The sequence below is a fragment of the Lipotes vexillifer genome, unplaced genomic scaffold, assembly GCF_000442215.2.
Source record: "Lipotes vexillifer unplaced genomic scaffold, Lipotes_vexillifer_v1.1 scaffold886, whole genome shotgun sequence".
Taxonomy (NCBI): domain Eukaryota; kingdom Metazoa; phylum Chordata; class Mammalia; order Artiodactyla; family Lipotidae; genus Lipotes; species Lipotes vexillifer.
This window is the reverse complement of record NW_006771059.1, coordinates 314,680-386,768: the sequence shown is the minus strand read 5'-3', so window position 1 is coordinate 386,768 and position 72,089 is coordinate 314,680.

Genomic DNA, 72,089 nt, shown 5'->3' with positions numbered 1-72,089 from the left:
CCATATATGTGCCCAGGACTGGGATTTCTGTATCATATGGTAACTCTATTTTTAGTTTTATAAGGAACCTCCATACTGATTTCCATAGTGGCTGCGCAAATTTACATTCCCACCGACAGTGTAGGAGGGTTCCTTTTTCTTCACACCCTCTCCAGCATTTAATATTTATAAACATTTTTTATGATGGCCATTCTGACGGGTGTGAGGTGATACCTCATTGTAGTTTGATTTGCAGTTTTCTGATAATTAGTGATGTTGAACATCTTTTCATGTGCCTATTGACCATCTGTATGTATTCTATGGAGAAATGTCTATTTAGGTTTTCTGTCCATATTTTGATTAGTTTGTCTATTTTTTATTATCTAGTTGTATGAAGGAGTTTGTATATTTTGGAGATTAGTCCCTTGTCAGTTGCATAGTTTGAAAATAATTTTTTCCCATTGTGTAGTTTGTCTTTTCATTTTGTTAATGGTTTCCTTTTCTGTGCAAAAGCTTATGTTTGAGTAGGTTCTTTTAGCTTATTTTTGATTTAGTTTCTATTGCCTTGGGAAACTGACCAAAGAGAAAATTGCTACAATTAATGTCAGAGAAAGTTTTTCCTATGTTCTCTTCTAGGAGTTTTACATTGTCCTGACTGATATTTAAGTCTTTAAGCCATTTTGAGTATATTTTTATGTATGGTGTGAGAGAGCATTCTAAGTTCACTGATTTGCATGCAGCTGTTCCACCTTCCCAACACCACTTGTGAAAGAGACTGTCTTTTCTCCATTGTTTATTCTTGAATCTTTTATCAAAGATTAATTAACCATAGGTTTGTGGGTTTATTTCTGGGCTCTCCATTCTGTTCCATTGATCGACACCACACTGTATTGGTTATTATAGCTTTGTAGAATTGTCTGAATTCTGGGAGAGTTATGCCTCCAGCTTTGTTCTGTTTTCCTCAGGATTGCTTTGGTAATTCTGTCTCTTTTATGGTTCCATATAAATCTTAGGATTATTTGTTCTAGTTCTGTGAAAAATATCATGGGAAATTTGTTAAGGATCACATTAATTCTGTAGATTGCTGTGGGTTCTATGGCAATATTAATTCTTCAATCCAAGAGAATGATATACATATTCATTTCTTTAAACCATCTTCAATTTTCCTTATCAATTTTTTAATAGTTCTCAGTGTATATGTCTCTCAACTCCTTGGTCAGGTTTATTACTAAGTATTTTATATTTTTGATGTGATTTTAAAAGGAATTTTTTCCACTTTCCCTTTCTTTGTTTCATTGTTAGTGTAAATAAATGCTAATGTTAATCTTGTATCTTCCTACCTTGCTGAAATATTTTATTACTTCTAGTAGTTTTTGTGTGGAGTCTTTAGGGTTTTCTATGTAGAGTATCATGTCATCTGCATTTAATGACAAGTTTACCTTTTCCCTTCTAATTTGGACAAATTTATTTCTTTTTCTTGTCTGACTGCTGTGGTTAGGACTTCCAGTACTATGTTGAATAGAAGTGGTGCGATTGAGCATCCTTATCTTGTTTCAGTTTTTAGTGGGAAGCCTTTCAATTTTTCACCATTTAGTATTATGTAGGCTGTAGGTTGGTCATAAATAGCTTTCATTATATTGATATATACTCCCTCTATACCAACTTTCATAAGAGTTTTTATCATGAGTGGATGTTGAATTTTATCAAATGTTTTTTCTGCATCTGAGATGATCATGTGGTTTTTATCATTTCTTTTGTTGATGTGGTATATCACATTGATTGATTTGCTTATGTTGAACCATCCATGTGACCCTGGGATGAATCCAACTTGATTGTGATGCATGATCTGTTTTATGTGTTGTTGGATTCTTTTTGCTAATATTTAGTTTAGAATTTGTGTGTCTATATTCATCAGAGATATTGGCCTGTAATTTCATTTTTTGGTAATGCCTTTATCTGGTTTTGTTATCAGGGTGATGGTGGCTTCATAGAAGGACTTAGGGAGTGTTCCTGCCTCTTCAATGTTTTGGAAAACTTTGAGAAGGATTGGAATAAATTCTTTGTATGTTAGGTAGAATTCACCAGTGAAGCCATCTGGACCTGGACTTTTGTTTTCAGGGAGTTTTATTTTATTACAAATTCAATTTCACTTCTAGTGATCAGTCTGTTCAAGTCATCTATTTCATTTTGATTCAGCTTTGATGGGATGTATGTTTCTGGAAACTTATCCATTTCTTCTGTTTTGTCCAAGTTTTGGTCATATAATTGTTTGTAGTATTCTCTTAATTTTCTTTAAATATATTTCTATGGTATTGGTTGTTACTACTCCTCTTTCATTTCCTATTTTGTTCATTTGGGTCCTCTCTCTTTTCTTCTTGGTGAGCCTGACCAGGTGTTTCTTGATATTCTTTACCCTTTCAAAGGACCAGCTCTTGATTTTATTGTTTTTTATCTAATGATTTTAATCTCTATTCCACTTATTTCTTCTGTGATCTTTATTAATTCCTTCCTCTGTTCACTTTATGTTTTGTTTTTCCTTTTTCTAAATCTTTTAGGTGGTAGGTTAGATTGTTTATTTAGAATTTTTCTTCTTTTTTGAGGAAGGACTGTATTATTGTGATCTTTCTTCTTAGGAGTGTTTTTGCTGCATCCCATACATTTTGTATGGTTTAGTTTTCTTTTTATTTGTATCAAGATATTTTTCAATTTCCTCTTTAATTTCATCATTGACCAATTTGTTTTTTAGTAACATGTTGTTTCATCTCCATGGAATTGTTTTTTTTTTTTTTTTTCTCATTTCTCTTCCAGTGTTTGATTTCTAGTTTCATGCTGCTATGGTCAGAAAAGATGCTTGAAATAATTTCTATCCTTTTAAATTTGTTGAGACTTGTTTTTTTGTCATCTTCAGTGCTCTATCCTAGAAAATGTTCCATGTGCACCTGAAAAAAATGTATATTCTGGTTTTTTTATGTAATATCTTGAAAATATAAGTCTAACTGTTCTTTTTATCATTTAGGATCTCTGTTACCTTATTGATTTTCTGTCTGGAAGATCTGCCCATTGATGTCACTGGGTTGTGAAAACCTCCTACTGTAAATTTATTCCCATCAATTTCTCTCTTTTTGTATGTTAGTATTTCTTTTATGTATTTGGGTGATCCTAAATTGGGTGTATATATGTTAATGAGTGCAATATCCCCTTCTTGTATTGATCCTTTTATCATTATGTAGTTTCCTTCTTTATCTTTCTTTATGACCTTTGTTTTAAAGACTATTTTGTCTGATACCATTATTGCAACCTGTTCTCTTGCCATTTCATTTTGCATAAAATATCTTTTTCTATACCCACATTTTCTATCTATGTGTGTCCTTCTCTGTAAAGTGCGTCTCTTGTAGGCAGCATATTGTAAGCTGTTGTTTTATCACCTAATCTGTCACATTATGTCTTTTGATTGGAATATTCAGTCTATTGAAACTTAAGGTAATTAACAATAGTATGTATTTATGGCTATTTTAAACATTTTTTTCCAGTTGATTTTGTATTTCTTCTTTGTTACTTTATTTTTCCTTTTGTTTTTCCTTTTGTTGTTTATTTTCTTTTTTATTGTGCTTGTGTTCTTTTTAGTGTTTTGTGAATCTATTGTATATTTTTTTATTTGTGGTTACCCTGTTTTTCAAGTATGTTAACCCATTATTATATCTACTTGCTTTATGCTGGCAGGCATATAGGCTCAAATACTTTCTAAAGAAAATCTACATTTTTACTACCCTGCCCCACATTTTATGATTTTGATGTCCTCTTTTACACCTTCTTCCTTATTCTTTTGCCCTCCATTGTAGTTAGCATCACTTTCACAAAATTGTTTTGATTACTTTAAATCTATTTACTGGCTTATTTAAGTGATTTATTTTCCTTTTTCCCCTTCTTTTGTATAGTTTCTTGCTTCTTTTCTATTTAGTGAAGACCTTTCAACATTTCTCTTAGGATAGGTTTAGTATTGTCATATTCCATTAGATTTTGCTTGTCTGAGAAATTCTTTATCTCTCCTTATATTCTAAATGACAATTTTGCTGGGTAGAGTATCTTAGGTTGCAAGTTTTATCTTTTGTGACTCTCCATATAACTTGCCAGTAGTTTCAAGGGAACCCTCAAAAGTCTATCAGCTAATTTCTCTACAGAAGTACTGTAGGCCAGAAGGGAGTGGCAAGATGACATTTTTGATGATGCCCCATCTATCCGTTTTTTTCTTTTGTTACTTTTTGTGTTATAATTAATAAAACATTGTCTAGTACAAAGTCACAGATATTTATGCCAATGTTTTCTTCAGAATTTTACAGTTTTAACCATTACTTTAAGTCTTCATTCAATTCTGAGTTAATTTCTGTGTTTGAGGTGATTAATGTAGAAGTTAATTTATTTTTTTGCATATGGATACTGATTTAATACAGCACCATTTGTTGAAAAAATATTTTCCCTAAGTGAATTGTCTTGGCAACCTTACCAAATATCAATTAATAGTAAGTATGATGCTTTACTTCTGGACACACAATTCTATTCCATTGACCTATATGTCTCTCATATGCCATTACCAAACTGCCCTGATTACTGTAGCTTTTTAGTAAGTTTGGAAATCAGGAAGAATATGTCTTCCAATATTTTCTTGTTTTTCAATATTGTTTTGGTCATTTTAAATGCCTTGTATTTTTTACATGAATTTAAGAATCAGCCTGATAATATCTTCAAAAAAGCCAGATAGGTTTTTGGGAAAGACTGTGCTGAGCCTGTAGATTAAATTGGGATTTATTATTATCACAATGATATTAAATATCCAGTACATAAACGGGGATGTCTTTCTATTTTTGAGAGCTTCTTTAGCTTGTTTTAACCATATTTTATACTTACTCAAGTTGTAATTTTGCACTACTTTTGTTAAATTTATTCCTCAGTATTTTATTATTTTTTATACTATTGAAAATGGGTGTCATTAATTTCATTGTTGGACTGTTTATTTGTGATGTATAAAAACAAACAAAAAAAACTTTTGTATATTGATCTTGTAATTTACAGTCATATTGAACTTATTTCCTAGGTATAATATTTTTTGGAGTATTCCTTAGGGATTTCTACATACCTAATAATGCAATCTGCAAAGAGAGATAGCTTTCCTGCTTTTTTTTCCAGTCTGAATGCATTTTGTTTCATTTCCTTGCTTAAATTCCCTGGCTAGAACTTCCAGGTAAATGGCACCTTGAAGTGATAGGAGTGAATATTATAGTCTTGTTCCAGATCATAGAGGGGGAATCTTTCAGGCTGTCACTCTTGAGTTTATCAGTGGGTTATATATTGTTGCCCTTTATCAGATTGAGGAATTTTCTTCTATTTTTAGATTCTTGATAATTTTTATCATAAAAAGGTGGAGAATTTTCCCACATGATTTTCCATGTCAATTGGGAAGATCATGTGTTTTTTCCTATTGATAAGTTTAATTATATTAATTGATTATCAGATTTGAAACCAAACTTGTATTCCAGTGAATTCCACTTGTTCATGGTTTATGAATGTTTTTATATATTTCTTAAAAACTTATGTCAGTATGTTGTTTTGAGGCTTTGTATCTGTATTCATGATATACTGGTTTGTAATATTTGTATTCTGTAATGCCTTTGTTTGTTTTTGCTATCACTAAATACTGGCCACATATTTTTAACTGAGAAGTACTCACTCCTCCACTGTTTGGAAGAATGTGAGGAGATTTTATTACACATTCTTTAAACGTTTGGTGGAATTTATCAAGGAAAACATTTGTTCTTTAACTTTTGTTAGAGGAGTTTTTTAAATTAAATATCCTATCTTTTACTTCTTTTTTTCCCCTATATATATATTTTATTTTATTCAATTTTTATTATTATATTTTTTAACATCTTTATTGGAGTATAGTTGCTTTACAATGGTGTGATAGTTTCTGCTGTATAACATAGTGAACCAGCTATACATTTACATATATCCCCATATCTCTTCCTTCTTGAGTCTCTCTCCCACCCCCTCCATCCCACCCCTCTAGGTGGTCACAAAGCACTGAGCTGATCTCTCTGTGCTATGCGGCTGCTTCCCATTAGCTATCTATTTTACATTTGGTAGTATATATAAGTCCATGTCACTCTCTCATTTCATCCCAGGTTACACTTCCCGCTCCCCATGTCCTTAAGTCCATTCTCTATGTCTGCGTCTTTACTCCTGTCCTGCCCCTAGGTTCTTCAGAACCGTTATTATTATTATTTTTTGATTCCATATATATGTGTTAGCATACGAAATTTGTTTTTCTCTTTCTGACTTCCTTCACTCTGTATGACAGACTCTATGTCCATCCACCTCACTACAAATAGCTCCAATTCGTTTCGTTTTATGGCTTATATACCATTGTATATATGTGCCACATCTTCCTTATCCATTCAGCTGTCAATGGACACTTAGGTTGCCTCCATGTTGTGACTATTTTAAATACAACTACAATGAACATTGTGGTACATGACTCTTTTTGAATTATGGCTTTCTCAGGGTATATTCTCGGTAGTGGGATTGCTGGGTCATATGGTAGTTCAATTTTTAATTTCTTAATGCACCTCCATACTGTTCTCCATAGTGACTCTATCAATTTACATTCCCACCAACAGTGCAAGATGATTCCTTTTTCTCCACACCCTCTCCAGCATTTATTGTGTGTAGATTTTTTGATGATGGCCATTCTGACTGGTATGAGGTGATACCTCATTGTACTTTTGATTTTCATTTCTCTAATGATTAGTGATGTTGAGGATTCTTTCAGATGTTTGTTGGCAATCTGTATATCTTCTTTGGAGAAATGTCTATTTAGGTCTTCTGCCTATTTTTGGATAGTTTTTTTTTTTTTATATTGAGCTGCATGAACTGCTTGTAAATTTTGAAGATAATCCTTTGTCAGTTGCTTCATTGGCAAATATTTTCTCCCATTCTGAGGGTTGTCTTTTCATTTTGTTTATGGTTTCCTCTTTGCTGTGCAAATGCTTTGAAGTTTCTTTAGGTGCCACTTGTTTATTTATTTATTTTTTAATTTCCATTCCTCCAGATGTATGTCAAAAAGGATCTTGCTGTGATTTATGTCATATAGTGTTCTGCCTATATTTTCCTCTAAGAGTTTTATAGTCTCTGGCCTTACATTTAGGTCTTTAATCTATTTTAAGTTTATTTTTGTGTATGGTGTTAGGGAGTGTTCTAATTTCATTCTTTTACATGTAGCTGTCCAGTTTTCCCAGCACCACTTATTGAAGAGGCTGTCTTTTCTCCATTGTATATTCTTGCCTCCTTTATCAAAGATATGGTGACCACATGTTCATGGGTTTACCTCTGGGCTTTCTATCCTGTTCCATTGATCTATATTTCTGTTTTTGTGCCAGTACCATACTGTCTTGATTACTGTAGCTTTGTAGTATAGTCTGAAGTCAGGGAACCTGATACCTCCAGCTCCGTTTTTGGTTCTCAAGATTGCTTTGGCTATTTGGGGTCTTTTCTGTTTCCATACAAATTGTGAAACTTTTTCTTCTAGTTCTGTGAAAAATGCCAGTGGTAGTTTGATAGGGATTGCATTGAATCTGTAGATTGCTTTAGGTATTATAGTCATTTTCTCAATGTTGATTCTTCCAATCCAATAACATGGTGTGTCTCTCCATCTGTTTGTATCATCTTTAATTTCTTTCATCAGTGTCTTATAGTTTTCTGCAAAGAGGTCTTCTTTCTCTTTAGGTAGGTTTATTCCTAAGTATTTATTTTTTCCTTTTGCAATGGTAAGTGTGAGAGTTTCCTTAAGTTCTCTTTCAGATTTCTCATAATTAGTGTTTAGAAATGTAAGAGATTTCTGTGCATTAATTTTATATCCTGCTACTTTACCAAATTACTTGATTAGATCTAGTAGTTTTCTGGTAGCATCTTTAGGATTCTCTGTATATAATATCATGTCATCTTCAAACAGTGACAGCTTTACTTCTTCTTTTCCTATTTGGATTAATTTTATTTCTTTTTCTTCTCTGATTGCTATAGCTACAACTTCCAAAACTATGTTGAATAATAGTGGTGAGAGTTGGCAACTTGTCTTTTTCCTGATCTTAGTGGAAATGATTTCTCTTTACTTCTTTTAGGTTTGTTTAGATTTTCTAATTCTTCTTGACTCAGTTTAAATAGTTAATATAATTTTAAGAATTTGGCAATTTCCCCTGTTATCTATCTTGTTGGTATATGGCTCTTTTTATTTATTTTTAATTTTTGTTTTGTTTTGGAATTTAGTTGATTAACATCATTGTGTTAGTTTCATGTGTACAGCAAATTTATTCTGTTATATATATACATTTATCAATTCTTTTTCAAATTATTTTCATCTATATTATTAAAGAATATTTAGTAGTGTTCTCTGTAGTATACAGTATGTCCTTGTTGGTTATCTATTTTAAATATAGCAGTGTGTACTTGTCAATCCCAATCTCCCTATCTATCTCCCTCTTCCCCCCAGTAACCATAAGTTTGTTTTCTAAGTCTGTGGGTTGGTTTCTGTTTTGTAAATAATTTTGATAATTTTTATAGAAATGCAAATGAAAACTACCATGAAATATCTCCTCAAGCCAGTCAGAGTGGCCATCAGAAAATCTACAGAAAATAAATTCTAGAGAGGGTCTGGAGTAAAGGGAACCGCCCTACATAGTTGGAGGGAATGTAAATTGGTATAGCCACTATGGAGAACTGTATGGAAATTCCTTAAGAAACTAAAAATAGAACTACCATATGATCTTATATTCCCACTCATGAGCATATATCCAGAGAAGAACATAGTTTGAAAAGATACTTGAACCCCAGTGTTCATTACAGTGCTGTTTACAGTAGCCTAGGCATGGATGTGAATTTAATGTCCATCAACAGATGAACGGATAAAGAAAACGTGGTACATATATAGAATGGCGTATTAGCCATTAAAAAGAATGAAATAATGCCATTTGCAGCAACATGGATGGACCTAGTGATTATCATACTAAGTAAAGTAAGTCAGAGAAATAGACATATATGATATCACTTACATGCAGAATCTTAAAAAAAAGATGCAATTTAACTTATTTACACAACAGAAACAGACTCTCAGACTTAGGTGTACAGTGCTTAATATTACATTCTTATTATCAGTTTTATTTCTGTAAGGTCATTTGCAATGCAATGATTTATTTTCCAATATTGATTTTAGTAATTTGCTTTATTTTGCTTGATCAGTCTATCTAAAGGTTTGTTGATTTTGCTGATTTTTTTTAAAGTTCAGGTTTTATTGATTTTCTTTATCATTTTTCTATTCATTATTTCATTAGCTTCCACTTTAATACTTATTGTTTTATTCCTATTGCTTTATATAGTTTTAGTTTGCTCTTATTTTTCTAGAGTTATAATGTGGTAGGTTAGGTTATAGAGAGGGTATATTTCTTCTTTTATTTTATTTTTTAGGCATTTACTGCAATAAAATTTCCACTAAACACCATGTTACTTACATCTCATATATTTTGGGATGTTGTGCCTTAATTTTTATTCATGACAAAGTACTTTCTAATTTTCTTGTTATTCCTTCTATGACACATTTTTTATTTAGAGGTGTGTTTAATTTCCACATTTCAACATTTCTCTGATTTTTTTAACTTCTAATTCTATTTCATTGTTCCAGGGAAAAAATTGTGTACAATTTCAATCTTTTTAAATGTATAGAGGTTTATTTTATGGTTTAGCATGTAGTCAGACTGAATAGACCATGTGCCCTGAAGAAGAATATATATTCTGTTTTTGTTGGGTGGTCTGTTTTGTAGATTTTTGTTACGTCTAGATTTCTTACAGTGTTATTCAAGTCTACTATTTTTGCTGATTTTCTGACTCATTTTTGTTTCCATTATTGAAAGTGAGAAATTGAAGTCTCTATTATTGTTGAATTGTCAATTTTTCCCTTTGATATTTACATTCATTTTCCTTCATATATTTTATTTCTCCTTTCTTAGGTACATGTATGTTTATAATTATTATATTTTTCTGCCATATTGACCCTTCTTGTCAGGATTAAATGTCATTATTTTTACTCAAATAACAATTTTTGCTTATAGTCTATTTTGTCTGGTATTAGTCTGTACACCCCAGCTTTCTTATAACTGCTATTTTCATAATATATCTTTATCCATTCCTCTAATTTCAATCTTTTTGTATCTTTGAATCTAAAGTATGTCTCCTATAGACAGATATATTTGGATATTGTTTGCAACTTGTCTGATAATCATCGTCTTTAGTTTGATTGTTTAACCAATTTACATTCAATGATCAATTGATATAGGTGGATTTACATGTGATATTTTAATTTCTGTTTTTTATATCTTTCATAAATTTTAATTCTATTCCTCCTTTTCTAATTTTATTCTCACTAAGACAAAATTTTCTAGTGAAAGATTTTAATTTCTTTAATAAATTTTTCTCTATGCTTATTTAATTTTTATTCCTGTTTGTTGTTCTAAGGCTTATCATATATGTCTTATAAGAATTTACTTCATATTTATACACATTACTCCAACAAGATGTAAAAGCATTACCCTTTTGTAGTTTTATTTTCTCTTCCTGTTTTTTTGCTATTATAGTTTTACATATTACATCTATACATGTTACAACCTCAATAAAAATATTGTTCTAATTATAACTTTACCCAATTTTATGTATAGTAAGGGAGCTGAGGAAAGAAAGAATAGCAATTATATATGCATAGGTTTTTGTAAATAACCATTTTACTTTTTTCTGTTCTGTTTATTTCTCCCTGAAAATTCTAGTTATCATCTGGTGTCATTTCATTAGTCCATAGAATTTTGCTCCCATCACCTCTTTTTTGCTCTTATTTCCAAATATATTATGTTCTTATATATTTTGACCCCATCAATACACATATTGTTTTATACAGCTGTTTTCTCACTCAGTTAAGAGAAAAAAATAGAAGTGCGAATTTATATTGTCTTTCAAAATTACATAATTATCTTCATTTTTGCTTTTCTGTGTGTGCATACAGATTCAAATTAACACCTTGGATCATTTGCTTTAAGCGCAAACAACTTCCTTGAAGCCTGAAGCATGTACTGTAGGACAGTCCTGTTAGAAATACATTATTTTTGTTAATCTGAGAATGCCTTTATTTTGCTTTCATATTTGCTTCAGTTTTGGTGAATATGATTCTCTATTCACCATATTTTAAAGCATTTGAACATGTTTCTCCACTTCTTTTTGATTTCCATTGTTCATAATGACTAAACATTTATTAATATAAGAGGAGTCTCCTTGTGAAAGTCAGTTGTCTCTTGATGCTTTTGAAACTTTTCTCTCTCTTTCTCTCTCAACAATTTCACTATGTTGTGCCTGGTTAAGAACATCTTTCTGATTATTCTACTTGGAATTTATTGAGCATTTTGGATGTGTAGATAATATTTTTTTATAAAATATAGAAAAACTTCAGCCATTATTTCTTCCAATAGTTTTCCTGCTGCTTTATCTCTGATTTTGTCTTCTGATACATAATATTTAATTGATGTTGTTAATCCATTGAGTTCTGGCTGGTTATATTATTATTTTTGACAATGCCTTGTAGCATAAATTGCTTCACATTTGGTCTAATTAAATTTAAGGCCATTTATTGGGCTAATTTCTTAGGCCATTCTTTGAGGTTAATTTTCTGACCCCAAAAATGTTCTTTTAGGTATCTCTTTCCATGACTTTTTCTGGTGAACTAATTAGCCTATGGTTTAATTTGTCCTAAATTATGTAAAGCTATTATTTGTGAAAGAATCCTTAGACTTGAAATTCCCCACATTCTGTATCAAATAAAATCAGCTCTTTTTGGTAAGCTTGTAAAGTTTCTATTCTTATGGACAATTTATTCTCCTGGGAAAAATCACCCAGCCACTACTCCAGCTGCTGGGATGTGCAGTAGCATCTGGTCTTCTTTTTGTACCTTTTGTGTATAACATCAGCCCTCGTATCAACATAGTGTTATGGCACATGAGGCCTCAATATTTTCATCCTACCACCACTGGGTTAGATCTGGTGTAGGCTTGGTGGTGGAATGGAGAACCTAACTTAAAGTGTATTCACCAGGAATATAGCTTCTTCAAATTGAAACTGAAAGGAATGAAAAATGCTGGTTGCCTGTCCCACCTAGTAAGACACTGTATCCATTGATTTGTATCTAATGGAAGAGAAATCCCTGTCTTGTTTGCCATGCTCAACAGCAGTGGGGCTTTTGTCAGTTTGAGCTAGGGAAGTGGAGAGGAAAGGATCAGGTTATGTCTCAAGTGCCACAGACTCTTACTATTCTTAATGATGTTTGGTACAGTGTTGTGAATATATATTTCTTCATTTGCTGAATTTCTTAAGGGAAATATTCAGAGAACATGAGAAAAAGTAATTTCCAACAGTTATGATTATACAACTTGGAAGTAAGTACACAGAGCTCCTTATGCAGTCATTCCAAATGTGAAACTCAGAAGAGATTATTGTTAATGTAGTCCAATTTATACATTTCTGCACTATAATCAATGATTTATTTGTTCAGTCAATAAACATCTTTTCTGCAATGTCCCAAATATACTGTATTATGTTTTAATATAAAATATTTATAGTTTTACCTTTCACATTTATATATTAAATCCAGCTGGAGGTTATTTCTGTTTGTAGTGGGAAGTAAAGTTTCCTTTGAATATGTTGAACTGTGATTGGACACTCAGGAATAACCAATCGGGGCACATTAATTGTTTATGTTGTATCATTCTTTTAAAGTGTCGTTTTATTTGGTTTGCTAGTATTTCCTTGAGGATTTTTTCATTCATGCTCATTAGGAATATTGTTCTGTACCTTTTATTTTTTGTGGTGCCTTTGTCTGGCTATGGTGTCAGGATAATTATGGCCCCATAGAATGAATTTGAAGATATTTCCTTTTATTTTTTAGGAGAGTATAAGAATTGGCATTAATTATTCTTTGAAGGTTAGGTAGAATTTACTTCTGAAGCCATCTGACACAGATTTTCTTTGTTGGGAGTTTTTAAATTATTCCTTCAATATATTTATTTCTTATTGATCTGTTCAGGCTTTCTATTTCTCCTTGATTCAGTCTTTGTAGGTTGTATATTTGTATTAATTTATTCATTTATTTTAGGTTGTATATTTTTTTGGTGTATAATTGCTTAAAGTAGTCCTTAATGATCTTTCTTCTTTCCTGTTAGATCAGTTGCAATGTCTCCTTTTTCATTTCCAATTTTCTTTATTTGTGTAGTCTCTCTTCTTTCATAGTTATTCTAGCTGAATTCGTGTTGATTTAATTTATCTTTTCTAGAGACCGTGTCTTTTGTTGATTTTTAAAATTGATTTTCTCTTTTCTATTTTATTACTTCTGCTCTAATCATTATTTATTGCTTTTGATAAATTTGGGTTTACTTTAAATTCTCCTTTTTTCTAGTTTCTTGATATGTAAGGTTGTTTATTTTCTTCTTTTTTAATGTAGGCTTTTATTGCTGTAAACTTTCTTATTAGTACTGATTTTGCTGCATCCCACAAGTTTTTGTATGTTGTCTTTCATTTCTTTGTCTCAAGAGAATTCTTAATTTCCATTTTGATTTCTTCTTTGACTCAACAGTTGTTAAAAAATGTGTTGTTTAACTTCCATGTATAAGTGAATATTCCTGTTATTTTTCTATTATTGATTTCTAGTATTATTGTGGACACAAATGATACATGGGATTATTTCAATCTTCTTAAATAGATTAAGACATTATTTTTGACATTTCCTGTAATCCATTCTGGAGATTAATGCCTGTTCACCTGAGAAAAATGAGTATTCAGCTGCTATTGTGTGGAATGTCCTATATATGTCTGCCAGGTCTATGTGGTCCATAGTGTTATTCAGTTTTCCTGTTTTCTTATTGGTTTTCTTTCTGGAAGAGCTATCCATTGTAGAGAGTGGGATACAGAAATTTCCTACTACTGTTATATTGCTCTCTATTTCTCCCTTCATATCTATCAATGTTTGCTTAATATATTTAGGTAATTTGTTGGGTGCATACTATTTATAATATTTTTATGTCTGTGTTGAATTGAATCTTTTATCACTATATAATGACATTTGTTACTTGTGACAGTTTTTTACTTAGTATATCTTCTCTGATATGAGTTTAGCAATCTCTGCTCTTTTTCAATTATAATTTGCTTTGGACATGTTTTTTTTCACACCTTCACTTTCTGCCTATGCTTGTCCTTATATCTAAAGGGAGTCTTATGTATGCAGCATATAATTGAGTCTTATTCTTTTAATCTCTTCAGTCACTCTATGTCTTTTGATTGGGAAGTTAGGCCATTAATATTTAAAGTAATAATTGATAGGTAAGGATTTACCATTGCCATTTTATTAATCATTTTCTGTCTTTTGTAGACTTGTACATCTCTTCTCTTATTGACTTTATTTGTGAATTGCTGATTTTTTTCAGCTGTGTGCTTTGATTCCTTTTTCTTTGTCTTTGGTGTATAACTGTACATATACACTGACCTGTGCAGCTTATGCTGAGAAATTCACTGATAGTCCTAAGGGGATTTCTTTATATGTGGTAAGTTGCTTTTATATTGATGCTTTCAAAATTCTGTCATTGAGTTTTGATAATTTAATTATAATGTGCCTAAGCATAGTTCTGTTTGGGCTCATCCTATTTGAAAACGTCATGAAATTGGATATCTGTTTCTATTCCAAGGTTTCAGAAGTCTTCAGTCATTATTCCATTAAATAAGGTTTCTGCTCCTTTCTCTCCTCTCCTTGTGAAACTCCTATAATGCATATACTGTATTCTAAGTGATGCTCTGTGTCTGAAATAGGCTTCCTTCACTCTTTTATTCTTTTTCCTTTTTATTCCTCCAACTGAATATTTTCAAATTATCTCTCTAAAATTTCACTGATTCTTTCTTCTGCTTGTTCCAGCCTGCTGTTGAAGTTCTTTATTGGGCTTTTCTGTTCAGTCATTGTATTCTTTAGCTCCAGGAATATTGTCTGGTTCTTTTTAACAGTTTCTATTTCTTTATTGAATTTCTCATTTCTTTATGTATTTTTCCCTCATTTTGTTTAGTTGCTTAGGTGTGTTCTATTGTACTTCATTGAACTTCTTTGGGATGATATTTTAAGTTCTTTTTCAAGAAGTTCATAGATCTACATTTATGTAGGGTCTGTTTTTATATCTTTATTTCCTTTGCTGGTGTTATATTTGCTTGATGCTTTATGATTCTTGTAGTCTTTTGTTGGTGTCTGTGCATTTGTAGGAATAACCGTCTCTTTCAGTCTTTACAAATTGGCTTCAGAAGATAAAGACCTTCACCAGTTAGCACAGTCAGACATTCTGGGCTGGTCGGTTAGCAGAGTTTGTGAGCAAGTCATCTGACAGTGTCCATTGATAAACCTATTGCTGGTATCATTGACCACGGTTATCTGGTTTAGCAATGGGTCAGATTGGAGCTATGTCTGTGGATGTTCTTGCAGAGCTTTCACCAGATCTGCAATTAAGGAGGGATATCTCTGTGTCTGTGGGTTGGTTGAGCAGTCATTAAGGCCACATTTGGATGGAACAATCTGTAGGATAGCAGTAGTATCTATGGTCCGGGGGACTGCTACTCTGGAAAGTGGCTGTTGTGGCTTCTGCTAGGTCTGTCAGTAGATGAGATTACCTCTGGGACAGCATATTAGCAAGTTTGCAACTGAGTCTGCTGGAGGAAAGGATTGCCTCTGGGCCCATAGTTTGGTCCATGATCCAAAAGCCTGTTACCAGTGTCTTGGGCAGATGTGGCTGCTACTGGGCCTGTGGGCAGGCAGGGCTGGCTGCACGACAATAAACAAGTGGAGTTGGAACCAAGTACAGAGGTGGATGTGATTTCTTCCATATCAGCAGCCAGGTCTTTGGTCAGTGAGCTTGCTATCAGGGGTGTGTTTCTTCCTTCTAAAAGCATCTTTCCTTGGTCCTGGACTCCACCCAGGTTTTAGACCTCCTACCTAGATCCTGAAGCTCCCACAAAATCACCTTTTTCCATGGATGTTTGCAAAATCAGTGAGTCTGTGGGAGGACCAGAGCTGGGGATCTCCTCTTTGGCAATATTACTGACCTCTCTCCTGGGAATATTCATCTTTATATTTTTCTTTGCTATTCTTTGGCAAAAAGCAATTTTAAAATATATTACAAACTCCCTCATGTCAATTAATATTATGTCTCTGCACTCTAAATGTAATGGTTACATAATACCCTGACATATGGTCTCAGACAAGCTCATTTCTTTATTTTTTTACATTTATATTTTTGACAGTGTGTTCCTAATAACATAAACTGGAAGAAATGTACTTGTACATGTATTTTTGGACAATTATTTTCCTAGGTCATATATTTTCTTAATTGACCTATAGTTGATTTACAATATATTAGATTCAGGTGCACAATGAAGTGATTCAATATTTTTATAGATTATACTTCACTTGAAGTTATTATAAAACATTGGATATGTTCCCTGAGCTGTACAATATATCCTTGTAATTTATTTCTTTTATAAATAGTAGGTTTTCCTCTTAGTCCCCTATCCCTATCTTGCCTCTTCCTCCTTCTCTCTCCCCACCGGAAACTACTAGTTTATTCTCTATATTTGTGAGTTTGTTTCTTTTTTGTTGTTTTATTTTTTAGCTTCCACATACAAGTGATATTATACAGTATTTGTCTTTATTTGTCTGACATATTTCACTAAGCATAATACCCTCAAGATCAATCCATGTTGCTGTAAAAGGAAAATTTTATTCTTTTTATGGCTGAGTAATACTCCACTGTGTGTGTATACACACACACACACACACACACACACACACACACACATATATATATATATATATATATCACAACTTTTTATCCATTCATCTATTGACAGAAACTTAATTTGTTTCCATATTTTGGCTATTAGAAATAATGTTGCTATGAACATTGGGGTGTATGTATATTTTAAATGAGTGTTTTAGTTTCTTTGGGTATATACCCAGGAGTGGAACTGCTGGATCTTATCATAGTTTTATTTTTAGTTATTTGAGGAAACTCCATATTACTTCCATAGTGAAAGCAAAAATGTACATTCCTATCAATAGTATACTAGTGGTCCCTTTCCTCCACACTCTTCCCTTACTACTTCCCTTCCAATCTGAATGTCTTTTATTTCTTTTACTTGTCTGATTGATGTGGCTAGGACTTCCAATACTATGTTAAATAGAAGCGGTGAGAATGGGTATTCTTGTTGTGATCCTTATTTTAGAAGAAAAGCTTTCAGCTTTTCACCATTGAGTATGATTTTATCTGTTGCTTTGTCATAAATAGGCTTTATTATGTTGAAATTTGTTTCCTCTATAACAACTTTGAATGGAGTTTTTATCATGAATGAATGTTGCACGCTATCAAATGCTTTTACTGTTTCTATAGAGATGATCATTTAATTTTCATCCTTCTTTTTGTTAATGTGATATATCATATTGATTGAATTTTGGTATTGAAATTCTTGCATCCGTAGCATATATCCCACTTCATCATGGTATATGAATCTTTTTATAGATTGTTGAATTTTTTAAACATCTTTATTGGAGTATAATTGCTTTACAATGTTGTGTTAGTTTCTGATGTATAAAAAAGTGAATCAGTTATAATTATACATATATCCCCATATCCCCTCCCTCTTGCACCTCCCTTCAACCCTCCCTATCCTACCCCTCTAGGTGGTCACAAAGCACTGAGCCGATCTCCCTGTGCTATGTAGCTTCTTCCCACTAGCTATCTATTTTGCATTTGGTAGTGTATATATGTCAATGCTACTCTTTCACTTTTATTCTCTCATTATTGGTTTGCTCAGATTTTCTATTTCTTCATGATTCAGTCTTGATAGCTTCAACGTTTCTGTGAATTTATCCATTTCCTCTAGGTTATGCCATTTGTTGAGGTATAATTGTTGATAGCAGTCTTATGATTGTTTTTAGTTTTGTGGTATCAGATGCAATACCTCCTCTCTTTCATTTCTGATTTTATTCATTTGAGTCTTTTCTCTTTTTTTCCTAGTGTAGCTAAAGGTTTGTCCATTTTTTTTCCTTTTCAGAAAAAAACAACTCTTAATTTTGTTGATTTTTTTTTCTATTGTATTTCTAAACTCTATTTGGTGTATATCTGCTCTGATCTTTGTTATTTCTTTGCTTGTGCTAATTTTGGGCTTAATTTGTTCTTTTTCTAGTTCTTTGAGTTTCAAATTTAGGATTTTTTTAAGATCTTGCATTATATACAAGATCTTGTATACATTTTATACAATAATAAAGGCCTAATGTAAGCCTTTATTATTATAAAATACTTTCTTAGAAATATATTTGCTACATCTCGTGAATTTTAGTGTGCTGTCTTTCCATTTTTGTTTTTTCAAATTTTTTAAGTTTTCTTTATTATTCACTTTTTGACAAATTGTTTGTTCAGGAATATGTTGTTTCATATATAAATATTTATAAATGTTCCAGTTTTCCTCCTGGTATTGATTTCTACTTTCATAACATTGCATTCAGAAAAAAATACTTGATATGATTTCAGTCGCTTAAATTTGCTAAGACTTTTTTACTTTTAATAACCCAACATATGCTCTACCCTAAAAGATGTTCTATGTGTGCTTGAGAAGAATGTTTATTGTTTAAGTACAATATTTCACATAGATTTAGTGTCTTTATGATCTATTGCTGAAAGTAATATATTAAAGTCCGCTTCCATTATTGTATTGCTGTCTATTTCTTTTAGTATTTATTTTATATAATTAGGTGCTTTGATTATGGGTATATATATATATATACTATTTTAATTTCCTCTTGAAAAATTGACCTCTTTGTCATTATATAATGACTTTTTTTCTCTTGTTATAGCTTTTCACTTAAAATCTACTTTGTCTATATATGTATGGCTAACCCTCCTCTCTTTTGGATTCTATTAATATGAAATATCTTTTTTGACACCTTCACTTTGAACCAGTGTGTTCTTAAAGCTGAGATGAGCCTCTTGTAGGTACCATATTACTAGATCGTGTATTTTTTTATCAATTTAGTTATTCTATGAGTTTTGTTTGAGTAATTTACTCTATTTATGTTTAATTACTGAGAGGTGAGGACTTATTATTGTCCTTTTGTTTGTTCTTCCTCTTTGCTGTCTTCCTTTATAATTTGATAATTTTACTTAGTGCTAATTTTAAATTTCTTTTTCTTTATATTTATGTATCTATACATGTTTTTCTTTGTGGTTTCCATATGGCTTACATAAAATATTTTTATAGTTATAAAAATCTATCCTACACTGATAAAAGTTAACTTTGCATAAAAATATGTACCCTTTACTTACCTCACCCTACATTTATCTTTTCTGATGTCAAAATTTACATCTTTTATATCATGTATCCATTAACAAATTATTATAGCTACTGTTATTTTTAATACTTTGTTTCCTAATATTTTACTAGAGATAAAAGTGATTTGCACACAAACATTTCAGTATTTGAGTAACCTGAATTTGATTATACACTAGCCTTTATCCGTGCATTGTTTACTTTCACATATTTTCATGTTATAGATAGCATCTTCTCTTCTTAACTTGAAGAACTCTTTTTAGCTTTTTCTTGTAAAGCATGTCTATTGGTGATGTACTACTTCAGCTTTTGTGTGTCTGATAATGTCTATCTCTCCTACAACTGGGAAGAGTAGCTTTGTCATGTAAAGCATTCTTGGTTGGCTGGCTTTTGTTTTTTGTTACAACACTATAAATGTATCATCCCACTTTCTCCTTGCTTTCAAGGTTTCTGCTGAGAAATAGCAGAAAACCACTTACAGCTTTCTGTGGGTTCCTTTTTATGTGATGAGTCAATTTGTTCTTGATGCTTTCAAAATTCTTTTTGACATTTGATTATAATGTGTGTAGATGAAGGACTCTTTGGATTGTACTTTTTGGAAGTCTTTAAGCTTCACGTACATGCTGTCCATATCTTTCCCAAGATTTGGCAAGTTTTAAACTAGTATTTCTTTAAATAAGCTTTCTGGGTCAAATATGCACACTGTGGTTGTAGCTCCAGTGTCCTAGACGTGGATATTCATTAAGTGGCCATGAAGTCAGGTTCTTAAGTACATGCATTTGTAGAGCAACAGTGGCTCCAGGGTCCAGGGCTTAGTCTATCTTTCAGCAGTGCTGGCTTCAGTTCCTGAGACACAAATATGCATGAATTGGATGTAGAACAAGGGTCTGGGGCATAGTTTGTGTTGAGTGGCCAAATATTTGAAGCTCTGTGTGTGAGGCAGTTTAGAGAGGGTTGCAGTCCCAGTCCCATGGCAATGCAACAGTGTATCCTTCATGGAGAGGACTCTGAAGCATTTCCCAGTCCAGGGGATCTGTAGCTGCAATGGCTGTTGATTACCTCTGTGACAAAGCCATCAGTACACTTTGGGGAGCAGATTGCTGGGATTCTCACTGATAAACAATATGGGGTCTTCTTCTATGAAAACTTTGGGGATGTTGAGGTCTTCAAGACAAAGGCAGCCAAGGTCCTCTACATATTAGGCCACTGGGGACTGCAGTGGCACCTTCTGCATGGCAGATACTGATGACCCCCACCCTTCCTCTTTGCTCTTAGCTATCTCCAGTTGTCTCAGCTACACTGATCATCCCAGTGATTTTTTTCTATGCTGTTATTCTCTTTTCATTCAACTGTGTTGCTACATGTTCTTAATTGGGTTCTTGCGCCCTCCCAGGAGTGCTTTTTGTTGGTTGATAGATTTCTAATTATTGCTTTTTTATTTTGTGGGGAAGAAAAATGAAATTTCCCAACTTGCCATCTTGCTCTTATCTCTACCCATGACACTGTATATTTTTAAACTACTCACCGATTGATATCCATCAACTGATATCAACAGCTTGACTTGTTTCCTTTTTTATCAAAGTATAATTGGCTTACAACACTATGTTAGTTCCAGGAGCGCAGCACAGTGATTTGATTTTTCCATACTTAAAAAATGATCGCAAAGATAAATCTAGTCACCATGTGTCACTATACTAAATTATTAAAATAATATTGACCATGATGTGAAATCTATTTTTTTAATGGTATAAATGAACTTATTTACAAAACAGAAACAGACTCACAGATTTCAAAAACAAACTTATGGTTACCAAAGGGCAAACATGGGGTGGGTTAAATTAGGAGGTTGGAATTAACATACACACACTAGTATGTATAAAAATGATAACCGGGCTTCCCTGGTGGTGCAGTGGCTGGGAGCCCGCCTGCCGATGCAGGGGACACGGGTTCGTGCCCCGGTCCAGGAGGATCCCACATGCCGTGGGGCGGCTGGGCCCATGGGCCGTGGCCGCTGGGCCTGCGCGTCCGGAGCCTGTGCTCTGCAGCAGGAGAGGCCACAGAAGTGAGAGGAAAAAAAAAAAAATGATAACCAACAAGGACCTGTAGCACAGGGATCTCTACTCAATATTCCGTAATCACCTTTATGGGAAAATAATATGAAAAATAATGATTTGTGTATATGTATGGCTGAATTACTTTGCTGTACACCTGAAACTAACACAACATTGTAAATTAACTATATTCCAATAAAAATTTTAAAATTAATATCACAATTTATAAATATCTAGTTAAGATTAATCTCAACTTAATTTCAGTAATATACAAAAACTTTCCTTTTCCCTTCTTTTATGCTACTATTAATAGTATTATTGTCCTACAAATTATATCTTTCTACAGTATTGGCTTATCAACACAATTTTATAATTATTGCTTTATGTAATTGTGTTTTAACTGGGAGAGAAGCAAAAGGTAGTAAACAAACAAGCAAACAAAAAAATATATATATATATATTACCTGTGTAGTAGCACTGGTGTTTATTTCTTCATGTTACTGTACAGTATCCTTTCATTCCAGCCTAAAGGACTACATCAGGTTTTTTGAAGGGAAGGCCTGCTAGCAGTGAATTCTGGTTTTGTTTATCAGCTAATGTCTTCTAATTTTTGAAGAATAGTGTTGCTAAATATAGAATTCTTGACTGACAACCTTCTTTCAGCACTCTGAATATGTATATCACCTCACTGCCTTCTTGCCACCATGGTTTCTGATGAGAAAGCAGTTGTTAGTATTATTATGGACTCCTTGATTTTGACCTTTCTCTTTTGCTGCTTTCAATATGTAGATTTATGCTTTCCATTAATTAATTAAGAATTTTTCAAACATTATTTCTTAAAATGTTCTTTTGCCTCTCTTTCTTTCTCCTGGGACTGCCACTGTGTAGTCCCAGGAGCACTTGGTGGTGCACTTGATGGTGTCCCACAGGTCTCTGATACTCTAAATCTCGTTATTGATATTCTCTATATGGTGATATCTTATTCTCATACTTTCTTTTATTTCTTTGTGCATGATTCCTTTTACTTTTTGAACATATTTAAAATAATTTATTAAAGTCTTTGTCTAATAAATCAAACATCTAGGAACATCTACACTTCCTCATGAACAGTTTCTATTGACTGCTTTTTTCATGTATATGGGCCTTTCTTTCTCATTTATTTGTATATCTCATAACTCTTGGTTAAAAACTTGACATTTTAAATAGTGGCAACTCAGTAGTGTCACCATATGATCTAACAATTCCATTCCTGTGCATATATCCAGAAAAGATGAAAGCTTTAATTCAAAGAGATACCTTGTACCCCAAAGTTCAAAACAGCACTATTTACAATAGCCAAGATATGGAAGCAACCTAAATGTCCACCCACAAATGAATGGATAGATATATATATATATATATATATATGATGGAATGTTACTCAGCCATAAAAAAATAATGAAATAATGCCATGTGCAGCAACATGGATGGATCTAGAGATTATTATACTAAGTAAAGGAAGTCAGACAGAAAAAGGCATATACCATATGATACCATTTATACGTGGAATCTTAAAAAAATGATACAAATGAACTTATTTACAAAACAGAAATAGACTCAGACGTAGAAGACAAACATGATTGCCAAAGGGAAAGTGGGGAGAGGGATACATTTGGATTTGGGGATATAACAGATACATACTACCATATATAAAATAGATAAAGAACAAGGACATACTGTATAGCATACAGAACTATATTCAATATCTTGTAATAACCTATAATGGAAAAGAATCTGAAGAAGAATGTATAGGTATATATAGCACTGAATCACTTTTCTGTACACCTGAAACTAACTCAACATTGTAAATCAACTATACTTCAATAAAAAATCAAAACAAAGCAAAAATCTAATATTGACCATATTCCCCATGCTGTGCATTTCATTCCTGGACTCATTTACTTTGTAACTAAAAGTTTGTTACTCAGTATCCCTCACCTATTTCATTCATATCCCCAACACTCTCTGCTTTGGGAGCAAAAGTTTGTTTCCTGTATCTATGAGTCTGTTTCTATCAGTTTGTTCATTTGCTTTGTTTTTCAGATTCCACATGTAAGTGAAATAATATGGTATTTGCCTTTCTATACCTGACTTATTCTACTAGTCATAATACTTTCTAGATCCTTTCATGTTGTTGCAAATGGGAATATTTCATTTTTGTATGGCTGAGGAATACTTTATATATATATATATATATATATCACATCTTCATCTTCATTATCCATTTATCTATTGATGAACACATAGGTTTCTTCCATAACTTGGCTATTGTAATTAATGGTGCAATGAATATAGGGGGACATATATATTCTCAAAGTAGTAACTTTATTTTCTTGGGAAAAATACCCAGAAATTGAATAACTGGATTGCAGGATATTTTATATTTGTTTTTTATGAACCTCCATAGTGTTTTACAAAGTGACCACACCAATTTATAGCCCCACCAAAAGTGCATGAGGTTTCACTTTTCTCCACATCCAAGTCAAAAATTGCTACTTGTTGTCCTTTTGATAATAGCCATTCTGACAGATTTAAAGTGGCTATGGCTTTGATTTGCATTTCCCTGATAATTAATGATGTTGAGCAATGTTTCATGTGCCTGTTGTCTGTCTGTATGACTTCTTTGGAAAAATGTCTATTCAGATCCTCAGCTCATTTTAAGGTTTGTCTTTTCCTGATGTTGAGTTCTATGAGTTCTTGTATATTTTGTATATTAATCCCTTATCAGATATATTTGAAAATATCTTCCCCCATTCAGTATGTGGCTTTTTTTTTGATAGTTTTCTTCACTGTGAAATATATTTTTAGTTTGATGTAGTCCCATTTTTTTGTTTCCCTTGCCTGTGGAAACATATCCAAAAATACATATTATTAAGACAGAAGTCAAAAAGTTTCCTGCCTATGTTTTCATCTAGATGTTTTATGGTTTCATTTAAAGACTTACATTTAAATTTGTAATCCATTATGTTTTCTCTTTTTATTATGGTGTGAGAAAGTAGTCCAGTTTTCATTTTCTTGCATGAGGCTGTCTACCTTTCCCAACACAATTTATTGAAGGAGTTGTTCTTTCCCCATTGAAAATTGTTGCCTCTTTTTTCATTGATTAATTGACCATATAAGTGTGGCATTATTTATATGCTCTCTATTCCATTCCATTTATCTGTTTCTGTTTTTGTGTCAGTAACATACTTCCTTGATTATCATAGCTTTGTACTATAGTTTGAAATCTGGGCGTGTAATACATTCTGCTCCTTTCTACTTTCTCAAGATTGTTTTGACTATTTAGGGTCTTTTGTGTTTCCATGTAATTTTAGAACTATTTATGCTAGTTCTGTAAAAAATGCCACTGGTATTTTAATAGGGATTGCACTTAATCTGTAGATTGTATTACAGATTTTAGAGTATGGTCATTTAAAAAATATTGATTCTTCCAATCCATGAGCACATTATATCTTTCCATCTGTTTTTGTCATATTAAATTTCCTTCATCAGTGACTTATAGATTTCAAAATACAGGTTTTTACCTCCTTAGTTTCATTTGTTTACAGGTATTTTATTCCTATTGTTCTGATTGTACATGGGGTCGTTTTCTTAATTTCTCTTTCTGAGAGTTCTTATTAGTGCATAGAATTGCAACAGATTTTGGTATATTAATTTTGCATCTGGCAATTTTACTGAATTCATTTATTTGTGTTAATACTTTTTTGTGGTATCTTTAGGATTTTCATGACATCTGCAAACAGTAACAATTTTGCTTCTTTCCAAATTGAATTTTTTTAATTTCTTTTTTTCTTATTTTTTTCTGTGGCTAGGAATTCCAATATTATTTTGAATAAAAGTGACAAAAGTGGGACTCATTGTCTTATTTTTGCTCTTGGAGGAGATGCTCTCAGCTTTTCAACATTGAATATGATGTTTGTGGTGAGTGTGTCCTATATGGCCTTTATTATGTTGTGATATGCTCCCTCTATACCCACTTTTGCAAAGGATTTTAATCATAAATCAATGTTGAATTTTATGAGAAAATTTATTGGCATCTCTTGAGATGATCATATGATTTTTATTCTTTAATTTGTTAATGTGGTGTATTACATTGATTGATTCGTGGATGTTTAAGCATCCTTGCACCCTGGGATAAATGCCATTTGATTATAGTGTATGATTCTTTTAATGTATTTTTGAAATTATTTTGCTAATATTTTGTTGAGGGTTTTGCATCTATGTTTATTAGTCATATTGACCTGTAATTCCTTTTATTTTCTGGTGTCTTTGTATGGGTTTTTTTATCATGGTGATGCTGGCTTCATAGAATGAGTGAAAAAGCACTTCTTCCTCTTTAATTTTTTAGAAGAGTTTGAGATGGATAGGTCTTCTCTCTTCCTTAAATGTCTGGTAAATTCACCTGTGAAACCATCTAATCCTGAACTTTTGTTAGTTGTCAGTTTTTAATTAATGATTCAATTTTATTACTGGAAATTGTTCTGTTTATACTCCCTATTTCTTGGGAGATTGTACATTTCTAGGCATTCATCCATTTCTTAAAGATGGTTAAATTTGTTGGCATATAGCTGTAGTAATCTCTTATGAGCACTTGTATTTCTGTGGTGTTGGATGTAACTTCTCCTTTTTCTTTTCTGATTTTATTGATTTGGGCCCTCTCTCTTTTTGTCTTTTTTTTTAATGACCCAGTTTTTATTTCTTTATTTATTTCTTTATTTATTCATTTATTTTTATTGGAGTAAAATTGCTTTAAGACATTGTGTTAGTTTCTGCAGTATGAAGAAGTGAATCAGCTATATGGATACCTATATCCCCTCCCTCTGGGACCTCCCTCAAAACTCCCCATCCCACCCATCTAGGTCATCACAGAGCACTGAGCTGAGCTCTCTGTGCTATACAGCAGGTTCCCACTAGCTATCTATTTTACACACGGTAGGGTATATTTGTCAAAACTAATCTCCTAATTCGTCCCACTCCCCTTCCCCCTCCCATGTCCACATGTCCGTTCTCTATGTCAACATCTCTATTCCTGCCCTACAAATAGGTTCATCTGTACCACTGTTCTAGATTCCACATATAATTGTTAATATATGATATTTGTTTTTCTCTTTCTGGCTTACTTCACTCTGTATGACAGACTCTAGGTCCATCCACATCTCTACAAATGATCTAATTTTGTTCATTTTTATGGCTGAGTAATATTCCATTGTATATATGTACTGCATATTCTTTATCCATTATGTATCATTGGACATTAAGGTTGCTTCCATGTCCTGGCTATTGTAAATAGTGCTGCAATGAACATTGGGGTACATGTGTCCTTTTGAATTATGGTTTTCTTAGGGTATATATGCTCAGTAGTGTGATTGCTGGGTCATATTGTAGTTCTATTTTAAGTTTTATAAGGAAGATCTATTCTGTTCTCCATAGTGGCTCTATCAATTTACACTCCCACCAACACTGCAGAAGCATTCCCTTGTCTCCACACTCCCTCCAGCATTTATTGTTTGTAGATTTTTTGACAACAGCCATTCTGACAAGTGTGAGGTGATACCTCATTGCAATTTTGATTTTCATTTCTCTAATAATTAATGATGATGAACACCTTTTCATGTGCCTCTTGGCCATCTATATGTCTTCTTTGGTGAAATGTCTATTTAGATCTTCTGCCCAGTTTGTAATTGGGTTGTTTGTATTTTGATTTTGAGCTCCATGTGCTATTTGTATAGTATAGAGAATAATCTTTTGTCCATTGCTTCATTTGCAAATATTTTCTCCCTTTCTGAGGATTGTCTTTTCATCTTGTTTACAGTTTCCTTTGCTGTGCAAAAGATTTAAGTTTAACTAGGTCCCTTTTTTTTTTTTTCATTACTCTATGTGGTTGGTCAAAAATGATCTTGTTGTGGTTTAGATCAAGGAATGATTTTCCTATGTTTTCCTCTAAGAGAGTTCTAGAGTGTCTGGTCTTACATTTTGGTCTTTAATCCATTTTGAGTTTTTGTTCAGGAGTTTTGCATCTAGGCTCATCAGTGACATTGGCCTGTAATTTTCTTTTCTTTTCTGTTTTTTTTTTAATCTTTGTCTCGTTTTGGTATCAGGGTGATGGTGACATTTTAGAACGAATTTGGGAGTTTTTCTCCCTCTGCAATTTTTTAGAAGAGTTAGAAAAGGATAATTGTTAGCTATTCTCCAAATGTTTGATAGACTTCGCCTGTGAAGCCATCTGATACTGGGCTTTTATTTTTTGGAAGATTTTTAATTACAGTTTTAATTTCATTACTTGTGATAGGCCTGTTTATATTTTCTATTTCTTCCTGGTTCAGTCTTGGAAAATTGTACCTTTCCAAGAATTTGTCCATTTCTTCATAGTTGTCAATTTTCTTGGCATATAGTTGTTTGTAGTAGTCTCCTATAATCCTTTGTATTTCTGTGGTGTCACTTGTGATTTCTCCTTTTCCATTTTTAATTTTATTGACTTGCATCCTCTCCTTTTTTTTTTTTTTTGATAAGTCTGGCTAAACGTTTATTAATTTTGTTTATCTTCTCAAAGAACCAACTTTTAGTTTTATTTGCCTTTGCTATTGTTTTCTTCATTTCTATTTCATTTATTTCTGCTCTGATCTTTACGATTTCTTTCCTTCTACTGACTTTGGTGTTTCTTTGTTCTTCTTTCTCTAGTTGATTTAGGTGTAAGATTAGATTGTTTATTTGAGATTTTTCTTGTTTCTTGAGGTGAGATTGAATTGCTATAAAATTCCCTCTTAGTACTGCTTTTGCTGCATCCCATAGATTTTGGGTTCTCATGTTTTCATTGTCATTAGTTTCTTTTTTTCTTTTTTGATTTCTTCAGGGATCTCCTGTTTATTTAGTAGTGAACAGTTTAGCCTTCATGTTTTCCTGTTTTTTACATTTTTTTCCCTATAATTGATTTCCAATCTCATAGCATTTTTGTCAGAAAACATGCTTGATATGATTTCATTTTCAATTTTCAGAGGCTTGATTTGTGACCTAAGATGTGATCTCTCCTGGAGAATATTCCATGAGCACTTGAGAAGAAATTGTAGTTTGCCACTTTCTGGTGGAATATCCTATAAATATCAATTAAATCTATCTCGTTTATTGTGTCATTTAAAGCCTGTGTTTATTTAGTTTCTGTTTGGATGATCTGTCCATTGGTATAAGTAGGGTGTTAATTTCCCCTTCTATTATTGTGTTACTGTCAGTTTCTCATTTTATGGTTGTTAGCATTTGCCTTATGTATTGAGGTGCTCCAATGTTGGATGCATAAATATTTATAATTGTCATAACTTCTTCTTGGATTGATCCCTTGATCATTATGTAGTGTCCTTCTTTGTCTCTTGTAAGTCTTTATTTTAAAGTCTATTTTACCTGATACGAATATTGCTACTCCAGCTTTCTTTTGATTTCCATTTACATAGAATATATTTCTCCATCCCTTCACTTTCATTGTGTATGTGTCCCTAGGTCTGAAGCAGGTGTCTTGTAGACAGCATGTATATGGGTTTAATTTTTGTATCCATTCAGCCAGTCTGTGTCTTTTGATTGGAGCACTGAATCCATTTACAGTCAAGGTTATTATTGATATATATGTTCCTATTACCATTTTCTTAATTGTTTTGGGTTTGTGTTTGTGTGTCTTTTTCTTCTCTTGTGTTTCCCACCCAGAGAAAGTCCTTTAGCGTTTTTTGTAACACTGGTTTGGTGGTGCTGAATTCTCTTAGCTTTTGCTTATATGTAAAGCTTTTGATTTCTATGTCAAATCTGAATGATATCCTTGCTGGCTAGAGTAATCTTGGTTGTAAGTTTTGTTCTTTCATCACTTTGGGTATACCCTGCAACTCCTTTCTTGCCTGCAGAGTTTGTACTGAAAAACCAGCTGATAACCTTATGGTGATTCCCTTGTATGTTATTTTTTGCTTTTCCCTTGCTGCTTTTAATATTTTTTTCATTGAATTTATTTTTTGTTAGTTTGATTAATATGTGTCTCTCCAAGAGTTTATCATATATGGGACTCTCTGCACGTCCTGGACTTGGGTAACTATTTCCTTTCCCATGTTAGGGAAGTTTTCCACTGTTACCTATTCAAATGTTTTCTCAGACACTTTCTTTTTTTCTTCTTCCTCTGGTCCCCCTATAATAAGAATGTTGGTGCATTTAGTGTTGTCCCAGAGGTCTCTGAGATTATCTTCAATTCTTTTCATTCCTTTCTCTTTATTCTGCTCCTTTGCAGTTATTTCCACCATTCTGTCTTCCAGCTCACTTATTCTTTCTTCTGCCTTAGTTATTCTGTTATTGATTCCTTTTAGTGTATTTTTCATTTCAGTTACTGTGCTGTTCAGTTGTTTGTTTGTTCCTCAGTTCTTTTAGATCTTTCTTAACATTTTTAAAATTTTCTAAATCCATGCCTCCATTCTATTTCGGACATTCTGGATCATCTCTACTATCATTACTGTGAATTCTTTTTCAGGTCGGTTGCTTATTTCCTCTTCACTTATTTGGTCTTGTAGGCTTTTACCTTGCTCCTTCACCTGTGACACAGTTTTTGTCATCTCATTTTTTTTTTCTGGTGGGTGGAACTGTGTTTCTGTCTTACTGTTTGTTTGACCTGAGACCTCCAACACTGGAGTTTGTAGGCTGTTGGATAGAGTTTGGTCTTGGTGCTGAGATGAGGATCTCCAGGGGAACTCACTCCAATATATATTCCTTGAGCCTAAGGTTCTCTTTAAGTCCAGTGGTTTGGACTCAGAGCTCCAGCATGGGGGCTCTGGCCTGACCCCCACTTCATGAGGCAAGATCCTTCAAGTTGTGCAGGGCATCAAATGAAAAAAAGAAAAAAGGAGCAGAACAATAACCAAAAATAAAAAAAAATAAATAAGGTTAGAAAACTAACAGATATAATAGAAAAGATATATATATATATATATAGATAGATAGATAGATAGATAGATAGATAGATAGATAGATAGATGAAATAACACCCAGAAGTTAAAACAGAACTACTGTAATGAAAAAGGAAAAAAAAAAAAAACCCAGAAATGTCCTGGGCTGTGGGAAGTGGGGCTTAGACAGGGGTGGGGTTAGGGGTGTGCGGGGCCTTGCTTAGGATCCACAGGGCAGGAAAAAGGCCTTGGGAGGATAAGGGTGGGGCTTATGCTCAATGCAGTGGGAGGGGTCCAGAAGTGTCTGTGACCTTGGAAGGTGAAGGACCAGGTCCAGGACTACAGCAGGCTCACTGGGCCCAACTGTGTGTGGGAAATGCTGGGCACATTTCCCCTGATCCTCCAGTCATGGGGTGTACCCCTCCAAGTCCACCTCTCCTCCTCTTCATCTCTCCTCACTCCCTCCATGCCCCTAAGACCCACGAGGCAAGAGTGGGCCCCAGAGAATGGAGGACCAGGTCTGGCAGCCCAGCAGGTGTGCCGGGGCCCAAGTGGGCAAGGGAAATGCCCATTGCACCTCTGCTGACCCTCCAGTTCTGGAGGTCCCCTCCCACTCACCTCTCCTTTTCTCCCCCTGCCTCCCTCTTTCACCTCTAGGGATAAAGCGGCTTGATGGGGACGTTGTAGGGTGGAGGACCCTGCCTGGGAGCCCTGCATGCTTCCTAGGACCTTATTGGACAGGGGAAACGTTAGGTGCATTCCTCCTTGATCCTCCAGGCTCCTGAGGGGCCCTCCAAGAATGGGGACCCCTTCTGCCGCCCAGACACCACTCAGGGGTGCTGGTCCTGTCTGGCCTCCACTTCTTCTCTCCCCTCACTCCACCCATGTCATACCCAGTCACTCAGGAGTTCCTCCCATCTCCTTGTCCTTGAGGTCCCCCACTAGCCTCCAGCAGGCATCCTAGTTGTCTCCGTTTTCTTCTTGATGACTCTGGCTAAAGGATTATCACATTTTTAAAAAAGTCTTTTCAAAGAACCAGCTCTTACTTTCATTGACCTTTTCTATTGTTTTTTGTCTCTATTTCATTTATTTCCATTATGATCTTATTTCTTTCCTTCTACTAATGGGTTTTGTTTGTTTTCCTTTTTCTAGTTCCTTAAGATATAGATTTTAGATTGTTTATTTGATATTTTTTTCTGTTTCTTGAGTTAAGCTTTTATCACTCTAAACTTTTAGAAATACTTTTGCTGCATTTAACAGAGTTTGGACTACTGTGCTGATATTTTTAAATCCAGGTATTTAAAATTTTTCTCTTTGATTTCTTTATTGACCCATGGATTGTTTAGTTGCATATTGTTTAGCCTTCCTGTGTTTATGTTTTTGGCAGTTTTTTTTTCTTATAGTTGATTTCTAGTTTCAGGCCATCATGGTCAAAAAATATACTTGTTATGATTTCAATCTTCTTAAATTTATTGAGCATTGTTTTGTGGCCTAGCATGTAATCAATCCTGGAGTATATTTCATGTGCATTTCAAAAGGATGTGTATTATTCTGCTTTTGCATGGAATGTTCTATATGTATATATTAAGTCCACCTTGCCTAGTGTATCCTTTAAGGCCAATTTTCCTGATTGATTTTGTGTCCAGATGATCTGTCCACTGATGTAAGTGAGGTGCTTAAATTTGCTACTATTACTTCGTTACTGTTAGTTACTCACTAATATTTATTAATATTTGCTTTACATATTTATGTGCTCCTATGTTGGGTGCATATATATTGACAATTATTGTATCTTCTTGTTGAATCATTATGTAATTTTCTTCTTTACCTCTTGTTACAACCTTTGTTATAAAGTATTTTATCTCATATGTGTATTACTATCCCAGCTTTATTTTCATGTTTATTTGCATGGAATTATTTTTTCCATCTCTTCAGTTTTACTCTTTGGGTCTTTAGATCAGAAATGAGTCTTTCATAAGGAGCTAATATATTGTCCTTTGTATTTATTCATTCAGACACTTTATGTCCTTTTGTTGGAGCATTTAGTCAATTCACATTTAAGTAATCATTGATATATATGTACTTATTAAATTTTTGTTGTTTTGGCATTGCTTATGCAGTTATTTTTTGTTCCATTTTGCTTTTGTGCTCGTACTTTGTCATTTGGTGAACATGTTTAGTGTTGTGTTACTATTCTTTTCTTTTGTGTGTGCGTGTATGTGTATCTATTATACATGTTTGGTTTGTGGTTACGATGAGGCATATACCTATATATGATTATTTTAAGTTCATGGCCTCTTATGTTTAAATGCATTACAAAAACCTGCATTTTTACTTCTCTCTTTCACAAGTGATGTTTTTGACATTATATTTTACATAACTTTTTGTGCATCCTTTAACTACTTATTGTGGATATAGATGATTTTTGTACTTCTTTCTTTTAATCTTCCTATTAGCTTTATAAGTGGTTGATGTACTACTTTTTCTGTATGTTTGTCTTTACCAATGAAATTTTTTCTTTCATAATTTTTATATTTCTAGTTGTGTGTGGCTTTTACACTTTGAGAAGTCCATTTATCATCTTGTAATGACAGGTTAGTGGTGTTAAACTCTTAGATATTCCTTTTCTGTAAAACACTTTATCTCTCCTTCACATCTGAATTAAAACCTTGCTGGTTGGACTATTATTGGTTGTAAGTTTTTCCCTTTCATTACTTTAAATATATCATGCTACTCCCTTCTGCCTGTAAAATTTCTGCTGAAAAATTAGTTCAAAAATTTATGGGAGCTCTTTTGCTTGTAACCAGTTGCTTTTCCCATGATGCTTTTAAGATTCTCTATCTTTAATTTTTACCACTTTAATTACAGTGTGTCTTCTTATGGATCTCTTTGTGTTCATCCTTTTTGGGACTCTGTGCTTCATGGACCTAGATGTCTGTTTCCTTTCCCAGGTTAGAGAACTTTTCAGATATAATTTCTTTCTTCAAATAATTATCTGCTCATTTTTTTCTTTCTTCACCTCCTTGGACCTGTATAATGGGAATGTTTATAAGCTTGATGTTGTTGCAAAACTCAAACTAACCTCATTTTTTTTTAACATCTTTATTAGGGTATAATTGCTTTACAATGGTGTGTTAGTTTCTGCTTTATAAAAAAGTGAATCAGTTATACATATACATATGTTCCCACATCTCTTCCCTCTTGCATATCCCTCTCTCCCAACACCCCCCCCACCCATCCAGGCAGTCACAAAGCACCGAGCTGATCTCCCTGTGCTATGCGGCTGCTTCCCACTAGCTATCTACCTTACGTTTGGTAGTGTATATATGTCCATGCCTCTCTCTCGCTTTGTCACAGCTTCCCCTTCCCCTTCCCCATATCCTCAAGTCGGTCCTCTAGTAGGTCTGGGTCTTTATTCCTGTCTTACCCCTAGTTTCTTAATGATATTATTTTTTCTTAAATTCTGTATATATGTGTGCTAGCATATGGTATTTGTCTTTCTCTTTCTGACATGCTTCACTCTGTATGACAGACTCTAGATCTATCCACCTCATTACAAATAGCTCAATTTCGTTTCTTTTTATGGCTGAGTAATACTCCATTGTATATATGTGCCACATTTTCTTTATCCATTCATCCGATAATGGGAAGTTAGGTTGTTTCCATCTCTGGGCTATTGTGAATACAGCTGCAATGAAAATTTTGGTACATGACTCTTTTTGAATTATGGTTTTCTCAGGTTATATACTCAGCAGTGGGATTGTTGTGTCACATAGTAGTTCTATTTGTAGATTTTTAAGGAACCTCCATACTGTTCTCCATAGAGGCTGTACCAATTCACATTCCCACCAGCAGTGCAAGAGTGTACCCTTTTCTCCACATCTTCTCCAGCATTTATTGTTTCTAGATTTTTTGATGATGGCCATTCTGACTGGTGTGAGATGATATCTCATTGTAGTTTTGATTTGCATTTCTCTAATGATTAATGATGTTGAGCATTTTTTCATGTGTCTTTTGGAAGTCTGTATATCTTCTTTGGAGAAATGTCTATTTAGGTTTTCTGCCCATTTTTGGATTGGGTTGTTTGTCTTTTTTTGTTATTGAGCCTCATGGGCTGTTTGTAAATTCTGGAAATTAATCCTTTGTCAGTTGCTTCATTGGCAAATATTTTCTCCCATTCTGAGAGTTGTCTTTTGGTCTTGTTTATGGTATCCTTTGTTATGCAAAAGCTTTGAAGTTTCATTAGGTCCCATTTGTTTATTTTTGCTTTTATTTTCATTTCTCTAGGAGATGGTTCAAAAAGGATCTTGCCGTGATTTATGTCATAGAGTGTTCTGCCTATATTTTCCTCTAAGAGTTTGATAGTTTCTGGCCTTACATTTAGGTCTATAATCCATTTTGAGCTTATTTTTGTGTATGGTGTTAGACAGTGACCTAATCTCATACTTTTACATGTACCTGTCCAGTTTTCCCAGCACCACTTATTGAAGGGGATGTCCTTTCTCCACTGTACATTCTGCTTTCCTTTATCAAAGATAAGGTAACCATATGTGCATGGGTTTATCTCTGGGCTTTCTATCCTGTTCCATTGAACTATATTTATGTTTTTGTGTCAGTACCATACTGTCTAGTTTACTGTAGCTTTGTAGTATAGTCTGAAGTCAGGGAGCCTGATTCCTCCAGCTCCATTTTTCGTTCTCATGATTGCTTTGGCTACTCGGGGTGTTGTGCCCTTCCATACAAATTGAAATATTTTGTTCTAGTTCTGTGAAAAATGCCAGTCGTAGTTTGATAGTGATTGCATTGAATCTGTAGATTGCTTTGGGTAGTAGAGTCGTTTTCACAATATTGATTCTTCCAATCCAAGAACATGGTATATCTTTCCATCTATTTGTATCATCTTTAATTACTTTCATTAGTGTCTTAAAATTTTCTGCATACAGGTTTTTTGTCTTGTTACGTAGTTTTATTCCTAGATATTTTATTATTTTTGTTGCAATGGTAAATGGGAGTGTTTTCATGATTTCACTTCCAGATATTTTTATCATTAGTGTAAACGAATGCCAGAGAATTTTGTGCATTAATTTTGCATCCTGCAACTTTACTGAATTCAATGATTAGTTCTAGAAGTTTTGTGGTAGCATCTTTAGTATTCCCTGTATAGTATCATGCCATTTGCAAACAGTGAAAGCTTTACTTCTTCTTTTTGGATTTGGATTCCTTTTATTTCCTTTTCTTCTCAGATTTCTGTGGCTAAAACTTCCAAAACTATGTCGAATAAGAGTGGTGAGAGTGGGCAACCTTGTCTTCTTCCTGATCTTAGTGGAAATGCTTTCAGTTTTTCACCATTGAGGATGATGTTGGCTGTGGGTTTGTCATATATGGCCTTTATTAGGTTGAGGAAAGTTCCCTCTATGCCTACTTTCTGCAGGGTTTGAATCATAAACGGGTGTTGAATTTTGTCAAAAGCTTTCTCTGCATCCATTGAGATGATCATATGTTTTATCTCCTTCAATTTGTTAATACGTTTTATCACATTGATTTGCGTATATTAAAGAATCCTTGCATTCCTGGAATAAACCCCACTTGATCATGGTGTATGATTCTTTTAATGTGCTGTTGGATTCTGTTTGCTAGTATTTTCTTGAAGATTTTTGCATCTACATTCAACAGTGATAATGGCCTGTAGTTTTCTTTCTTTGTGACATCCTTGTCTGGCTTTGGTATCCAGGTTATGGTGGCCTCGTAGAATGAATTTGGGAGTGTTCCTCCCTCTGCTGTATTTTGGAAGAGTTTGAGAAGGATAGGTGATAGCTTTTCTCTAAATATTTGATAGAATTCACCTGTGAATTCATCTGGTCCTTGGCTTTTGTTTGTTGGAATATTTATAATCACAGTTTCAATTTCAGTGCTTGTGATTGGTCTGTTCATATTTTCTATTTCTTCCTGATTCAGTATTGGAAGGTTGTGCATTTCTAAGAATGTATCCATATCTTCCAGGTTGTCCATTATACTGGCATAGAGTTGCTAGTAGTAATCTCTCATGATGTTTTGTATTTCTGCAGTGTTATTTGTTACTTCTCCTTTTCCACTTCTAATTCTATTGATTTTAATCTTCTCCCTTTTTTTCTTGGTGAGTCTGGCTAATGGTTTATCTATTTTGTTTATCTTCTCAAAGAACCACCTTTTAGTTTTATTGATCTTTGCTATTGTTTCCTTCATTTCTTTTTCAGTTATTTCTGATCTGATTTTTATGATTTCTTTCCTTCTGCTAACTTTGGGTTTTTTTTGTTGTTCTTCTTCTTCTTTCTCTAATTGTTTTAGGTGTAAGGTTATGTTGTTTATTTGAGATGTTGCCTGTTTCATAAGGTGGGCTTGTATTGCTATAAACTTCCCTCTTAGAACTGCTTTTGCTGCATCCCCTAGCTTTTGGGTCATCGTGTCTCCATTGTCATTTGTCTCTAGGTATTTTTCAATTTCACCTTTGATTTCTTCAGTGATCAATTCGTTATTAAGTAGTGTATTGTTTAGCCTCCATGTGTTTGTATTTTTTAGAGATCTTTTCCTGTAATTGATACCTAGTCTCGTAGCATTGTGATATGCAAAGATACTTGATAAAATTTTAATTTTCTTAAATTTACCAAGGCTTGATTTGTGACCCAAGATATGATCTATCCTGGAGAATGTTCCATGAGCACTTGAGAAAAATGTGTATTCTGTTGTTTTTGGATGGAGTGTCCTATAAATATCAATTAAGTCCATCTTGTTTAATGTATCATTTAAAGCTTGTGTTTCCTTATTTATTTTTATTTTGCATGATCTGTCCATTGGTGAAAGTGGGGTGTTAAAGTCCCCTACTATCAATGTGTTACTGTTGATTTCCCCTTTTATGGCTGTTAATATTTGCCTTATGTATTGAGGTGCTCCTATGATGGGTGCATAAATATTTACAATTGTAAACTTTAAATTGTAAATTGTTATGTCTTTTTCTTTGATCAATCCCTTGATCATTATGTAGTGTCCTTCTTTCTCTCTTCTAATAGTCTTTATTTTAAAGTCTATTTTGTCTGATATGAGAATAGCTACTCCAGCTTTCTTTTGGTTTCCATTTGCATGGAATATCTTTTTCCATCCTCTTACTTTCAGTCTGTATGTGTCTCTAGGTCTGAAGTGGGTCTCTTGTAGACAGCATATATATGGGTTATGGTTTTGTATCCATTCAGCCAATCTGTGTCTTTTGGTGAGAGCATTTAGTCCATTTACATTTAAGGTAATTATCAATATGTATATTCATTTTCCCATTTTCTCAATAGTTTTGGGTTCATTATTGTAGGTCTCTTCCTTCTCTGGTGTTTCTTGACTAGAGAATTTCCTTTAGCATTTGTTGTAAAGCTGGTTTGGTGGTGCTGAACTCTCTCAGCTTTTGCTTATCTCTAAAGGGTATAATTTCTCCATCAAATCTGAATGAGATCCTTGGTGTGTAGAGTAATCTTGGTTGTAGGTTTTTCTCCTTCATCACTTTAAATATGTCCTGCCACTCCCTTCTGGCTTGCAGTTTCTGCTGAGAGATCAGCTGTATGGGGATTCCCTTGTGTGTTATTTGTTGTTATTCCCTTGCTGCTTTTAATATGTTTTCTTTGTATTTAATTTTTGACAGTTTGACAAATATGTGTCTTGGCATATTTCTCCTTGGATTTATACTGTATGGGTCTCTCTGTGCTTCCTGGACTTGATTAACTATTTCCTTTCCCATATTAGGGAAGTTTTCAACTATAATCACTTCAAATATTTTCTCAGTCCCTTTTTTTTTCTCTTCTTTTTTGGAAACCCTATAATTTGAATGTTGGTGCATTTAATGTTGTCCCAGAGGTCTCTGAGACTGTCCTCAGTTCTTTTCATTCTTTTCTCTTTATTCTGCTCTGCAGTAGTTATTTCCACTCTTTTATCTTCTTGGTCACTTATCCGTTCTTTTTCCTCAGCTATTCTGCTATTGATCCCATCTAGAGTACTTTTAATTTCATTTATTTTTTTGTCCATCATTGTTTGTTTCATCTTTAGTTCTTCTAGGTCCTTGTTAAATGTTTCTTGCATTTTGTCTATTCTATTTCTAAGAGTTTAGATCATCTTTACTATCATTATTCTGAATTCTTTTTCAGGTAGACTGCCTATTTCTTCTTCATTTCTTAGGTCTGGTAGGTTTTTATCTTGCTCCTTCATCTGTGGTGTGTTTTTCTGTCTTCTCATTTTGCTTATCTTACTGTGTTTGGAGTCTCGTTTTTGCAGTCTGCAGGTTCGTAGTTCCCATTGTTTTTGATGTTTGTCCCCAGTGGCTAAGGTTGGTTCAGTGGGTTGTGTATGCTTCCTGGTGGACTGGACTAGTGCCTGTGTTCTTGTTGATAAGGTTGGACCTTGTCTCTCTGGTTGGCAGGTCCATGTCTGGTGGTGTGTTTTGGGGTGTCTGTGGACTTATGATTTTATGCAGCCTCTCTGCTAATGGGTGGGGCTGTGTTTCTGTTTTGCTAGTTGTTTGGCATAGCTTGTCCCGCACTGTAGCTTCCTGGTTGTTGAGTGAAGCTGGGTGCTGGCGTTCAGTTCGAGATCTCTGGGAGATTTATTCCATTTTATATTATGTGGAACTGGGAGGTCTCTTGTTGACCAGTGTCCTGAAGTTGGCTCTCCCACCTCAGAGGGACAGCACTGACTCCTGGATGCAGCACCAAGAGCCTTTCATCCACATGGCTCAGGGTAAAAGGGAGAAAAATTAGAGAGAAAGAATTAGGAGAATTAGGAAGAAAGAAAGAAAGAAAGAAAGGGAGGAAGTAAGGAAGTAAGGAAGAAAGGAGGGAGGGAGGGAGGGTGCGAGGGATGGTGGGAGGAAGGAAGGAAGCAGGGAAGTAAGGAAATATGAAAGAAAGAAAGAAGATAAAATAAAATATAATAAAGTTATTAAATTAAAAAAATAATTATTAAAAAATATTAAAAAAGGAAAAAACGGATGGATAGAACCTGAGGACAAATGGTGGATGCAAAGCTATACATAGAAAATCTCTTGCAGAAGCAAACACATACACACGCACAAAAAGAGGAAAAGTGAAAAAATCATAAATCTTGTTCTCAAATTCCACCTCCTCAACTTGGGATGATTTGTTGTCTAAAGGAGGGAAGGAAGGAATTAAAGAAAGAAAGAAAGAAAGAAAGAAAGAAGATGAAGTAAAATAAAATTAAGTTATTAAAATTAAAATTAATTTTTAAGAAAAAAAATAAAATAAAAAAAACTTACGGATAGAACCCTAGGACAAATGGTGGAAGCAAAGCTACACAGACAAAGTCTCACACAGAAGCATACACATACACACTCACAAAAAGAGGAAAAATGGAAAAAAACATAAATCTTGCTCTCAAAGTCCACCTTCTCAATTTGGGATGTTTCTTTCTCTATTCATGTATTCCACAGATGCAGGGTACATCAAATTGGTTGTGGAGCTTTAATCTGCTGCTTCTGAGGCTGCTGGGAGAGATTTCCCTTTCTCTTCTTTGTTCTCACAGCTCCCAGGGGCTCAGGTTTGGATTTGACCCTGCCTCTACATGTAGGTCCCCAGAGGGCGTCTCTTTTTCCGCTCATACAGGATGGGGTTAAAGGAGCTGCTGTTTTGGGGGCTCTGGCTCACTCAGGCCAGGGGAAGGAGGGGCATGGATTGTGGGGCGAGCCTGCTGCGACAGAGGCCAGCGTGACGTTGTACCAGCTTGAGGCTCACTGTGCACTCTCCCAGGGAAGTTGTACCTGGATCGCGGGAACCTGGCAGTGGCGGTCTGTACAGCCTCCCTGGAAGGGAGGTGTGGATAGTGACCTGTGATCGCACTGAGGCTTCTTTGTGGCAGCAGCCTTAGCCTTAGCCTCTCCTGCCCATCTCTGGGGTCCGCCCTTGTAGCCGCGGCTCGCCCCCATCTCTAGAGCTCCTTTTAGCAGCGCTCTTAATCCCCTCTCCTCCCACACCAGGAAACAAAGAGGGAAGAAAGTCTCTTGCCTCTTTGGTAGCTCCAGACCTTTTTCCGGACTCCCTCCTGGCTAGCCGTGGTGCACTATCTCCTTCAGGCTGTGTTCATGCCGCCAATCCCAGTCCTCTCCCTGTGCTCTGACTGAAGCCCGAGCCTCAGCCCCCAGCCCCACTCACCCCGGCAGGTGAGCAGACAAGCCTCTCGGGCTGGTGAGTACCAGTCAGCACCGATCGTCTGTGCTGGAATCTCTCCACTTTGCCCTCCGCACCCCTGTTGCTGCGCTCTCCTTTGCAGCTCCGAAGCTCCCCGCCTCCGCCACCCACAGTCTCTTCCCACGAAGGGACCTCCTGGTATGTGGAAACCTTTCCTTCTTCACAGCTCCCTCCCACTGGTGCAGGTCCCGTCCCTATTCTTTTGTCTCTGTTTTTTTCTTTTTCTCTTTCGCCCTACCCAGGTACGTGGGGAGTTTCTTGACTTTTGGGTGGTCCGAAGTCTTCTGCCAGCATTCAGCAGGTGTTCTGTAGGAGCTGTTCCACGTGTAGATGTATTTCTGGTGTATCTGTGGGGAGGAAGTTAATCTCCGCATCTTACTCCTTCTCCATCTTCCCCTCGTAGCCTACCCTCATTTTTAAAATACTTTTGTTTCTGTTCAGCATGGGTAATTTCCACTTCTCTATTTTCCAGTTTGCTCATTCATTCCTCTGTATCATCTAATCAAATGTTTATTCTTTCTAGTATATTTTCTATTAATTCAGTTATTGTATACTTCAGCTCATTTTGATTATATTTTCTAATTCCTTCTTAAACTTCTCACTGTTTTCATCCACTCTTCTACTGAGTTCATTGAGTATCTTTATTACCATTACCTGGAGCACTTTATCAAGTTTATTGCTTATATCTCCACATAATTTTCTTCACATAGTTTTCTTTGGGAGTTTTATCTGGTTCATTTGTTTAGAGAATGTTCTTTTGTCACCTTGTTTTGCCTAATTCTGTGTTTATTTCTATGTATTAAGTGGATTGGTTGTGTTTCCTGATCTTAGAAAAGTGACCTTATGTAGGAGATATCCTATGAGGCCCAGCAGCACATTCTCCTCTTTTCACCAGAGCTACATGCTCTAATAATGCCCCCTATATGGACCACATGGACCCTTCTTTTGTGTTGGGGTCAACTACTTTAAGTACACTGGAAGATGGGGTTTGACCTCTGGCCTGATTGTCTGCCAAGCTCTCTCTCTTGCAAAGCCTTCCAGCTCCCTGTATGACCCATAGGGACTCAGGGCTTCTACAGCCCCACTGCAAGTTTGGGCTCTATTCTAGGGAGGCTGGTTCCATTGCTCAAGGGATCCTGGTACTGGTGTTAGCTGACTGGTATTGAGAGCCTAGTCTCAGTGTGGCTTCTTGCAGAGCTCAGGGGTACCAGGTCTCATGCCAGCCCATTGGTGAGGCGGGTGTTTCCCACGACAGCTGTCTGCAGGACCTGCGAGGTCTAGGGCTAGTGCTGGTTCACTGGTGGGCAGGGCTGTGTCCCCACATGGCTCACTGCTAGGCCAGATGGGTCCCAAGACTGTTGCCATCTGGCTGGTTGTGGGTAAGATTCTGATGCTAATAGGATAATAAAATGAGTGAGAACTGCCAAATGGATCTTGGTAGCCCCATTGTCCTCATGGTAGAGCAATATCCCCCAAATGGCTTCTGTCAATATCTATGTCCCCAGGGCAATCCTACTTGTCTCCTTCCTCTCTGTGAGGCTCTCCTAGATCAACAATTGGCTCTGATGCAGGATACCTTCATATTACTCCCTCTGTGAATGTTCTTGGAGCATGTGAGATTTTGTCTTCATTCTAAGTGTAGATTCTCTTTTTCCTTCAGCCCTCTTATTCTCCCATATGCAAGTGCCACTGGCTTTTAAAGCCAAATGTTCTGGGGACTCATCTTGTTACAGGGCTTCCTGGCTGGAGAGCCTATAGCGTGCCTCAGATCCTTCACTCCTTGGGAAGCATCTCTGAAATTGTGATTAATTCCCCATTCATGGGTCACCTATGTGGGGGGAGGGGTCTTCATTGTACTGCATCTCTGGCCCAGTTACCCATCTCTTTTGGTTCTTTGTTAGTCTTCAAGTCATTCTCGTCAATAGTTTGCTTTAGTCATAATATTGGTGTATCCATGGGAGAAGGTGAGCTCAGGGTCTTCCTACTCTGACATCTTCAAGCAATCTGTTCACATTTTGCTATTATATATTAATGTTGCTATGAATGTTCAAGTGCATGTTTTTGTGTGCACATATATTTTCTTTTTGTAATTTTATTTTTTTATTGAAGTATAGCTGATTTACAATGTTGTGCCAATCTCTGCTGTACAGCAGAGTGACTCAGGTATACACATATAGACATTCTTTTTTAAATATTATTTTCCATTATGGTTTATCACAGTACATTGAATATAGTTCCCTGTTCTATGCATTAGGCAATTGTTGTTTATCCATCATATATATATATATATATATATATATATATATATATATGATGTGAATTATATATAATAGTTCATATCTGCTAATCTCACATTCTCAGTTCTTCTCTGCCTCAACGCCACCCCCGCTGGAAACAAGCTTGTTCTCTACGTCTGTGAGTCTCTTTCTGTTTTGTAGATAGGTTCATTGGTACCATATTTTAGATTCCACATATAAGTGATATTATATGGTATTTGTCTTTCTCTTTCTAACTTACTTCACTTAGTATGCTAATCTCTGGTTGCATCCATGTTGCTGTAAATGGCATTATTTTGTTCTTCTTTATGGCTGAGTGGTATTCCATTGTATGTACATACCACATTTTTATCCATTCATCTGTCAATGGACATTTTGGTTATGTATCTAGAATTGGAATTGTTCCTTCATATGGTAACTATGTTTCATATTTTGTGTAACTTACAAAACATTTCCCAAAATGGTGCAAAATTTTGTTATCTCACCAACAATGTATGATATTACCAATTTCTACCTATCCTTGCCAAAACTTAGTATCTCCCACCTTTTATATAATAGCCATTTTCATGTGTGTGAAGTGGTATCTCATTTTGATTTTCATTTACGTGTCCTATTGTCTAATGGTCTTGAGAATTTCTTCACATGCTTATTGTCCATTTGTATATCATCCTTGAAGAAATGTCCATACAAATACTTTGCCTTTTTAATTTGGATTATATACATTTTATTTTTGAAATGCAAATTATTTTATATATTCTGGGGGTAACCTCTTATCAAATATATTATATGCACATATTTTATTCCAATTTAAATTTTTTTGATAATGTGCTTTGAAATAGAAAGGGTTTACATTTTTGAATCTCAACTTATTTTTTTTTCTTTTGTCACATCTGCTTTTGTGGTCAGATTTAAGTACCCATTGCCTAAGTCCAAAGTAACAAATATTTGTTTCTATATTTTATTCTCATATTTTATAGTTTTAGCTCTAACATTTGGATATCAATTTTTAGTTTTTTTAGTTTTTTTTTTTCGTATAGTGTTTGAGTCAGGATTCCAACCTCATTCTTTTGCATGTAAATATCCTGTTCTCTCAGAACCATCTGTTAAAAAAAAATGATCTGTCCACATTGAATAGTCTTGCTACTTTTATAAACAATCAACTGACCATCTACTTAAGGATTTATATCTGGATTCACAATTCTATTCTATTCATCCATGTATTGCTATGTACAAGTACCCCACTATTTTGACATCTGTAGCTGTGTAGTAAACGTTAGATTGGGAAATGTGAGCTCTTTAATTATGTTGTTAATTTTCAAGATACATTCAGCTATTCTGGATTCCTGGAATTTCCATATGAATTTTAGGATCAAATAGTCATTTTGGGGTTATAAAGTCAGTTAGGGTTTGATAGGATTACACTGAATCTCTAACTCAACTTCTGATAATATTGAAATCTTAACAATATTGTTTTCCAGTCCACAATGCAAGAGATCTTTTCATTCATTTAGTTTCTTTTTAATGTATATGAACATTGTTTTGGAGTTTTAATTGAACAATATCACCAGTTATTTGCTAAATCTGTTCCTAAGTATTATTTTTCTTTTTGCAAATGCATATAGAATTGCTTTCTTAAATTACTTTTATGATTGTGTATTGGTAGTGTAAAAAATAAGATTTTCAACATCAATCTTAAAGACTTTATAGAATTTATAGAATTAGCTTGGTAAGGTCATTAAACAAACAAACTCCTTTTTTTTTTTTTCCAAAGATTGTGTAAAAGGTAAGAATGCCTGTCCTTGCCTCTGGTATAAAACTGAAAGTCCTAACTATTGCAATCAGAAAAAGAAGAAATAAAATGTGTTCTTAATGGAAATAAAAAATAATACTATCTTTATTTCTAGGGAACATGACCCTGGATGTAGAACACCACAATATTGTATCTAATAATACCACTAGAACTAGTAATTTTAACAAAGTTGAAGCATACAAGGTCAATATATATATAAAAAAAAAAGACTGGTATTTTTACATACAAGTAATAAACAAAAAATAAATTTATGGTTATACTTGAATTCACAAATAACATCAAAGATAATAAAATAGTCAAGAATAAATTTCACAAAACAATCACTTAACTTACACATTTTAAAAATTCCAAAATTTTATATAGAGAAATTAAAGATAATTTAAATAAAAGTAAAGATGTTTCATGTTCATGTATTGATAGAATCAATGTTGTTAAAATATCAATTCTCCCCAAATTCACCTATAAATTCAAGTTAGTACCTGTAAAAATACCAATAGGAGTTTGGCCAAAATTAAAGCATATTTTAAAATTATTTAAAAATAAAAAAAATATCTTAGCTTATTCAAAACAATTTTGGAAAAGAAGAACAAAGTTAGAGAACTTTTACTTCTCAATTTTAAACTTACTATGCAGTTAGAGTTATCAAAACTGTGGTAATGGCAGAGGATACATATTTATGTCTATGGGAAAGACCTGAGTGTCCAGGAAAATATTCCCTACATTTATACTCAGTTGATTTGTAACAAAAGTGCCAAATCAAAGCATTAGTAAAAGGAAAGTCCATTTCACAAATAGTGCTGGGACAACTGTAAAACCACATACAAAAAAAATGTTGACTTACTTCTTCAGATCATACAGAAAAAGATAAATGAAAATAAATCATAGACTTGTAAGTAACAGGTAAAATAATAAGACTTTTAGAAGAAAACATTGGAGAAAACCTGAGGCTTTCAGTTAGACAAATATTTTTATATACTATATCAAAATCAGAATCCATAAATGAAGAAAAATTATATTGAATTTCACCAAAATTAAAAAATATATATTTGTGCTTGTAATTTTACCATCAAAAAAGTGAAAAGATAAACAACAGAACAAGAGAAAATAATTGCAAATCATGTATTTGACAAGTAACTTGTATTCCAAGTATATAAGAAACTCGTCTCAATAATAAAAAGATAAAAATACCTATCCTAAAAAAGAAAAAATATTTTGATATATACTTATCCAACATAGATACACAAGTGGTAAATCAGTGCATGAAAAGATCAACAATACCATTTGTCATTATAGAAATGTAAATCTCAGCCACAATATGATACTGTGTCACATGCATATGTGAGGATGACTTTATTAAATAAGAAAGACAAAAAAAAAAGTTGGTGATGACGTAAATAAATGGAAACCCTCATCAGTTGCTGAAGGGAATGTACAATGTTATAGCCACCATAAAGAAATATTTTAAAGTTATTTTTAAAAGCTTAATGTAAAAATATCATGCAACCCGGAATTCCACTCATAGGTACCTATTCAAAAGAAATGAAAATATATGTCAACATGAAGGCTTGCACATGAATATTTGATACAGATTTATTTGCAATAGCCGAAATCTAGAAGCAAGCTAACTGTTCATCCGCCAGTGAATGGGGAGACAAAATATACATACATAAAATGGAATATAATTTATCAAAAAAATTTACATATAATTGACAAATTTATTATGAAGAAACTTCAGTAGGCTTTTAAAAAGACTGTGTTGGGAGAGAATCCCACAGGTGCTAAGTGGTAGAGCCATAATATGCATCTCCTGGATCTGTCCAAGGATGAGGGGCTGGGAGAGACAGAAAAAAACAAAACAAACAAAATCACTCTTGAAAAGTTGTCTTTCTGAGCTAAATAGTACCTTTGTTTTAAATACACACTAAGTTGGAGATCAGAGGGTTTCTTAGAAGTAGGTTGTCAGAAATGAGGAGAAGATGGCAGAAGAGTAAGATGTGGAGATCACCTCCTCCCAACAGATACATCAGAAATACATCTACATGTGGAACTGCTCCGATAGAACACCCACTGAACGCTGGCAGAAGACCTCAGACTTCCCAAAAGGGAAAATATTTGAAGAGACTATAGTTGAAAATTTCCCTAATATGGGAAAGGAAATTGTTAATCAAGTCCAGGAAGCACAGAGAGTTCCATCCAGGATAAATCCAAGGAGAAATACACCAAGACACATATTAATCAAACTGTCAAAAATTAAATACAAAAAAATCCATATTTAAAGAGCAAGGGAAAAACAACAAAAAACACACAAGGGAATCTCCATAAGGTTAACAGCTGATCTTTCAGCAGAAACTGCAAGCCAGAAGGGACCAGCAGGACACATTTATAGTGATGAAGGAGAAAAACATGCAACCAAGATTACTCTACCCAAAAAGGATCTCATTGAGATTTGATGGAGAAATTAATACCTTTAGAGAGACGCAAAAGCTGAGAGAGGTCAGCACCACCAAACCAGCTTTACAACAAATGCTAAAGGAACTTCTCTAGGCAAGAAACACAAGAGAAGGACAAGACGTAAAATAACAAACCCAAAACAATTAAGAAAATGGGAATAGGAACATACATATCAATAATTACCTTAAATGTAAATGCAATAATGCTCACACCAAAAGACACAGATTGGCTGAATGGATACAAAAGCAAGACCCATATATATGCTGTCTACAAGAGACCAACTTCAGACCTAGAGACAAGTACAGACTGAAAGTAAGGGGATGGAAAAAGTTATTCCATGCAAATGGAAACCAAAACACAGCAGGAGTAGCAATTCTCATATCAGACAAAATAGACTTTAAAATAAAGACTATTAGAAGAGACAAAGAAAGGCACTACATAATGAGCAAGGGATCAATCTAAGAAGTTATAGCAATTGTAAATATTTATGCACCCAACATCGGAGCACCTCAATACATAAGTCAAACACTAACAGCTATAAAATGGGAAATCAAAAGTGACACATACATAGAGGGGACTTTAACACCCCATTATCACCAATGGACAGATCATCCAAAATGAAAATAAATAAGGAAATACAAGCTTTAAATGATACATTAAACAAGATGGATTTAATTGATATTTATAGGACAATCCATTCAAACACAGCAGAATAACTATTTTTCTCAAGTGATCATGGAACATTCTCCAGGATAGATCAGAGCTTGGGTCACAAATCAAACCTTGGTAAATTTAAGAAAACTGAGATTGAATCAAGTGTATTTTACGACCACAATGCTATGAGACTAGATATCAATTACAGGAAAATATCTGTAAAAAATACAAACAGATGGAGGCTAAACAATACATTACTCAATAATGAAGTGATCACTGAAGAAATCAAAGAGGGAATCAAAATATCCCAAAAACAAATGACAATGGAGACACGACCAATCAAAGTCTACGGGATGCAGCAAAATCAGTGCTAAGAGGGAATTTTATAGCAATACAATACTACCTTAAGAAAGAAGAAATATCTCGATAAAACAACCAAACTTGCACCTAAAGCAATTAGAGAAAGAAGAACAAAAAACCCCAAAGTTAGCAGAAGGAAAGAAATTATAAAAATCAGATCAGAAATAACTGAAAAAGAAATGAAAGAAATGATAGCAAAGATCAATAAAACTACAAGCTGTTTCTTGGAGAAGATAAACAAAATTGATAACCATTAGCCAGATTCATCAAGAAAAAAAGGGAGAAGACTCAAATCACTAGAATTAGAAATGAAAAAGGAGAAGTAACAACTGGCACTGCAGAAATACAAAATATTGTGAGAGATTACTACAAGCAACTCTATGCCAAAAAATGGACAACCTGGAAGAAACAGAGAAATTATTAGAAATGTACAACCTACCAAGTCTGAATCAGGAAGAAATAGAAAATATGAACAGACCAATCGCAAGCACTGAAATTGAAACTGTGATTAAAAATTTTCCAACAAACAAAAGCCCAGGACTAGATGCCTTCACAGGCGAATTCTATCATACATTTAGAGAAGAGCTAACACCTATCCTTCTCAAAATCTCCCAAAATATAGCAGAGGGAGGAACACTCCCAAACTCATTCTACAAGGCCAACATCACACTGATACCAAAACCAGAGAAGGATGTCACAAAGAAAGAAAACAACAGGTCAATATCACTGATGAACATAGATGCAAAAATCCTCAACAAAATACTAGCAAACAGAATCCAGCAGCACAATAAAAGGATCATACACCATGATCAAGTGGGGTTTATACCAGGAATACAAGGATTCTTCAATATAGGCAAATCAATCAATGTGATACACCGTATTAAAAAATTAATGGAGAAAATCCATATGGTCATCTCAATAGATGCAGACAAAGCTTTAGAAAAAATTCAACACCATTTATGATAAAAACCCTCCAGGTTGCCCACTCTCACCACTCTGATTCAACATAGTTTTCAAAGTTTTCGCCACAGAAATCAGAGAAGAAAAGGAAATAAAAGGAATCCATATCAGAAAAGAAGAAGTAAAGCTGTCACTGTTTGCAGATGACATGATAATCTACATAAAGAATCCTAAAGATGATACCACAAAACTACTACAGGTAATCAATGAATTTGGTAAAGTAGCAGGATACAAAATTAATGCACAAAAATCTCTGGCATCCCTATACATTATTGATGAAAAATCTGAAAGTGAAATCAAGAAAACACTTCCATTTATCATTGCAACAAAAAGAATAAAATATGTAGGTGTAATCCTACCTAAGGAGACAAAAGACCTGTATGCAGAAAATTATGACACTGATTAATTAAAGATAATACAAATAGTTGCAGAGATATGTCATGTTCTTGGATTGGAAGAATGAACATTGTGAAAATGACTCTACTACCTAAAGCAATATACAGATTCAATGCAATCCCTATCAAACTACAACTGGCATTTTTCACAGAACTAGAACAAAAAAAATCACAATTTGTATGGAAACACAAAAGACCCCGAATAGCCAAAGCAATCTTGTGAACGAAAAACGGAGCTGGAGGAATCATGTTCCTAGACTTCAGACTATACTACAAAGCTACAGTAATCAAGACAGTATGATACTGGCACAAAAACAGAAATATAAATCCATGGAACAGGATAGAAAACCCAGAGATAAACCCATGCACATATGGTCACCTTATCTTTGATAAAGGAAGTAGGAATATAGAGTGGACATAGGACAGCCTCTTCAATAAGTGGTGCTGTGAAAATTGGACAGGTACATGTAAAAGTATGAGATTAGATCACTCCCTAACACCATACACAAAAATAAGCTCAAAATTGTTTAAAGACCAAAATGTAAGCCCAGAAATTATCAAATTCTTAGAGGAAAGCTTAGTTAGAACACTCTATGACATAAATCACAGCAAGATTCTTTTTGACCCATCTCCTAGAGAAATGGAAATAAAAACAAAAATAAATAAATGGGACATAATGAAACTTCAAAGCTTTTGCACAACAAAGGAAATCATAAACAAGACCAAAAGACAACCCTCAGAAAGGGAGAAAATATTTGTAAATAAAGCAGCTGACAAAGGATTAATCTCCAAAATTCACAAGCAGCTCATGCAGCTCAATAACAAGAAAACAAACAACCCAATCCAAAAATGGGCAGAAGACCTAAATAGACATTTCTCCAAAGAAGATATACATATTTCCAACAAACACATGAAAGAATTCTCAACATCTCTAATCATTAGAGCAATGCAAATCAGAAGTACAATGAGGTATCACCTCCTACCAGTCAGAATGGCCATCATCAAAAAATCTACACACAGTAAATGCTGGAGAGGTTGTGGAGAAAAGGGAACCATCTTGCACTGTTGGTAGGAATGTCAATTGATAGAGCCAGTATGGGGAACAGTATGGAGGTTCCTTAAAAAATTAAAAATTGAACTACCATATGACCCAGAAACCCCACTACTGGGCATATACCCTGAGAAAACTGTAATTCAAGAAGAGTCATGTACCAAAATATTCATTGCAGCTCTATTTACAATAGCTTGGAGATGGGAACAACATAATTGTCCATTATTGGATGAATGGTAAAGAAGATGTGGCACATATATACAATAGAATATTACTCAGCCATAAAAAGAAACGAAATAGAGCTATTTGTAATGAGGTTGATAGACCTAGAGTCTGTCATACAGAGTGAAGTAAGTCAGAAAGAGAAAGACAAATACCGTATGCTAACAAATATACACGGAATTTAAGAAAAAATAAATGTCATGAAGAACGTAGCAGCAAGACAGGAATAAAGACACAGACCTACTAGGTCTGTGGTCTGTGGTTTTCTCCAGATATATGTCCAGGAGTGGGATTTCAGGGTCCTATGATAACTCTATTTTTAGTTTTTTAAGGAACCTCCATACTGTTCTCCATAGTGACTGTACTAATTTACATTCCCACCAACAGTGTAAGAAGGTTCCATTTTCTTCATACATTTTCCAGCATTTATTGCTTGTAAACTTCTTGATAATGCTTATTCTGACCAGTTATTACAGTTTTACTTTGCATTTATCTAATAATTAGCCATGTTAAGCATATTTTCATGTGATTTTTAACCATCTGTATGTCTTCTTTGGAGAACTGTCTATTTAGATATTCTGCCCGTTTTTTGATTGGATTGTTTCTTTGTTTGTTTGTTTGTTTTTGATATTGAGCTGCATGGGATGTTTGTATATTTTGGAGACTAATCCTGTGTCAGTTGCATCAATTGCAAATATATTCTCCCATGTAAGACATGAAACAATAAAACTTCTAGAAGAGAAAATAGACCAAGTACTCTTGGACATAAATCATAGTAATATTTTTTGAATCAGTCTTTTGTGGCAAAAGAAATAAAAGTTAAACAAAAACCCAAATTGTATCTAATTAAACTTTAAAACTTTTGCACAACAAAGGAAACTAACAACAAAACAAAAAGACAATCTATGGAATGGGACAAAATATTTGAATGTGATACAACTGACAAGGGGTTAATATCCAAAACATGTAACATATACAGCTCAATATCAAACAATCTAATAAAAAAGTGGGCAGAAGTCTTGAATAGACATGTTTTAAAAGAAGACAGATGTAGCTAACAAGCACATGAAACGATGCTCAACATCCCTAATTATTAGAGTAGTGCTAATGAAAACCACAATGAGGTATCACCTCACACCAGTCAGAATGATTATCATCAAAAAATCTAGAAATAACAAATGTTGGATGGGACACAGAGAAATGGGAACACTTGCACATTATTGGTGGGAATGTAAATAGTGGAGCCAGTATGAACAACAGTATGGAGGTTCCTCAGAAAACTAAAAGTAGAACTAACTCTGATCCAGCAATTCTAATCTTGGATATATATTTTCAAAAACTGAAAACACTAGTTCAAAAAGATACATGCACCCCAATGTTCATAGCAGTACTATTTACAATAGCCAAGACTTGGAAGCAACCTGAGTGTCCATCAACATATAACTGGATTGAGAAGATGTAATATATACATAATGGAATATTAGTCAACCATAAAATATGAAATACTGCCTTTTGCAGCAAAGTGGATGGACCTAGAGTATGTTATGCTTAGAGACATAAGTCAGACAGAGAAAGACAAAAACTCTGTGATATCACAGATATGTGGAAACTAAATAATGATACAAAGGAATGTATATAAAAAAACAGAAACAGACTCACAGGTATAGAAAACAAACTTTTGGTAACCAAAGGGGAAAGGGAAGGTGGGAGGGACAAATTAGAAGTACGAGATTAGCGAATACTAACTACTATTTGTAAAACAGATAAGCAAAAAGGATATACTGTGTAGCACTGGGAATTATACCCTTTATGTCACAATAACCTCTAATGAAATATAATATGTAAAATACTGAATCACTATGCTGTACACCCTTAACTAGCAAAATATATTAAATCAACTACACTTCAGTAAAAAACATATTACAGATTTCACCCTGAAAAACACAAAAATAAAGAAATAAAAATGAGCTTATAGATAAATAGAATAGATTGGTGGTAGCCAGATTTGGGGAGGTACTGGGAGTTGGAAAATTGGGTGAATTGCTTTTGGGTCTTTTTACTGTGAAAATTCAAAAAAAAAATTCAACAAGAGTTAAATTTTAACATGTTACCATTAGGAGAAATTATGTAAAGTGTATATGGAGTATCTCTGTACTGTTTCTTTTACCTGCATGTGAATCTCAGTTACCTCAGAATTAAAATGCGTAAAATGACATAAGAAATGAGTGAAAAAGTATAAGTAAAATTAAAAATAGTCAAATATTATTAATAGTTTACAAAAAAGAAATATAAATAGCTAATAAATATATGAAAATATCTTTTAACTTTAATTATAATTTTAATAATCAATATAAAACAACACTATTTTTACTAATATCAAAATTTTAAGATGCTTATTGATGCAAGAGTATAAATTGGTGCAATTTCCTGGATAATAATTTTTACTATTTAGTAAAACGTAAATTTTCTTTGACCCAGATATTTATTGATAACACTCTAAAATATATATGTAATCACTCAATCTCACTAACATTTTCAGAGATCCTTACTGTAACATTGTTTACAGTGGTATAAGGTGAATTTTCATTAGGAGAAAATCTGTAAAATAACATATAGTACACTCTTGCAGTAGAATTATTTGCATCTTTTAAAACTAATAAGTTAGATTTACATGTGCTTCCATGAAAAGAGATTCAAGCCTCCAAGTTATACTATTGATTGAAACTTACAAGTTGAAACACAGTATTAAATTCTGAGTCTATTACTGTAGATTAAAAGAACTAAGATGATAGATAGATGACAGTTAGATAATAGAAAATTAGATAGATCAATAGATAGATGTGGGCTCGTGTTTTGTTTTGTTTTTTCTGGAAGTATTTACAAGAAACTTAATGGCTGTGTTTACCTTTTGGTATGAGTTCAAGGCATAGACAAATGATTTTCATTTTTACTATTCATATTCTGTTTACATTTTCTAATCATATAGTCACATATATTTATATTTTAAAGTCAAAATGTGTTTTGATGATATTTATTCTTCATACATTTTTGTATTAGAAAAAATAAAATTTACTTACAACATATAAAGCAAAGTAACAGGGTAAAGTAGAAGGCATAAAATTTTATGTGATACCCCACTTAGCTTGTATATTGGCCAACATACTAAACATTTCTGAGCCTCAGTTTCTTCCATTTGTTGAATGGGCATACTAATATCTAACTAGCCTTGTTGGTGACAAGAATAAAGTTAAAATTATCAGTGTTTGCTCATTGCATGGTGGTATTATTTCTGAGTTCCCACATAGGCAGTGAGATATCAGTGTTTCCATTTTGTTGTAAACTACATTTTCCTAAATTCCTTTGCTCCACCAATATGCCTAATTCCATTCAGTAAGCAGTCTGGAACAAGAAACCAATATTGATTGTCCCAATTGAAATCACTGTAAAAACACATTGCAACATGGTTATAAGAAGGAAGGGAACAATAGCCAGAGAGAAGGAAGGATGACATCACACAGCTCGTGCTAGATATTAAGTGTGCTTAAAATTAGAAGACTTTCTAAAAAGTGTGAAACAATTTTCTTGGATTAAAGAATATAACAAAAGGAGGGAGGGATGCGAGAAAGATAAAGAGTGAGAAAATTCAAACTCTAAACTGTCCTTTGGATGTCTGCTTAGATCAAAGTCCATCTTGCTTAAAGCATGAAATTTTGGTCCTTTAATGAGACAAATATTTGTGTTGTGGAATATTTACATACTTTTTTTTTTAGTTGAGGTTTTATTCTCATTTAAATTTGAAGTCAAGTATCCATAGCTCACAATGAAATTTAAAAATTATAATAATACAAATATCATATCCATTTTCTCCAACACACTAAATCTACTTGTCATGACAGGAGAAAAAAAATAATACTGGAAATATAATAAATGAAAAATTTAGGCCAGTGTTCATTTACTGTAATTTTAAATTTTAAAACAACTGCATTACTTAAAAATTGTAAAAGTGCTATCTCTCTAATAATCATTTATTTGAGAAATTAAAATTTGGTGTTTTTTTTAATAAAATTGTTACTATTTTTAATGTATATAGCTTGTGTTTGAAAAGATAGAGTGCAACTGGAATTCTAAAATAGTATCAGTAAGATAATAAGTAGATACAGAAGTTTTAGAGTTCTTCGGCAATATAAATCACAAGCTTTAGAATTTTCTTATTAATTGACCTAATAATTCTACTTACAGGTTTTATCCTAAAGAAATAATCAGAGAAGTATAAATCTATTTATATTCAAGGATTTGGTTGCAAAATTTGTAAAGTAGTAAAAAGGTGAAAATAACAAGAGAAGAAACCTCAAAAAAATAGAATGGCATAGCATGAAATGATTAAAATTTTCAATGGTATTTAATGTGGAAATGCTCATGTATGATATAAAAAAGCAGAAAATAAACCATATGTAATAGAAGCTCCAAATAAAAAACACAGCTATTTTGAACTGAAAAAAAGACCTGAAAGTATATCAAATTGCTAGCAATAGTTATCTTGTGGTTGTGGGATTACAGGAAATTTTTATTGTTTTCTTTGTACTTTACCACAGTTTTTATAATAAATATGTATGAAATTTAAAATTGGAAAAATGGAAATTATTTTAAAAAGCAATAACAGTATAGAGTGTTCTAATTCATATAAAACTGCAACAATTATTTTCACTTTGCATAGTAATGTTCATTGAAATTTGAGATATAATTTGATTACCATTTCAGACTCAATGCTTATATCATTGACAAATACAAATATGTACAACAGACACTTGTATATATCTGGAATTTATACCTCATAATATGAGCGGAAACTAAAAAAAATAACAGCATGAGACTTAGAAATCCCTCTTTTGTAGTTAGGTTATTAGAAAATATGCCCTCCAAGCTATCTACAAATGCTAGAATCTGAGAACTCTTCCGACAAAAAAAAAACAAAAAAAAACAAAACGCAGTTCATGTTGACAACCGTGTTTGATCTAAATTTCAAAGAGGGAATTTAAACCACACATTTGACATTTTCCATAAACAACATATCCCCCAGCACACTGCCAAACCATACTGTCTTGCCCCAAATATTCCTCTGTCCCTAATAAAGGAGTAAACAAAACAAGACACATAAATATGAGCAGCGATTTTGAAAAATTGATTACAACAAGTAGTAAGAAAACTGCCACAGCTTCTGTTGAATGCAGATTGCAAGGGTATTACCAGGTGGTTCTAAAAGCAGATGCAAAATGGAGTTACTGGCTCTTTCATTAAAAATGTACAGAGTAACATCATCAAAGTGGTGGAGTAGGAGACCCCAGCCTTTGTCTCCCAAGAAAGAAAAATGATGGGACAGCTATCCATGAATGAAAATAGCTCTGGGAGTGTTCAGGAGTCCACTTAAGAAGCTTTAGCAACACAGTGGAAAAAACCTGAAAGCAAAAAGGGCAGGAAGAATAGTTTCATTTTTCTTGGATTATCCCATCATGCAGGCCTGTACTGCTTAGCATCAAGAGGAAACTCCCTGACGTGAGAGCGTTTTCCTCACCAGAAAGAGGAGAGTATGGTGAGTGACCAGTTCGTCCAGCCTTTGGGGCCACTACACAAAAGACTAACTTCAGTTTCACCCCAACCAGAGATTGGAATAGCTGAGAGCACTAGAAATGGCTAGGAACAAGGAAAATAGGCAGGGGCCACTGGTATCTGCCACAAGGCAAGACTAACTGTAGTTCCCATGGCCTACTCTGCAGAAAACCCCAGCAACCTTTGCAGATGAAGACCTCAATAGCCCTTGTAGATGCTGCAGACAAGTGCAGTTTTCATTACTAAGGACTTTGTCACAGAACCCAGTAGACTGCTCCACAGAGGGCTGAAGTGGCCTTCAACACTGAGGAAAACAACAGCTAGCACAACTACCTTGTAGCCCTTCAGCTTGTGCCACTGAGGGTCCCACAGTTTTTCCTACCCACAGATAACTTCTGCCTGAGTACCTCTTTGTATCCTCCTCACCTGAAGCTACCCCAGCAAGTACCACTGTAGAATCTCTGGGCCCAGATCTCCACTGGCAGCCAGATTTTGTGGCTGTGTGCACACATGATGCCAGTTTAGGCCCCCAGAGCTCTTGCCTACAACTCGTTGCCTGCCATAGTTAGCTCTTGCAGGAACATAAGTGCAAGCCAACAACTCAGGGTTCCACAGCTGCTCCCGAACCTGGTTCTGGCCCTAATTCCTATCACAGGGCTACACCACAATTCATGCCAGTAGCTAACTGGTACCTGCATGACACTGGCCTCAACTTCTGTCACTGGATCCCACCACTATACGTTTATCAATGGCCAGCTACTACATCTACACGAGTGCACATTTACAGCACAGATTCTTGTGCCCTGGGATGCATCTGATTCCTGTCACTGGCATACACTGCTGCACGTGCCTGCAGCTGGCTCCTGCAGGTGTACACATGAGTGCTTCTAGCTCGACATTCACAGGAGACTATTGCTGTGCTCAGGCCTGAAGCTAGTCATCTGAGTTGATGACTAATCATCCACTAATCATCTGAGTGGATGTAGACAGATCAGAACTGCACAGCTGCTCGTGTACCACATTGGGTCACAGACACAGCCATGGTTTCAGGCTTTGCCACTTCATATGTACCTGAAGCTTGCCCCTATCACTACAAAGCCATCTGCAGATGACTCCTTAGTCAAACATGTGCAGACCACCGACTCCACAACTGCTGCCTGTCCCAGTCCCTTGCTTATAAACCTGGAGACACAACTAAGGACTGTAAAAGCTCTTGCAGCCATTGAGGAACAACCACAGGTATAGCCACCAAGGATCAAGTAATTGCTAATGTCATGAAAACGAGTTGCCTGACCTGATGAGTCACAACCATCCACAGACACAAAGATGCCACTATCCCTCACTCCTGGTGCCTTACACTCCTACTCTTAGGACCACAGCATGTTCCAGTGTGCCCCCACCCATAGGTGAAGTTTTTTTCCTACCAAGTGAGTCCATAAAATCTGGAAGAAGTGAGTGTTCTTCAAAGGCAGATACACCTACACAGTCTACAGTAATCATGAAGAAATCAAGGAAATATGATGCAACCAAAGGAATATAATAAAATTCCTGTAAGTGACCCAAAGAAATAGAGATCTGTTAATTGCCAAAGTCAAAGTAATTATTAAAAATAATCTCAGATAGCTACAAAATACAGATAATCCAATAAAATGAGAATAATAATAACAAAACTAGAAGTTTATCAAAAAAGATAGAAAACATAAAAATGAATCAACCAGAGGTGACTTCAACATAATGGAGGCATAAATAATCCCTTTTTTCTATCCCTCTTGTTTTAACAACACCAGTTACCTATAGTATAAAGGTTAAAGAAAAAGGTACTAAAATAACTATAGTTACTATGATTTGCTATGAGTACACAGCATAAAAAGAGGTACATACTGACATTAAAAATATAAAAGAGGGGTTTCCCTGGGGGCACAGTGGTTGAGAGTCTGCCTGCCAGTGCAGGGGACATTGGTTCGTGTCCCAGTCTGGGAAAATCCCATATGCCATGGAGAGGCTGGGCCCATGAGCCATGACTACTGGGCCTGTGCATCTGGAGCCTGTGCTCTACAATGTGAGAGGCCATAACAGTGAGAGGCCCACATACTGCAAATATATATATATATATATATATATATATATATATATATATATATATGGAGGATAAAAGGGTGGAGCCTTTATAGATGAATGTAGATATGTTGCTATTAGTATAAAGTAGACTCATATATGATATGATTTATGTAAGTAAAAATCTAGAGCAGATTTACCAAACATAAAAAAGGGGAAATATAACATACCACCATGGAAAAAATAGAATAGCATACCACCACTGATTTATAAAAGTAGACAGAAAAAGAGGGAAAACCACACAATGAAAATTCCAAACAACCAAAAAGCTATACACAAGATGGCATTAGCAAATACTTAAATGTCAATGATAATGCTAAATATAAATGAATTGAATTCACTAATCAAAGGCATAGAGAGGGTGGATGAATTTTAAAAAAAGAGCCCAGCTATATGCTGCCTATAGGAGACTCATTTTAGCTCTAAAGACACATATGCTGAAAGTGAAAGGTGGAAAAAGACATTCTATACAAGTTAAAACCACAGAAAGTGAGGATAGCAATACTTATATCAGACAAAATAGACTTTAAGCTAGAGACAGTAACAAGAGATAAAGAAGGTCATTGTATAATAATAATGGAGTTAATACATCAAGAAGATATAACAATTATAAATAAATATTTACCCACCTAATACTGGAAGACCTATATATTAAGCAAGTAGAGGCAGATATGAAGGGAGAAATAGGCAATAATACAATAATAGTAGAGGAGTTTAAGAGTCCGCTTAAGCAATGGATAGATCATCCACATAGAAAAGAAACAAGTAAATATTGGAAGTGAACCATACTTTAGACCAAATGGACCCAAAAGATATCTATAGAACATTCTATATAGCAGGAACAGAATAAACATTCTTCTCAAGTGTATATGGAACATTCTCCAAGATAGATCACAGGATAGGACACAAAAAGTCAGCATATATATAAAGTCTGAAATCATACCACCTATATTTTGTCATGACAATATATGAAACTAGAAATCAACAAACAAAACTAATATGTGTGAGAGAATTACTGAGTGTAGTACAGAAACTTGATCAACAAATAAACTTTAATCACATTTTCAATAGCAATATATGTAGGAAATAGTGCATTTTTAAATTCCTGTCAATAAATATATAAACATTTGATTTATAAAATCAAATTCCTAATAATAATTCTCCTTACCATTTACTGAGTATTCATTATGTTCCAGTCACTGTTCTAAATGTTTTATTAGTTTTACCATATTTAATCCTTCAAACAGCCTTGGACCTAGAGTCTGTCATACAGAGTGAAGTAAGTCAGAAAGAGAAAGACAAATACCGTATGCTAACACATATATATGGAAATTAAGAAAAAGAAATGTCATGAAGAACCTAGGGGAAAGACAGGAATAAAGACACAGATCTACTACAGAATGGACTTGAGGATATGGGGAGGGGGAAGTGTAAGCTGTGACAAAGCGAGAGAGTGTCATGGACATATATACACTACCAAGCGTAAAATAGATAGCTAGTGGGAAGCAGCCGCATAGCACAGGGAGATCAGCTCGGTGCTTTGTGACCACCTAGAGGGGTGGGATAGGGAGGATAAGAGGAAGAGACACAAAAGGGAAGAGATATGGGAACATATGTATATGTATAACTGATTCACTTTGTTATAAAGCAGAAACTAACACACCATTGTAAAGCCATTATACTCCAATAAAGATGGAAAAAATTAAATAAATAAAAGCTTTGTGTTGCCTTGTTTTGTTTTGTTTCAATTTACAAAAGAGTAAAGTGAGGCAGAGATATCAAATAACTTTCTTTAGATAAACATAAACAAATTAAAAAAAACACTTTTTTAAGTGATAGAGACAGATGATAAACTCATTTTTTTTTTTTTTGGCTCAGGGTGTAATTATTTAATCATTACTTTACTCTCACTAGTAGAAATTCATGCTGCTTGTCTTTGCTGCAGCATGTATTGCTCTGTGAACTGCATCAGCAGCAAGAAAGGAAGGGAGGATGCATGGGTAACCCCAAAAGCCAGGAACTGGTTCTTGGACAAGATGGCAGAGTAGAAGGACCTGAACTCACCTCTTCTCATGAAAACATCAAAATTACAAATAACTGCTGAACAACTATTGATAAAAAAGACTGGAACCTAACAAAAAATATATTCTACTTCCAAAGACAAAGAAGAAGCCACATGAGACAGTAGGAGGAGTGAATTTACGATTCAATCAAATCCCATATGTTCCAGATGGGTGACCCACAAACTGGAAACTAATTGTATTGCAGAGATTCTCCCACAGGAGTAAGAGTTCTGAGCCCCAAGTCAAGCTTTCTAGACTGGGGGTTTGGCATTGAGAGGAAAGGTCCCAGAGCATTTGGCTATGAAGGCCAATGGAGCTTCATCACAGGAACTCCACAGGACTGGGGAAACAGAAACGCCACTTTGGAGAGTATACAAAAAGTCTCTTGTGCACTGGGACCCAGGGACAAAGCAGTGACTTCATAGGAACCTGGGCCAGACCTACCTGTGTGTTTGGAGTGGCTCCTCGGGAAGAGGGATAAGGCTGTGGCTCACAGTGGGGACAAGGACATTGGTGAGAGTGGTACTCTTAGAGTCCACCATTTTGATGCCAAGACCTGGCCCCATCCAGCAGCCCATAGGCTCCAGTGCTGGGATGCCTTAGGCCAGTCAACAAACATGGTGGGAACACAGACCCACCCATCAGCAGACAGGCTGCTTAAAGTCTTCCTGAACCCACAGTGGCATCTAAACACACCACTGACACAGCCTTGCCCACCAGATGGACAAGACCCAGCTCCACCCACTAAAGGACAGACAGCAGAAGAGGAAATACAATCCTACAGCTTGTGGAACAATGATCATAGTCACAGAAAGTTAAATAAAATGAGACAGCAGAGGAATATGTTTGATAATAAGGAACAAGATAAAACCCCAGACGGTCAAGTAAGTGAAGTGGAGATAGGCAAACTACCCAAAAAAGAATTCAGAGTAATGGTTGTAAAGATGATCCAAGATCTCAGAAAACGAATGGAGACACACTGAGAAAACACAAGACATGTTTAATAAAGAGCTAGAAGATATGAAGAACAAACACAGAGTTGAACAATACAATAACTGAAATGAAAAATATACTAGAAGGAATCAATAGCAGAATAAATGAGGCAGAAGAATAGATGATAGAGCTGGAAGACAGAATGGTGGAAATAACTGCTGTGGAACATAATAAAGAAAAAAATAATAAAAAGAAATGAGGACAGTCTCAGATACCTGGGGGACAATATTAAATGCACCAACATTTAAATTATAGGGGTCCCAGAAGAAGAAGAAAAAGAGAAAGGACCTGAGAAAATATTTGAAGAGATTATAGTCAACAACTTCCCTAACATGGGAATGGAAATAGTCAACAAAGTCCAGGAAGTTGCAGAGAGTCCCATACAAAATAAACCCAAGAAGAAACATGCTGAGACACATATTAATGAAATTGATAAAAATTTAAGACAAAGGTAAAATAGTAGAAGCAACAAGGGAAAAGCAGCAAGTAACATACAAGGGAATCCCCATAAGGATATCAGCTGATTTTTCAACAGAAACATGGCAGGCCTGAAGGGAGTGGCACAATATATTTAAAGTGATGAAAGGGAAAAACTTACAACCAAAAATATGTTATGCAGCAAGGCTCTCATTCAGATTCAGCAGATAAATCAAAAGTTTTACAGACAAACAAAAGCTAAGAGAATTCAGCAACACCAAACTAGCTTTACAACAAATGGTAAAGGGACATCACTAGGCAGAAAAGCAAAAACCACAACTAGAAACCTGAAAATTACAAATGGGAAAGCTTACCAGTAAAGGCAAATATACAGTAAATGTAGGAAATCCTCCACACAAAAATATGATATCAAAACCAGCAATCATGAGGAGAGTACAAATGCAGGATATTGGAAATGCAACTGAAATTAAGAGTTCAACAACTCAAAATAATATTGTAAATATATAGACTGCTATATCAAAACCTCATGGTAATTGCAAACCAAAAATCTGTAATAGATATAAACACAAAAATATAAAAAGGAATCCAAACACTACACTAAAGATAGTCATCAAATCACAAGAGAAGAGAACAAAAGAGGAAGTGAAGAAATAAGACTTATAGAAACAAATCTAAATACATGAACGAAATGGCAAGAAGAACATACATATCTGTAATTATCTTAAATGTAAATGGATTAAATGCTCCAACTAAAAGACATAAACTGGGTGAAAGAATACAAAAACAAACAAACAAACAAAAATATATATGCTGTGTACAAGAAACCTACTTTAGATCTAGGCACACATACAGACTAAAAGTGAGGGGATGGAAAAAGGTATTCCATGCAAATGGAAATCAAAAGAAAGCTGGGGTAGCAATCCTCATATAAGATGAAATAGACTTAACAAAATACCGTCATAAGAGACAAAGAAGGACAACACAGAATGATCAAGGGATCAAGCCAAGAAGATATAAAAATTGTAAATATATATGGACAAAATATAGGAGCACCACAATATAAAGTCAATGCTAACAGCCATAAAAGGAGAAGTTGACAGTAACACTACAAGAGTGGGGGACTTTAACACCTCATTTTCATCAATTGAGAGAACATCTAGGCAGAAAATTAGTAAGGAAACAGAGGCCTTAAATGTCATATTAGAACAGGTGGAATTAATTGATATTTATTGAGCATTGCATCCAAAAGCAGCAGAATACACATTTCTTTGAGGTACACATAGAAGATTCTCCAGGATAGATCACTTGCTGGGCCATAAAGTAAGCCATGGTAAATTTAAGAAAATTGAAATCATATCAAGCATCTTTTCTGGCCACAGCACTATGAGATTAGAAATCAACTACAAGAAAAAAAAACTATAAAAAAACACTAACACGTGCAGGCTAAACAATATGCTACTAAACAACCAATTGATCTTTGAAGAAATCAAAGAGGAAATCAAAAACTACCTAGAGACAATTGAAAATGAAAACACCATGATCCAAGAACCTATGGGATGCATCAAAAGTAGTTCTAAGAGGGAAGCTTATGGTAATACAGTCTTACCTCAGGAGACAAGAAAAATCCCAAATGAACAAACTAACTTTACACTTAAGTAACTAGAGAAAGAACACACAAAACACAAATTTAGCAGAAGGAAAGAAATAATAAAGATCAGAGCAGAAATAAATGAAATAGAGGTGATGAAACAATAGCAAAGATCAATGAAATGGAAAGCTGGTTCTTTGAAAAGATAAACAAACTTTATAAAGCTTTAGCCAGACTCATTAGAAAAAAAAAAAAAAAGGAGAGCTCAAATCAATAAAATTAGAAATGAAACACAAGAAATTACAACTGACACCATAGAAATACAAAGGTTTATAAGAAACTACTACAAACAACTATATGCCAATAAAATGGACAAGCATGAAGAAAGGAAATTCTTAGAAAGGTACAATCTCCCAAAACAGAACCAGAAAGAAACAGAAAAAATAAAGAAAACAATTATAAGTATGGAAATTGAAACTGTGAGTAAAAACTGCCAGCAAACAAAAGTCCAGGAGCAGATGGCTTCACAGGTGAATTCTATCAAACATTTAGCAAACAGTAAACACTTATTCTTGTGAAACTACTCCAAAAATTGCAGAGAAAGGAACACTCTCAAGTTCATTCAACCAGGCCACCAGCACCCTGATACCAAAAACAGACAAAGATATCACAAAAAGAAAAATACAAGACAATATACTGATGACCATAGATGCAAAAATCCTCAACAAAATATTAGCAAACTGAATCCAACAATACATTAAAAGGTTCATACACAATGATCAAGTGGGATTTATCCCAGGGATGCAAGGATTTTTCAATATCCACAGATCAATCAGTGTGATACACTACATCAAAAAGTTGAAGAATAAGGGCTTCCCTGGTGGCGCAGTGGTTGAGAGTCCGCCTGCTGATGCAGGGGACACGGGTTCGTGCCCCGGTCCGGGAAGATCCCACATGCCACGGAGGGGCTGGGCCCGTGAGCCATGGCCGCTGAGCCTGCACGTCCAGAGCCTGTGCACCGCAACGGGAGAGGCCACAACAGTGAGAGGCCCGGGCGCGCGTACCACAAAAAAAAAAAAAAAAAAAAAAAAAAAAAAAAAAAATTGAAGAATAAAAATCTTATAATCATTTTAATATATGCAGAAAAAGGTTTTAACAAAATTCAACACTGATTTATCATTAAAAATTCTCCAGAAAGTGGGCATAGAGGGAACATACTTCAACATAATAAAGGCCATGTATGACAAACCCAAGGGTAACATCATACTCAATGGTGAAAAACTGAAATCATTTCCACTAAGATCAGGTACAAGACAAGGATTTCCACTCTCACCAATTTTATTCAACATAGTTTTGGAAATCCTAGCAATGGCAATGAGACAACAAAAGAAATAAGTGTAATCCAAATTGGAAAAGAAGAAGTAAAACTGTCACTGTTTGCAGTTGACATGATATTATACATAGAAAATCCTAAAGATGCCACCAGAAAACTATTAGAGCTAATCAATGCATTTAGTAATGTTGCAGGATACAAAATTAACACACAGAAATCTGTTGAATTTCTATAAACTAACAATGAAAAATCAGAAGAAGAAACTAAGGAAACAATCCATTTACCATTCCTTCAAAAAGAATAAAATAGCTAGTAATAAACCTACCTATGGAGGAAAAAAATCCTGTACTCTGGAAATTATAAGATGCTGATGAAAGAAATAGAAGATGACACAAACAGATAGAAGGATATAACATGTTCTTGAATTGGAAGAATAGGTATTGTCAAAACGACTATACTACCCAAGGTAACCTACAGATTCAAGGCAATCTCTGTCAAATTACCAATGCTATTACTTTTTTTTTTCAGATATAGAACAAAGCATCTTACAGTTTATGTGGAAGCACAAAGGGCCACTAATAGCCAAAGCAATCTTGAGAAAGGAAAACAAAGCTGAAATAATCATGTTTCCTGACTTCAGACTATACTACAAAGCTACAGTCATGAAAACCATATGGTACTGGCACTAAGATAGATTTATAGATCAATGGAACAGGGTAGAAAGCCCTGAGATAAACCCATGCACCTATGGCCAATTAATCGACCACCAAGGGGGCAAGAATATACAATGCAGAAAATACAGTATTTTTAACAAGTTGTGCTGGGAAACCTGGACAGCTACATGTAAAAGAATGAAATTAGAACATTCTCTAAAATCATACACAAAATTAAACTCAAAATGGATTAAAGACCTAAACGTAAGGCCAGATAACATAAAACTCTTAGAGGAAAACATAGAACACTCTTTGACATAAATGGAAGCAACATATTTTTTGGATCCACCTCCTAAAGTAATGAAAATAAAAACAAAAATAATCAAATGGGGCCTAACTAAACTTAAAGGTTTTGTACAGCAAAGGAAACCATAAACAAAATGAAAAGACAACCCACAGAATGGGAGAAAATATTTGAAAATGATGCAACCGACAAAGGATTAGTCTCCAAAATTTACAAACAGCTCATGTGTCTAAACATAAAACAAGCAAACCAACAAACAACCCAATCAAAAAATGGGCAGGAGCCTGTTTACAGGGCAGAAGTTGAGACACAGATGTAGAGAACAGACATATGGACACCAAGGGGGGAAAACTGCAGTGGGGTGGGGATGGTGGTGTGCTGAATTGGGCAATTGGGATTGACATGTATACATTGATGAGTATAAAATTGATGACTAATAAGAACCTGCAGTATAAAAAAGCAAACAAACAAAACAACTAATACTAAACTTTCATTGGGTTATTTGTATGGAAATATGTTAATATAAATGTTTCAGACATTACATGAAATTTCTAAAAATCTTATATGTTCTGGTATAATGTTATAAGTCATAATTCTAGTTATTACTTTAAAATTTATATCTCAGAAATAACAACAACAACAAAAATTGGGCAGGAGATCTGAATAGACATTTCTCCAAAGAAGACATACAGATGGCCAGAAAAACACATGAAATGATGTTGAACATTGCTAATTGTTACAGAATTGCAAATCAAAACTAAGATGAATTATCACCTCACACTAGTCAGAATGGCCATCATCAAAAAGTCTACAAACAATAAATTTAGAGGGTGTGGAGAAAAGGAAACTGTCCTACACTGTTGGTGGGAATGAAAACTAGTACAGTCACTCTGGAGAACAGTATAGAGGTTCCTTAAAAAATTATAAATAGAGCTACCATATGATCCATCAATCCCACTGCTGGGCATATATCTGGAGAAAACCATACTTTCAAAAGATAAATGCATCCCCAGTGTTCCTTGCAGCACTATTTACAATAGCCAAGACATGGAAACAACCTATATGTCCATTGACAAATAAATGGACAAATAAGATGTGGTACACATATACAATGGAATTTTACTCAGCCAAAATAAAAGAATGAAATAATGCCATTTGCAACAACATGGATGGACCTAGAGATTATCATACCAAGTGAAGTAAGTCAGACAAAGACAAATATATGATACCACTTGTATGTGGAATGATACAAACAAACTTATTTAAAAAACATAAAGAGACTCACAGACTTTGAAAACAAGCCTATGGTTATGAAAGGGGAAAGGTTGTGGGGAGGCATTAATTAGGATGTTTGGATTAACATACACACACTATGATATATAAAATAGATGATTAACCAAGACCTACTGTATAGAATAGGGAACTCTACTCAATACTCTGTAATAACCTATATGGGAAAATAATCTGAAAATTTATATATATATATATATATATATATATATATATGAATAAGTAAACTGAATCATTTTGCTGTGCACCTGAAACTAACACAACATTGTAAATCAACTACACACCTATATATACAATAAAACTTTTAAAAAATAAAATTCATGTTTTATTAAGATTGAATTAAACTACACAAAATTGATTTTCTTAAAAAAAATCATGCTGCTCTGGAGAATGCTTGAATTTGCTAAAGAAGCTATATTCATGCCTTCCAACTTAAAAGTTATATTTTCTTTTGGGTTATTACTTGTCATAAGTGTATCTCTCCCCTATCTTTCTAGGACAGATAGGAATATGTATATCTTCAAGAAATTAAGAAATAAAGTCATATCTCTATGCTGACTTTCTCTGATCGTTCCCATAGACCTTACTTTACTTGTGCTTTAGGGACCAAATTCATTCTTACCTCAACTGTTGTTGAAGTACCCATTACTGTTGACAACTTTTTTTTTTTCATCATGCTCAAATTCTTGCTGATTTGGCTATTGCCTTGGATTTTTCTGGTCCTGTTGCATCCTCCTAAGTCTGGCTGTAACTTTCTTTGGAATTCTGATTTGGATAGTCTGTCCTGTGGTCTTCTATAACACATCACATTTTCCCCTCACCATGACGATTTATCTACTTCACACAAAGATTCTTTTCTTGTACCCCAAATAACTTTTGTGTCCCAAACTCTGGGGGTTGTGAGAATGTCTGGATCTGTTATATATGAAGCATGGGCTCTAAGAAATCATATAATTTAGACACATCTCCCTAGAAAATGTATACAACTATTTCTAATTTTCCTTCAGTTGTCATGTGAATGTGGATTAGAATCCATGAAAACTATGTTTGAATAATCAAATAGGAATTCTCCTGCTCTGATATTTATTCTTTCTGAGAATTTTTATCATACCATCACCAGTTTTTTTCAACTAATGTGAAATCAAGTATGGCTTTCCATTTTGATCTTCTAGTTGCCTCTTCTCCAGAGTGGAATAATTTTTTTCTTTCTCTATGACAGTGATTTTCTTTATATCATGTTCCCATCCTTTTAACTTAAGGTTTATTTTGTGTTAACTATAGTAGACTTTTGTTCTTGATATTATTTAAAGGCTATGGGATTAAAAAATAACCAAAAATATAAACATGCTATGGATATTTTAAAGTCTGTTTTTAGATCAGATCTGGGCAATGACATTTTTGCTCTTGACTGTGTCTGTACTAGTCTTATCTGTTTGGAATTTATAAGTCATACACAGTTCGTTAACTATGTATGCATATCCTGTTATCACTGGAATTTCTATATAACTATATTACTGACCAGACCTAAAGTTCAAAACTGCAAAATAAATGTGGAGCTTTTTGGTCATTCAGGTTTTAGGAAGAATTTTACCTTGAACCTTTGTTAGATAGGATTTTATTTTATTTTCAGGAATAAGTTGAGAAGTATTTCACATAACTACCCACGACATTTCCATTGTTATATAATTAATATTTACAGATTACATTGATTCACATTTATTTTGGGTCAAAATGTTGTATTCACTTGCCACTAGCCAAGCCAAAGGGATATATTCACATTTTTTGGATACGTTTTACAAGGAAGGATCATTTTAATAATACTTTCTAATAGTGTGGGGAAAATTACTTTTAATAGGTATTTAAAATTTTTATTTTGAGGTACTTATAACTTTACAAGGAGTTACAAAGTGAGTACAAATTTCTCTTGTATTCTTCATTGTTTCCCCAAAGACTATGTCTTCCAAACTAATAGTACAATATCAAAACAAGGTAATTTACATTAGTGTAATGAGTGTATATAGTTCAATGTCATTCTATCACTTATGTAGATTTGTGTAACCACCACTATAATCAAAATACAGAACTATCCTATCACCACATATGTATCCCTCATGACGTCCATTTGTATTCATGGTCACACTCATCAACCTCCCATCATTCATGTCTCCTGGCAACCTAACCATTTTTTATTTCTATATTTTGTCGTTTTGAGAATATTATATAAGTGAATATAGAGTATGTGAACTTTAAAACTTTTCATTTGGGGGGATAATGCTTATTTCTAAGCATTATAGTAACTGCATGCTTAGTTTTATAAGAAATTGCCAAATTGTTTTCTAGAGGGTGTGTATCATTTTATATTTCCAACATCAATGTTTCCATGATCCAGTTTCACTGCATCATCTCCAGCAATTGTTGTTGTTGTTATTATTATTTTAATTTCAGCCAGCCTGATAGACGAATATGTCACTGTGGTTTTAGTTTTCATTTACCTAATGTATAATAATGTAGAATGTCTTTTTATATGCCATCTGTATATCCACTTCAATAAAATCCTTCTATCTTTTGCTTCTTTCTGTCTTTCGCTTATTTCTTATTGAATTTTTTGTTTTCTTACCATTGATTTTTGAGTGTCTTTTACATAATCTAGATATAAGTCATTTGTCAGATATGTGTGTTTTCAAATATTGTCTCAGTCTGTAGCACATATTTTCATCCTATTCATAGGGTATTTCACACAGTAAGTTTTCAAATTTGAGGAAGTCCAAAGTATCACTTTTTTTTCCTTATGGAGAGTGCTGTGGGTATTATGTCTAAGAACTCCTCTCTAAGCCCCAGTTGCCAAATTTTTTCTCCTGCCTTCTTCTAAAAGTTTAACATTTGACATTTAAGTCCATGACTTATTTTAAGTTAATTTTTGTAAAAGGTGTGAGACTTAGGTCAAAATTCGCTTTTTTGCCTATGGATGTCTAATTGCTTCAGCATCATTTGTTGAAAAGACTGTCCTTCTTCCCTTGAACTGCTTTTGTACCTTGTTCAAAATTTAGTTGAGCATATTTTTTGCGGGTATACTTCTGAGTTCTCTATTCTGTTTTATTTATCTATGTGTCTATCCTTCTACTGTTACTACAGAATCAGGGTAACTCTAGCTACATAATATAACGTGAAGTCAGTTAGACTGTTTTTTCCCCAATATATTGCTCTTTTCAAAATTGTTTTTGTTATTCTAGCCCCTTTTCCTTTCCATATACTCTTTAGAATAGTTTTCCCTTACTTCTAAAGAAAAAAAATATCTTGCTGACACTTTGAAAGGAATTATGTTAAACCTGTGTATCAGTTTGGGGAGAATTTAATATGTTGGTTCTTCTACTTTGTGATCATGCTTTTAAACTTTTAGATTTTTAAAAATTTCTTTCATCAACATTTTGTAGTTTTCAGAATAACAGCCCTGTACACGTTTCTTTTTATTTACACCTAAAACTTTCATTTTTGAGAAATTTTAAATATTATATTTTAATTTTGTTTTCCACATATTCATTGCTAATATACATATACAATCTCTTTTGGTCCATCTTGTACCCATGGCTTTGCTGAACTCACTCATTAGTTCCAACAGTTTTTTGTGGATTTCTTGTGTTTTTTACATAGAACACTATCATTTGAAAATAGATTTCTTCCTTTACAAACTGTATGACTTTTATTTTCTTTATTTCCTTAATGTGCTGGCTAGAACTTTTACTGAAATGTTGTATCACAGCGTTAAAATAGATATGCTTGCCTTGGGGAGAAAGCATTCAGTCTTTCAACATTAAGTATGGTATTAGCTGAAGGGTTTTTTTCTTATTTTTTTCTTTTGGAGTTTTGTTTCTTTATATTTGTTCCTTATCAAGTTGAAAAAGTTCTCCTCAGTTCTTAGTTTTCTGCAAATTTTTATAATGAAATGATGTTAAATATTGCCAAATATCTTTATAGAAAAATTTATACAATTATGTGATTTTACTCTGTTTATATGGTGGATTCTATTTTCAAATATTGAACCAGTCTAATATTTCTGGAATAAACCCTACTTGATTATGATATATAATAATTTTTGTATATTACTGAATTCCTACTACTATTATTTGGTTAATAATTTTGCATATATATTCATGAGCATTCTTGCTCTGTAGTTTTCATGTTTACACTGTGTTTGTCTGGTTTTGATGTCATGAAGATGCTGGTCTCATGAAACGATTTGGGATGGCTTTCATTCTCTATTTTCTAGATGAGATTTTATATAATGACTATTAGTTTTTCTTTAAATATTAGTAGACTTCCCCAGTGAAACAATCTGTGCCTGACAACCTCTTTTTGTTTTGTTAAGTTCTTAAATTATTAAATCAATTTCCTTAATTTTTAAAGGGCTATTCAAGTTATCAGTTTCATATTGTGTGAATTGTGGTAGATGGTACTTTTTGAGGAATTGGACAAAAAGTTGTCAAATTTATGTTTGTTGAGATGTTTATATCATTCCCTAATTATCCTTTGGCTCTCTGCTGCATCTATACAGATATATTCTGTTTCATTCTTGATATTAATAATTTGTGTCTTTTTTGTCAATCCAGCTACGGATATATTGATTTTATTGATCTTTTCAAAAAGCAGTTTTTTCATTCATTGTTGTCTCTCTTTTTTCCAATCCTTGAAATCTGTGATTATATTTAATATATATAATTACCATCCTTCTGTGCATTTATTTTGCTCTATCTTTACTAGTTTCTTAAGGTGACAGTTTATAGATTTTTTTTCTTTTTCTAATATAAGCTCTTAGTATTGTTTTAGCTGTGTTCCACAAATTTTGATATGGTGTATATTCCTTTATACTCAGTTCAAT